The sequence below is a fragment of the Calypte anna genome, chromosome 1, assembly GCF_003957555.1.
Source record: "Calypte anna isolate BGI_N300 chromosome 1, bCalAnn1_v1.p, whole genome shotgun sequence".
Taxonomy (NCBI): Eukaryota; Metazoa; Chordata; class Aves; order Apodiformes; family Trochilidae; genus Calypte; species Calypte anna.
Window position 1 is genome coordinate 86472703 of NC_044244.1, and position 71032 is coordinate 86543734.

At 45.7% G+C, this 71032-nt stretch overlaps 3 protein-coding genes across 3 annotated transcripts; 1 reads left to right on the forward strand and 2 right to left on the reverse strand.

The window, feature by feature from the left end:
* The first annotated feature begins 4796 nt into the window (after positions 1-4796).
* On the forward strand, positions 4797-7941 carry LOC103536965 (homeobox protein NANOG). Its single transcript, XM_008503212.2, has 4 exons — positions 4797-4960; positions 5405-5678; positions 6418-6507; positions 7525-7941. Exons 1-4 carry the CDS (start codon positions 4797-4799, stop codon positions 7939-7941), a joined length of 945 nt encoding a protein of 314 aa, XP_008501434.2.
* A 6275-nt stretch (positions 7942-14216) lies between these two features.
* Positions 14217-19989, reverse strand: LOC103536966 (homeobox protein NANOG). Its single transcript, XM_008503214.1, has 4 exons — positions 19809-19989; positions 16356-16630; positions 15046-15135; positions 14217-14579 (listed from the first exon to the last, which is right to left on the reverse strand). Exons 1-4 carry the CDS (start codon positions 19987-19989, stop codon positions 14217-14219), a joined length of 909 nt encoding a protein of 302 aa, XP_008501436.1.
* Positions 19990-42063: 22074 nt separating this feature from the next.
* On the reverse strand, positions 42064-53074 carry LOC103536967 (solute carrier family 2, facilitated glucose transporter member 3). Its single transcript, XM_030461803.1, has 10 exons — positions 52822-53074; positions 49797-49892; positions 48348-48508; positions 47817-48057; positions 47489-47651; positions 46663-46850; positions 46170-46274; positions 45655-45756; positions 45201-45404; positions 42064-44682 (listed from the first exon to the last, which is right to left on the reverse strand). The coding sequence occupies exons 1-10, from the start codon at positions 52834-52836 to the stop codon at positions 44479-44481; spliced, it is 1479 nt and encodes a 492-aa protein (XP_030317663.1). The 5' UTR covers positions 52837-53074; the 3' UTR covers positions 42064-44478.
* Between the last annotated feature and the right edge of the window lie 17958 nt (positions 53075-71032).

The following is a 71032-nucleotide window of genomic DNA, read 5'->3' on the forward strand; positions in this document are numbered from 1 at the left end:
TTCCCCTCTGGTGGTGGAAGCAGCAAAAAGCATTTGGACACACACGTTACCTATGAGGTTTGCTTCAAATGAGAGGATATCTAACTGAGACTATAGGAACTCCCACCCTGGCTAACGGGGAGAATTCGAGCAGGAAAGATGCTTGGAAGGTTTTTGCCCAATGTGTACAATCTCTCCATCTCCCCAAGACTTTGCACAATCCTGTCCAAGCTGTGCTGCTTTCAAGTCATCCCTTGAGGAGACTATTCCATATTCCAGTTGATGGGCACTGGTAGGGAATGTTCCTTAGGATCAGTGCTTACAACGATAGCACTCTAGCATCATGTCCGTGGCAGGCATGGATGAAGGGTCGGTAAAGAAAGATGGGACCAGTCAAATCCTAGAAATTTAGATTGGCTCACATGTTATTTGACACTCAGTTTTCCTGCGTTTTCAAGAAGTCACTTATATTTTTTGCCATGGCTTCTCTGTCCCAATCTGCCTCTCTGTTGCTAACACAGGGCCACATTATCCAGCATTTCTCATCGGTGATTGAGAGAGTGGATTGTTAATGGGGAGGGGGGGAGGGAGGGGAAGGAATCTTAGTCCTTTTCTAGACCAGCTCCCATAAATAATCAAGAAAAAGGAAAACTGTATTTTAATATGAATGAATGTCTAATTTTTGTTATTCTTTCTTCTCAGCCTTTCTTCCACAAACATGGCATCCTGGGTCCAGACTGGGAGCTGTGGCCACACTACAGGGGGTAGGCTCTCCGGAGCCAAGTGCTGTGAGTACTGAGGGCTACAGGACAGAAATGTTCTCATACACCTAACTTGAGGAATGTTCAATTCAAAAAGTAATAATAATCAGAGGTGCCTGTTTGGGAGAAAAGTCAGACAAGCTCGACAGAATACAAGGGAGGGATTCCTTCCTGCCTTTCCCAGCCATGCACATCCCTAACACAGGGTGTGGTCTACCAGGGAAACCTCTGAGGGACAATGGGGCTCAGGTCATGGCTCCCTCTTCATTAATACCAAGCCTGAGTCTTGCATGAATATGAGCAGAATGGCACGGTGACTCTCAGTGACACTTTACAGTATTCACCAAACCATAGATGACCCAGGTTTGGACTAGCTACAGGAGGACAGAAGAACACCTAAGCTGAGGCAAGCCCTGCCACTGTAACATTAACCTGATGATGAAGATGAGCATAGCAATGCTCTGAGGCAGGAAGCTGTAGCATTTCTGACCCAGTAGGATGAGCTCCCCGGGTGGGTTTATAGGATCAGCCAGCTTCCTCAGCTCCAGTCTATGTAAACATTGTCTTTTCTTCAGTGCAAGGGGTTGAGCTCCAGCCCTCTGAAAGTAATGACCCTACTGACACTCCTGGGGGGATCTCACCTGTACTTGGGCCAAGATGCCAAGACTGCTTTTAGACCAGAGCTTGGATCTCTGCTATCGAAGGGCTTTGGAAAAGCTGTGTTAGGACATGCTGTAAATTGTTACATTCACTTCTGTACACTTTGTGAGCCAATTTATGCTTACACACCTGACTAATGCTCCACAATATTGGGCTATTAATTAAGAACTGAAAAAGGGAGTTGGACACAGCATGAAGAGGTAGTGGAACACAACCTTGAGCAAAAAAAAAAACCCTGGTTGTTGCTGGTATTTGACCCTGTTGAGACGAACAGAACTTGACTAGTTCTGAACTGTATTGTTGTTCTAGCTGAAGTCAGCTCCAAAAGAAACACTAGTGGATACTTGCATCTGCTCTATGAGTCATTCCCAACAGGTACTTTTTAAAAGTACAGCAGCTCTAGACATTTAGGGGCAGTATATCCAGTTTTACAGGCTGATGGTGCCACAGAGCAGATGTACCAGACCTAGCACCCTGGGGAGCCTCTCAAATGCTTCCCATAGCATCCTCTGTGCCTGTATGACTTCTGGATTTACCTCCCCAAGATTTTTTTATGTGCATCATTTGTTTGAGGGGAAATAGCCATGCTTCTTTTCCTAAATAAATTCTTTATTTAGATGGCATTGTTCTATACACTCACACAAGCACACAAGCCTTGTTTCTCTCACAAAGACATCAAAAATATACACTTGGTCACCTGATCAGAACTGTGGTTGCGTAGAATGAGCAAATTATCACTGGAAGGGTGTATATGGAAAAGAGAATTTGTAGTTAAAGCATAAAAACAAAGGGAATGGAAGACAAGTGGAACGAGAAAATAAAAATATTAACAAACAAAAGGCAAAAGGCAAAAGGCAAAAGGCAAAAAAAAAAAAAAAAAAAAAAAAAAAAAAAAAAAAAAAAGGAGAAATTAAATCAGTTCCATGCACACCATAAAGCATGTCTGTCTCTGGCAGGGAATCTGATCAGTAAGTTAAATATCATCTCTATATGAAAACTGCAAACTGCTTTACCACCATGGCTTTTCCAGATGCACACAGTGTTCCTTGAGGGTGGATTTTCTGGTGGAGGTGGTATTACTCCAGCTTTTAAATGCCTGTTCCTCTGCCATGGGTGTCTCTCAAAACTGCATTTCCCCCTCCCATGCCTAGGGGGTTCCTGCAGCTTGTTAGACTGCTGGCAGTATCTCCTGGAGACACAGGGTCTCCAGCCTGCAGCCTGTGCCAGTAGTAGGCAACGAGGTGGGTGTTGTGCTCTTCTCCGAAGTAACAAACAATTGAGCAAGGGGGAATGGCCTCTAGTTGTGCCGGGGATGGGGGATTAGATTGGATATTCGGAAAAAACCCTTCACTGAAAGGGTTGTCACGCAGTGGAAGAGACTTATTGAAATGGCTGAGTCATCATCCCTGGAGATGTAAAAAGATGCGTAGGTATGATATTTAGGGACATGATTTAGTGGTGGACTTGGCAGTGGTTGGACTACACGATCTTAAAGGTCTTTTCCAACTAAAATGATTCTGTCGATATAGGAAATTATTCATTTTTGCTGTGCACTATAGAGGCAAAGACAGAGTGCTCTTTAAATTGTCCTTGCTGAGAGACAGCCCAGTGCCAGGGCTTTGGTTTGTAGACATAACCCTTCACACACCCTGCCACCCCGTGTTTTTCTCCATCCTCGCAACGATCTGGTTTTGGTCAATCGGAGAGTCCCCGTGGGGAGCACCGTGTCCCGGACAGCTCTGTCCGCAGGGCACCATAGGATCTGGTGGCTCTCGCCCCCACAGCGGGCAGCACGATGAGGGGAATTCTCTTTCCGTGTGTGCCTTAGCGGAGCTGATGGCACCAAGCAAGAGAACTGCCCGAAACGCAGAGGCTGGGGCTGCGAGGGCAAGGGGAGGGGTGCAGGGTGGCAGGCATCCCCCTGGCTAGCACTGCAATCTGCGGGGGGAGATGCAGGCTCCGGCTCTAGCTGTATATGGCATCCCTCTCGCCCCATTCTAGCCGCTTTCCTCCGCGTTCCTAATCGTCTCCGGGTCTGGATCCTGTCCGGGTTCCAACTGAGAAACGAAATCACCGTTAATTAGGAGGTAATCAAAGGTGGGCCCAAGGACCCACTCTCCGGGAGAGCAGCCGTGGGCTCAGAGCACCAGGTGGGGCTCGTTTCTCATCATGATTCGAGAGGGGAGGAAGAGATATATGGAAGTCAAGGGAGAGTCCTCTCTGTCACATCCAAGAGATTTTTAACCGTGCGGTGGGTTAGTAGTTACTCCCCTGCCTTTGGTAACAGGTAGGTGCCTGTGTCCTGTTTCCTTGGAGTAGGAGAGGTGGGGAATTTGCTTGATGTGTCACATGCCCTCCTATGTACTTCCTCGAGATGGTTTTCCAGGTTTTGTAACTCTTGGGCTGGGAGATCCTCCCAATAAGACTTTAATTTCCTTAACAGAAGAGAAGCAGTAATGGTTGGGGAGAGGGGAAACAGAGAAGTAGAAGTAGTTTATCCTCTCCAAGCAGACAGTACACTCTGGCTTCAAATCTATAGGGCTCTTTTATAGATGCTCTTAACTGGGTGATTCTTAGCTCTCTCTGGTGCCTAGCAAATATAAACTTTTATTTTTTTTTAAGTTATCAGTTCTTTCAAAAGACAAAGTGTCAAATGGCTGAGAAAATAAGCTTGAAAAAAAACAAATGTCGTTTTTTTGTGCCCCTGCAAAACAGGCCTGCCTGTCTGAGCCTTGGGCAAGTCACTGTAGAAGCAGCTTCTCTTTCTCTGAGCCCTCTTCCCCTAATAGACACCGCTCCGTAGAGCCGTCACCCCTGCCCCCAGCCTGGATTCACTTGCGGAGAGGTGGAGGGCTTATCTGTTTGCAGTGATGGGCGCGATCTGCAATGCAGACACGCAGAGCCTCCGTATGCCCCGGGGCAAGCTCTAGGTTACCGTCCACTCTTTGAATTTGGGTGGAGAGGCGGAGGTGGGGAGAAGAAGTGTTAAATGGGGGGTGGGGGGTGTCTGCCAAGCCCTGTCCAACTCACCGGTCTGCTCTGCTCAGGACTTCTGGCCCCGAGGGGGAATCAAGGCTCTTCCCTCCCTCCCTCAGCGAGCAGGGGTGTGTAGACAGTGAAGGTCTGACCCCCACCGGGCACCTAGGAGCCAAGTTGGGAAGACGATCTTGTTGTTCCAGCCCTCCCCCACTCCCTGAATGCCCCCAGAGCCCCTCCCCTCCAATCAACTGACTTTAACATGACAATGGTCATGACAATCCTTGCTAGCCAAGGCCAGGATGGGGAGGACATAAAGCATCCCCCCACAGTTGCCTAATGGTGAACCTGCCTGCGGGCTACCTGCAACCTTTACCGCCATCTCGCCGTCTGCTCGGGGCTGGGGGGCCCGGTCCGGCCATGAGCACCCACCTGGCCATGCCACCCTACCTGCCCTACCCTGGCACCGTCAGGTATGGGGACTACTACTGGCTCTCTCCAGGGAGCATGGACAGCGTGTCCGTCGAGGAGGCTCAGCCGCCGGACCCCGTCCACTTCCCCACGGCGGAGAAGACGCCCAGACAGCCAGGTACGAGCTGGCCCGGCCCGGCCCACCTTGTGGGAGCGATGGGGCTGCCCTCGGTTTTGGGGGTGGTTGTGGCCCTCCTGTCCCGGCCGTGGGGAGTGATGCCAGGGCAGCCGGCCGGCCGCGCCCCGACGAGAATGCGACGGGCGCCGTGTCCGCGGCCGAGCCGGGCTGGGCCTTCTCCGGCTGCCCCGCTGGAGGCGGCGGCAGGAGCCGGGCGCCTTGCCCTCCTCCCGGCGAGAAAGGGCAGAGGATGGGGGGAGCAGAGAGAGGAGTCTCGGTTCCGCTGCCCCAAGGGTGCCTGTGCCCGGCACACGGCAATTCCCCGTGCTGCCTGCGCAGCCCTGCAAGTCCCCAGGGCAGCTGCAATCTTTGCTCCTCCGGAGAAGCTGGACTTCGAAGTCGCCTCCTGACCCTCCTCACCCTAATTATTGCTTTTCACTCCTGACGTTTCTTTAGATTCCTCCAGCTCTGGGACGCTCACCCAGTACGCCCCGGACTCTGCAACGAGCCCCAGCACGGAGCGCCCATCGCCCTATCCCTCCCTCCAGAAGGCCAAGGAGGAAAGTGAGGGTGCAGTGAGGAAGGCCAAGAGCCGCACAGCTTTCTCCCAGGAGCAGCTGCAAACCCTGCACCAGCGGTTCCAGAGCCAGAAGTATCTCAGCCCCCTGCAGATCCGGGAGCTGGCAACTGCCCTGGGGCTCACCTACAAGCAGGTGAACATCGTGCTCTGAGCAGCCGAGTCACATCCCTGGTGTGATTTCGTGAACAAATCTGCGTGTGTGTGTGTTTTTTCTTTTTGTCTTGGACCCCAGAGAATGGTTGCTTTTGTGATCCTGTTTATGCCATTGCTTACATGAGAGCAGAGGGTGTGAAGGCTTATGACTCAGTCTTCGTCTCATATTTGGTTCCAGCACTATCCACCCACTCCATGCAGGTGTTTGAAAGTGTGTAGAGAGCAGGGCTCTGTAGAATCAGGCTACTGTTCTGTGTGGACATGTATTGTTTCTGATGCATGTGAAAAGTCAGATGATCATACTGCTATGAAAGTTGGTTTGGTCAGAGTGTCAGCTGTATCTCTTCTTAGGGGGAAGGGCCCATGTGTCCTGCCAGCTTCTCTTATCTGACTGAATGAATAGGTCACTCCTGAGTTAGCACTGATCTTGGTGAAGTAGTGAGATGCATTTCTGCAGTTGTCTTGGCCTGTTCTTCAGGTAGGGTTTTTGTTGTAATGAAACATCCCATGATGATAAGAGGAGTAAGAATGTTAAATCTTCATGACTCAGCTCTGATTTTATTGTTACCTGGGTCTGCTGCATATTGCTAGTTGCTAAAATCATGTACAATATTAGTATCCAAGTAGAAACTGGATGGGGGCAGAAGGCAAAAAATCTTTAGGATCTGTAGTAAGCTCTGAAAATTAATTTTCTAATGTCCTTTCCCCATCACTTCTAGGTGAAAACATGGTTTCAGAACCAACGCATGAAATTCAAACGTTGCCAGAAGGAGAGCCAGTGGATGGAAAAAGGAGTGTATCTACCACAGGTGAGAGAATTCCTCCTTTCCCCATCACCATCAGCTTTGGCTCCTCCAGTCTGAGGAAGTACATTATGCCCAACATGCTAACTCAAACAATGCACAGGACCTGATCAGACAGAATCATAACAGTTGGAAAAGACCTAAGATAACCAAGTCCAACCATCAATGGGTGGGATGGGGAAACAACTGAAAAAAAAATCCAAAAAGAAAACCACAAAGAAAACCAGCCAACAAAAAAAAACACCTCTCTGTGCCTTCTAGAGCATGTCCTGAAGTGCCACATCTACTTGTTTTCTAAATACCTCCAGGGATGGTGACTCCATTCCAGCACCTGACTACACTTTTTCAGTGGAGAAATTCTTCCTAATCTGTAGTCTAAACCTCTAGTTGTTTCTTTATTTCCTTGGAAGAAAAAGCAAACACCCGCCTCACTACAACCTCCTTTCAGGTAGTTGTAGAAAATTATAAGGTCTCCCCTCAGCCTCTTCTCCAAACTAAACAATCCCTTAGCCACTCTTCAGAGGACTTGTTTTCTAGACGTTCATCATCCTGATTGCTCTTCTCTGGACACAATCCAGGAACCCGATGCCCTTTGTTGTAATGAGGGGCACAGAACTGAACATAGTTGTATCCCTTGTAGTAAGGCTTACAGTGGCATCTATTTTTAGCCTGCCCTGGCAATCAAAAGACCTTACTTGCTGGTTCACTTATCTCCCAGGTGAGACAAGACAGAAAACAAAATGGCCAAAGAGGGTCAGCAAGGCTAATCATGCTGGGTTTTTTTCCCAGCATGGTGCTCTCAGATTTATAGGGCTGGGGATTACTAATTTAAGATCTTGTCATCTCTGCTATTATGACTCAGCAGTGATGACAATGAGTATGAAAACCATATTATTGATTGATTTGGGGGATGGGGTGGATGAGAAAAGATGACCCATCCAAATGAATGGGCATAGTTTTTGTGCATTGCTCTGCATTATTGAACATTATTGCATTATTGAGCCTTTTCTCTTTCTCTCCCAGAATCGGTTCCATCAGGCTGCATACCTGGATATGACCCCCACATTTCACCAGGGCTTCCCTGTCAGTTCCAGCAGGAACCGTCAGGCTGTGACCAACATGCACCAGGCTTACAGCAGTGGCCAGACTTACGGGAATGGGCAGAGCCTCTACTCTTTCATGGCTGTGGAGGATGAGGGGCTCTTTGGCAAAGGTGGGACGAGCTGCAATACCCACCAAGCCATGGGTTTATTAGGCCAGCAGATGAACTTCTATCATGGCTACCCTGCTGATATGAATTATGTCAGCCTGGAGTCAGAAGACACCTATAGCTTCCAGAGCACCTCTGACAGCATCATGCCGTTCACAAGCTCTCCTGTAAGGCATCAGTACCAAGCTCCTTGGCATTCCCTGGGGACCCAGAATGGTTATGAGTCTTAGATCCAAGTGTTTTTTTTCTTCCCATCTCCATTTTTCATTCTGTCTGGGTTTCTAGGATCTTGACTCAAGGGATCCAGTGTCTACTCCATTCTCTTGCCCCTCCTCCCCTACTTCTGTTTTAACCATTGGTGGAGCTCAGGGCCCTATTGGCTTGGACTAGATTTTTGTTTAAAGGTATCTGCCTGCTCATAGCTAACCCTTGGCAAAGGGTTTTGTATATTTTGAAACTTCATTCATGGAGGAGAATGTGCAATTCCACAGTCAGGAGCAGCAGAGTTTGTAAAGGTCTGCTTTTGCTGTCCCCAGTATCACCTTTCTCTGCTGCTTCTTAAACAGATGAGGATCTCTGATCCTTTGCTTGTGTGATTTTAGGCAGAGCTTTGCTAGAGAAGAAAATCCCCATATTTCAGCATGTTAATGCACTGTTGTAGCCCAGAATCTTTCCTGCTGTCTTGCCTATTTCTGTTACTACCTTGGCTAACAGCAAACAGGTTCTTCATCTTCATCCTCTTCTCCCCCACCAAAAAGCTAAATGAGATCATCTGATCTCAAGATTACTTAATCCAGTTACTTTAGCAACTGCTCCTGCAGGGGTCAGCACCTGCCCACCCCTTGCCTGATGCCCTGTTTTGTACACTGGCAGTTGGGAGGAGGAGAAGAGGGAGAGGAAACAGGGTAGAGTATTGCCCATATTTTATATGGAAGAGCTGAGGATTTTACATTTCCAGAGCTGCTACCTTATTTCAGGATGGTGTTTCTGGGACTGGGTCCCCACCCAATTTAGATACTGACTTTCTACACCTCTCTGCTGAGACACTCTTTGCTTGTCTCAGCCTGCAAATTGCAGCAGAGGGGGTAGCCAGGACTGCAGTTGTTGGAAGTGTGAGGAGCAGCTGTGTGTAGGAACCCTCAGAGTGGCAAGAACAATCTACCTCTCTGTGCCTGATGGTCCCTTAGCACTTCACAAGCACAGCAGCACTACAGTGCAGCTTTCTCTGGGGCAGAGGGGGCCAGCTAGGGAAAGGACTCAGTTATTTTAAGGTTGATGTTTAATGTCAATTAATCCTGGAACCTAGGTGTTGTGGAAGAGAACCCTGTTGAGTCCCACTATAGCTGTTTTTCCAGGGGCTAGAGCAGCTTGGTTCCCTGCTCTTTTGTCTAATCCCAGTTTTAAGAGTTAAGGATAGTAGGATATTTTTCCCTTCCCCAGGGCTCAGTTGGATCTCTTCTGCATTCTTCTGTTAAGAAAGGGCACTGGCTGCCTCATCCGATACAAATACCCAAGCTCTGGGGGAGGTGAGAAGTTTAGAGAAACCTAGTTAGACAAAATGAGGAAAATTCCAATTAAAATCTGGTGGTTTGTTTTGTTTGTTTTTTAAATAACTGAATAATCCTTTCCAGTGTATAGAAACTTGGAAGTCAGCTCCCATCTATGTGAAACAGAATTTTTTACAAGATATGGAATAGCAGAGTCCAGTCTGCCACTGCCCAAGAATACAAAATGGCATGAGCTGGCTGAAGTAAATGAGATAGTAAAAGCCTAAGTATTGCTGTGGTAGAGTTTTTTTGTCGTTAGCACACAATCTTACAATTTTTACTTCAACTTTTCTGCACAAGGGCTGTCTGTTTTAGCTAAACTTTCACTGCAAAGGAGGCAAACTTTTGTTGTTCCAGGATAATTTTTCTTGCAGTGATCTTAAGTATGTTTTATGTTATGTGCATGTTGTCTTATTACTGTTCCTAATGTTCTTAAATTTGTTTGAATTGAAAATAAATTAATTTTAATGTTGAAACACTGTCACCAGCTTACATTGGAACAGGCTAATTATTAGAATGGTTATTCTGCTCATGTTAGACCAGCACTGTTGAGAAAAGGAAGAAAAAATAATCCTGCTGTGTTTCTCCCAGAAGTACTCAAGCAACTCTTTAAAAGGAGTAGGTCAGAAGTCCATCAGCCTTGTTCTTAATATGCAGGTGTGTTGCCAAGTGCAAAGTGGGGCTCCAGGGGCAGGGAGCTGGACTGCTAACTGTGGACTTGTAGTAACCTGTTGTCTTAGAACATGCTTGTCCTTAAACTGCAATGCTTCAGAATAACTAAATCTGAAAGGTACATAGTTCAGGTAGGAGCATAAGAAAGTGTCTGTTGAGATCATATGCCCACCTACATGCAGCTCCAGAATGCAGCATACAGCCCCAGTGACGTTCCTCCAGAATATTACTGTTGGAAGTCTGAAGTCCTGCCTCACTGAGGCTGCAGCTCTTTTGGGGGTGCTGTGCTAACCTCGAACAGCAGCAGAAGTTTGTAAGTAAGTAAATGAATCCTGTTCCCAGCACTGACACAAAATTTTGCTTCTTTCTCTGCTTTGCCCCAAAACTGCATCCATCTCTTATATTTGAGAGCAACATTTAAAAGGTACCAAAACACGTGATACATACGTTAGGGCTAAAGCAGTCCCATCAGTGCATAAGCATCCACCAATTTAGAGGATTAATAACCCCTTTATGTGGATCAGTAGAGCCTTGCTTTCCTTATATATCTTATTTTAAACACCTATGCAACTCAGACACAGTCAAGGGCTGCAGGTGATAGCAGCATTAATGGAACAAGGCAACTCTCCATGTTCAACAGCTGCTGCTTCAGCAGAACCAGGCTTCTGCTAGTAGCCATAGTTTGAACTGGCAAAAATCATCAGTTTGGGTTTAATCCCAGGTTTCTTATGCTGCAATATACCACCAAAGCTTTTCAGCTGTCTGAAAGAGGTAGTTCCGTGGTTACTTCTGCTGAGCAGCTACCTACACTGACAGCTGACTGCTCAGGCCCAGATTGCCACAGGTCCTTTAGCTGAACAGAACTGTTTGTGTGGGTGCCAGAGCATATTTTGTTTTTTTTTTTTCTTCATTCCAATGCAAACCTAAGCTCTGGGGAAATACACAAGGTCTTCCAAGAAAAAAAATTGCAGAGGTTGCTTGCTACAGATTACCTGTGCTGCTTGGGCATGTTTCTCTTCCATGTTTCAGCCACAAGAGTAAGGCCAGTAGCCAAAGAGCTGCTGTTAGATGTCCTGCAGAAACAGATGATGCTGTTGCTAAAATAGCCCCTGGGGCCGAGCTGACTTGCTCCACATGCTGTGGCTTGTATGCTTATATTACTGCATTTGCTGTTGGAGAGTTCTGCAGAAAAGGAGTGCTCCTTTATGGCTTTGTTATTCTCCTGGTTGCTCAGGCCAGGGTGCAGGTAGGTTTGGCAAGCACATGTAGTTGCAGAGGTGGAGAGATCATGTGGAGTGGCTGTTGCTAGAATCTTGGTGGGTGGGCTGGAAAGGGCTGTTAGTAGATGAAGAAGGGTTTCTAGAAGCTGTGGAACGAAGTCAGCCTCTCTTCCACAGTGATGGAAATCTCATATATAACCTTGACAGGCTGAATCACTTCACCATGTGAAACAGCTGCACAGGTAATTGCAGCACTACTATCAAAACTGGTGGATCTGAAACTAATGCCTCCAGACTCAATTTCAAAAGGGTTTATAACAGTTGCTCAGAGGAAGAGAGTGCATGTCAGCACTTGGGATACATTACATCCCTGCTGCTACTTCTTGTGACTGTGCTGAGTAACAGTGATTGATTGCTGCCTGCTACAAACACGATTTGCTTTGCTAGCAAATATTTTTAGGATCAAGCTCTTTAAAGTCATGTGGAGCTCTTTATAGGTATTGTAGCTTGTGGGAATACACTGCACTTTCATAGTATCTCTACAATGTCAAGAGTCCAGTTTGTCAACACTGCAGAGAATTCCATTCAAGTGGAAGAAATTAGATCTAGTCCAAATTATGTGGACCAGACTTTATTCTCTAGCTTACTGGGTTCTAGCCTTTGCTGTTCCACTGGCAAAATACTAAGCAAGTAGTGGTGCAAGCATCCCTGTTCCTTGCTCTCTCTGTCAACATGGCCTGTAGCAGTGGACCACAAGCAAGGACTCAGACCCAGCTGTCTCTCCAGTGCAGAAAAAAGGCATGATCTTTGCTTTAACAGGCTCTTCTCCACAGACATTTGTAAACGTTATATTTAGTTATCTAACTGCACTGCATGACTCAACTGCTGAGCTAACAGGCCTTTATAAATTTTCATTAAAGCATTGCCACACATCTCATTTTGCCCATTATCATCAACCAGTAGCATCTTGGCTGATAAGGAGCAGTTAAAAGGTGTGAAGTACCCAGTATCATGGCACTGGTCTTAGTGGAAAAACAAAGTTTTTCCCTTCCTATGAGGGCCATGTTTTCTTCCTGCTGTCCAGAGCTTCTAAGAGAACCCTCAGGTCATATCTGTGAATATATCATAACAAGGATAGAATTAATTTCTCATACTTAATAGAAGTCCATATGTTCACTGACAGGGTGTGTATCTAGCAGCTGGGCTGTGTCTTGAATCATTAATTCTTTGACAAACTGCAACATTGGAACTGCTGCCTTGCAGAAGTCGTAAGATCTATCCAAGTCATTGCCAGACAGTAGGGAAAGACCAGAAGAGAAAGCAAGTCTGAAATGTCCCCCTCTGGCTGGGCCAAGGGACTGCCTGTAACAGGAGCTGCATTCCTGCTGGTATTACACAGGGCATGGGGAATGCACCTCCTGCCTGATAAAGCAGACCTCAGTGAACTCCTTTTCTGGAGTTCTGCTTACTTACCTGTTGGAACTGCTGCAAGCTGTCATTCTCTAGAACCAGCTGTGGTAATAAGTTCTGTCTTTGAATGATGGCCTCTGAAAAATGTTATGGGTCCCTTGAGGAAACTGCAAAATTTGGCAATGTTTCTTGGCACGTTTTGCTGAAGGTCAATAGTGTGGAGATTCAATTCTTGCTCTTACAATCAGCATCCTTCTACATGCCAGTCTCAGAAACCTCACACCAAGATTCTACCTGTCCTAAAGTATCCCTGAAGGAACAGGCCATGACAGGTAACTTATTTTTCATAGAAGTGAAAGGCAGTCATGAACTCAACTTTTTCAACTACAACAGCCTTTGATGGTGTGGTGTGGAAAGGCTTCAAGTGATATTCAAGTTAGTAGCAGTACTGTTGGCTCCAAAGGAACCGAAGGAACTCCTCCCACTTGTGAAAGCCCTGATAATTGCTGTTATTGTAGTCCATCCTTCAGATGTTAGCAGCCCCTTTTCAGTGAAGTTAATTCAATTGATCCCCACCCCTCTAATGATGAAGTGGTTGCAAGAAGGTATCTTTCCCAAGCTTAGTGTGGGACAGGTGTGTAGGGGGTTGTGCCTTAAAATAATGGTACCACTATGTTTTAGCCAGCCTCAGTAAATTACTGGGTAAATATTGCTGGGTAGGGGAAAATTTTAAGGTAGGGTGTAGTTACTTACCTGGTCCTTTAACTCTAGATATCTGGTATTGTTAAGAGTAATGAAGTTGATCCACTAATAATGCAGAAAATTCTGTATATAGTTTCAGAGTGAAATCAGTACTAGCAATGGTTTATGGTCACTGTGGCTATTTAAGTTCCATCTGGTTTTCATATTGCAATGTTCTATTACAGTGGGGCAAAAAGATACAGAAAAATACATGATCCTCAAAAATATTTTATTATTTGCCAAATTGAATGCACTGTTAGGTTTCCTTGAGGGGAGTCACAGAAAGATACAGGCTAGAACAAAGGGCTTATTTATAATTGTGATGCTTATAAGATCATCTTACCAGTCTTTGTGCAATACCTCCCTTCACTAGGTATTTCAACAGTTCTATACCTTGTGGCTGACCTAGAGAACTGGTGATCTGACATGGATGCCTGGTGTGTGACAGTAATTTCTCCAGTTCAGCAAAAGGTATGTGATCTCCCTTCACAGCCCATAGCTTCTTGTATTATAGTGCTCTGGCACCCACACAAACTATATAGTGACAAGTAAAAACGAGATCCTCAAAAAATCCGTGCCTCCTCTGAGACAAGTTACAAGACCCCCAATTTAGAAGATCCAGAGTAGCCAGCTCGTGGGTCTTCTAATAAGGGAACTTGGCTGCCTGTACCAATAATGATGGGAATGTATGTGTGCCCATGCAAAGGCATCCAAATGAAGGGCTGTTATTACATATGTGAGGAAACAGGTATCTGCATGTCTGTCTGTCTGTACATGCTTGCAGGCATATATTTGGATGCCAGAGCTGGTTCTAGCTACATGATGCCCCCGAGTTGGTGAGCACGTGAATAACAAAGGGAGAGATGAAAATAAGACTTGATCTCCAGGTGCCCAAGTAGCCCACATCCACAGTGCTTAGGAATGATAGAGATGGTGGCCAGCAGTGGCTGGGAACGGAGCCCCCATGGTGGCTGAGTGGTGAAAGTTACAGCCATCACCTGTCTTTGTGGCTGGATATTCCATACTGCCAGGATAGCTGTGATAAAAGTCTACTTTGTGCTGAGCGATGAAGCCCACTGTCTGCTGGACTCTGCAAGTGCTCCCACCTTTGCCAAAGACTCCTCCATCCTCGCTGGTCATAATTGTGTAAGCGTTCTGCCCTGCTCCGTAGTGTTGATGGGAGGGAGGCATGGTCTGGATGTTGTTGGCTGCAGTGACTGGGTAGCCCTGGTGAAATTTGGGGTGCATGTCCAGGTAAGTACTTGGCTGGAAGCCACTCTGAAAGGGAAAGGCAGCAAGTCAGAACACACAGCTTCTCCACTGGTCTTCACAGTTCTCACACATAGTGGGGCTCTGTCCCTCCACATTTCATGTTGTCTTTTGATCAGCGGCAATGACATGGGAAGGCAAGAAGACCTATATCAATTCCCACAACACAGTAAGTACACAGTAGGATATACAAATATATATATGATACATATATATATATCATATATATACATATAAAAATATGTAAGAAAACCGACTTTTCTCTGGAAGCATTTCAGCGACACAAGTCAGCCCATTTCTAGGCTACCTACAAAACAGGGAGAACCATGCCAATTCTGTGCCTCTGTGCTGAACACACCAGAAGGCAGGGTACTCTGATGCATGTGTGCTTAAGTTGCCCTTGTGTAGGAAGTATCTCAGAGGATTTATCTGCCCAGATGGATGGGCCATGCTGAGCCATGTGCTGTGCTCTTACTTGTGTGAGGCACTGAGCTCGTTCAGCCCACAAGCTATGCTTCTGACACCTTTTCAGCTTCATCCTCCGGTTCTGGAACCAAGTCTTCACCTGGATACGGAAGGGAGAGCAGAGAAAACATCAGTAAAGGAGAAGGGAGAGCAAATGTTATCAGATTCACAAACAGCTGAGGAGTGACCAGATGGCATAGATACATGAGCAGCAACAGATAAGGCATTTAAGAGCTCCCTGGGGTTGTTGCCAAGGGGAGATGTCGGTCTAGCAGCCTCAGCAGGTGGCTACTGCATCTGCATGGTGGGGGCAGGGAGCAGCATTATGTCTGCAGGAAAATTATAGCTGTGACAAATTGACTCATTTCAAACATGGCAATGAGCAACTGGTACGAATTAGATGCACTTGGGTCTCTACGAGCTCCCTGTGCTACAGGCAAACTTTTGAGACACCGTTTCTGCACAGACAAGGTGAGAGAGACCTGCCCCTTCTAGCCGGCAGTTCCCAAATTCAAAGCTCCTTGTGGGGATGAATTCCTGAGCCGTTCCCCCCCAGGGCTGTGTCTTCCCTGTGAGAGCAGCCTTTGCAGGGATGTGGATTGAAGGAAAGAGCCAATCGATCACTGTCTCACTGGCTCCTGACAGAACTGGTTCGGTGTGTGAGTGCATGGGTATGCAGCTACAATGGTGCATTTTGGGCTTGTAAACTGCAAGCTCTGTTGCCCAGCCTATTCTGCTTTAGGAAAGCATCATGTGAGCCAGCACCGTTTCACTACATACAAACTACCTGGATATCAGCAGAGACCCCGGAGGGCTGCAGTGTGTGAACCTAACAGTAAACACAGGGAGCAGGGAGAGGGTGTCAAGCAGCCACACAGTGCTTAGATATTAGACTAGGTCAGCCCTGAGAAACATTAACAATAGCTTTCAGCATGTTGCAGCACTGGGATTCAGACAAGGGGTGTAATGCAGGGTTTCTCTGAAGTTCACTGTTGCCTGGAAAAATTCTGCAAAGAGCTGAGGCAGAGGCTGCTTGCAACAGTCACCATATTCATATTCATCACCGTGTTTGCAATTCTACGGCAGCTGTTGGCAACAGTACCCTTAACTGACCCCTCACTGGGAAAACCCCAATGAGGTGCCACTGACTGTCCCATAGTGCTTCAGATCTCTAAGCATGAATATGTGGGGTAGCAACCACTGGCTGGCACCTTTGCCTCTACTCTCTGCTGGGGATCCATCTTTCTGTCCTGTTACTGCCTCACCTGACCGTTCTGCTGCTGTGACAGATATACTGTGGATCAAAGACACCGTGTTCACCTGCTTGTAGGTGAGCCCCAGGGCAGCTGCCAGCTCCCGGATCTGCTGGGGGCTGAGGTACTTCTGGCTCTGGAACCGCTGGTGCAGGGTTTGCAGCTGCTCCTTAGAGAAAGCTGTGCGGCTCTTGGCCTTCCTCACCCCCTCCATACCATCTTCTCCGCCCTTCTGAGACTTAGCCGTAGGTTGTGGGGATAATGATGCTGAATGTGGACTGGTGGCCGAATCTGGTGTTAACTGACTGAAATTCCCAGAGCTGGACAAACCTGGGGATACATCTAGAAATAAAAACAGAATGGGAAAAGGTACACAAGACATAATGCACAGTCATATGAATATGAGCATGCTCCCTGCCTGCTGTAGAGTTCCTTGCCTGCCAGAAAGAGGCTTTCTTAAATCAGAAGCTTGTGTTACCTTCCTTCCTTCATGGGCCTGTGAGCACAGCCAAGCCCACTGACAACATGCAGCTTCCCAGCTCAGCACTCTGAGATGCCCATGGCTCCCCTTTGCCAGGTGGAAAAGGCAGGGATGAGAGAGTGGTGCTCATTGGGTCACAGTGTTACCTACCTCCATAATGCCTCAGTAATCTTCTGGTCTCAATGTGCTGTAAAAAGGCCTAGCCATGACTGCAAGGATAGCTTTGGGTTGGTGGCTGGGCTCCCTGAAACTACCTGCCCATTAATCTCAAGGCACTTGATAGTGGCAAAAGCAACAGGAGCAGGCTGTATAGAGCAGCAGAGGTACCTGTGCTTACAAGGATGGAAGGCATGTGGAGAGCATCAGCCAGGCCTTGGATATTGGCTCACTCCTATTTGCCTGTGGCTCCCACCATCAGACCATCCCACTGATGGAAAAATAGGTGGAGGGATCTATTTGGCTGAGGGGGCCTTCTGAAAAGAGAAGGTGAGAAATTTTACTTTGAAGTGGGGATGGACAGAGGAAAGGTGGATGTGTGGGACAGGTGAGAAGAGTCAGTAATCCTCTACTAAGAACATGGGGGATGAATTTCAAGAGCATGGAGGACAATGTCCAAGCTCCTTCTCATTTGTCTTTGACATGTCTTAAAGGGTCTTTGTTGAGGACAAAAATGAGATAAAATTCTAAAGGAAAAACTTCCTAAACAATCTGGGCTTCTAGTCCAGACAAAACCTGCCAAGATGCAGTCCTTCAGGCTGCCTGAATAGGAAAATGCTAACAAGATAGATTACCTCAGCACCTTTCTGTCAGATGCCTGGTTGCTGGGGTCTGTGCCAGCCCTGATGGAAGGGCTGTGATACCAGTCTCCCCTGCTTCACCACAAGTGCAGTGATAAATCCATCCATCCCTCCTTCCCCCAGCTACTCCCCTGCAAGCCCTTCTGCATGGCACATGCCCTTTCCTCTGACTGATATTTCAGGAGTGAATTTCAGTGCAGTGAATGGGACAGTGCCATTTTCAGTATACACGTCGTGACTACTTAGCCTGACCAATAGTTCCCAGTCTTCATCTTAGTCACCCTGAGAGTTGTGATACGAAGCCTACTGAGACACTCCCATTAGCCTCTCAAATGCATATCCAGAACAATATACTGAAACCCTCCAGAGGAATGGGTTACCCTCACCCATCCTCCCCAAACCCTATCTTATTCTGTCTTAAGTTGAGAGGCTACTATGAAATCACTCAAAAGCCTTGAGGTGTTGCTGGGCCTCAAAAGAGTGTCCATGTCCTTGTTTTGTCCTTGTCCCCTATCTTTCCTCTTGTTAGCTTCCTGACAGAGGCAGAAGCTGTCTTTGTGGTGTCTGCCACTCTAGGGTTTCCTGCTCTTGGCTATGTCCTATCTCCAGGGGAATCTCCAGGGGAAGACAGCAACCCAGGGTGCAGGCTGTGTATGTAACGGGGAAGGATTCTGGTGCTGGAGAAGGCCCGTGAGAATTACAAAGGGAGAAAGGAGAAAGAGACCTTTCTCCTGCAAGGAGAAAGAGACTGAAAGAGAGGAGGTGCAAGGGCCTGAGGCGGTATGTGCATGGGGTTAGACAGCAGAGCCTGAGAGGAAGCAGAACATTGTGACATGGATGCATAGAACACCCCCCATGAATGCAAGGGGAGGTTAAAATTTCATGTAGGACCACAGAGTTCTTGGCTCCTGGAGGCTGGGCAGTAAAAACCTTATTGGTTGGGAGTGAGCATGGTGAGAATTGTGGAGCTGGACAACAGAAAAATCTTCTGTTAGACAGGAACCACAGCAAGACAGAGTAGACCCTAAAGTTTCCTGTCGTCCCAAACCCGCATGTAATTTAGCACCTGCAGCTCCAGCTCAAGACGAAGGCTCCCCCATGAACAAGGAGTGAAGGAAAGAGGAAGCAAGAAGCACAAACTGCAGGGCCACACACATTAACATGAAAACCTAAGGCAGACCCAGTTCCACAAGATCTTGAGATCAGCAGGCCTTTGCTTCCACTGCTGGGCTCTCTCTGTAGGAAGAGGCACTGAAGGGGAGTCTTTGAAAACAGGTTTTAAGTCTATACACCGGTCCCACTGGGCATGAATGAGTCTGTTTGGCTGCTGCCTTTGTGCAACAGGCAGAGATCCTAAGCCTTTCTCCAAACTACATTGCAAGTAGCCATGTGCCAACAAGCCCCTAGTCACTCTCCTCTGGTCTGCAGCATCTGACACTTTGAAATGGGCACTCCGAAGCTCATTCTTCTCCCTTCCCTCCCAACTATACCTTACAAGAGCGTTACCCTGCTGACCATACAGTGGGGTTGGGCAAAGACCTGCTTTCATCAGCTATCCCATTGCTACTCACTGGAGTGGGATAGGAAGACCAAAGGGAGAAAATGCCACTACAGTGGGGCCTCGGACTTTTCTTGCAAAGAGAGAAAGACAAGGCAACAAGAGCATAGAAAGGAAAGGGAAATAGAGGGAGGAAAATTGCAAATTAAATAAGTAGACAGTAACAACGCTGGACTAAGAGAAGATTCCCAGCACAGTGATTCAGAATGTGCCTTGCCTCAAGTTTAACGAGCAGAGAAAGGGTGCGAGGGGATAAGGAAAAAGGACTGTTACGAGCAGAAATACCTTCAGGATTTGTTTCTCTCCAAAGTACGCATGACAGCGTTTGACTAAAAGGAGGACCAGATATTCCTGCCCTAAGAACCATGAACTTCCATGAGACCACGTTGTCACACCGCCTTTCAGCCTGGAGCACAGCCCTGCCAGTGCCTGGACTCCCACGGTCTCTGATGAGGTTTAGGAAACCCATTCACAGTTACCACAAAGAAGCAGCCTCAGAAAGGTGATGTGACTGCCCAAGGTCACCCATTCTTCCTCACTTACAACATCACACTTTGTACGGCTAAAGCAAGAGGAAATCAAGACAGGGAGATAAAAACGATCTCAAGATCATTAAGCGAGTGGCTGACCTTGGACAACGGGTCTCTTGGGGTTCAGTTTTAGGACTCTGCAGAAATGCCTTACCTGCCGCCTGCCTCTTCCCTCCCGTCTCCGGAGATGGACTGGTACTGGAGGCTCCTGCTGGCCCAGCCGCAGAGGGACCATGTCCTGCCTCCCCTGCCGAGTTCCAGTAATAATCCAGGTACCCCATGCCAGCCCCGCTTGGGTATGCCTGGTAGGGGGGCAGAGCCAAATGTGCGCACATGGGGGGACAAGTGATGGGGTGGTTTCCCCACCTTCTATTAGATGCCACCTGCACTTGGGCGGCACGTCTTCCAGCAAACTGAGGCAGCCCCGGAGTGCAGACAGGCGGTCACCTTTATAGCTGCCCATACCCTGCCTGGGATTGCAATATCCACCATCCTCCGCTCCTCGAGGCTCTTTGTCATGTTAAAGAGGCTGATCGGTGGGGTGGGGACAGGGCAGGGTGTAGAGGGGGTGGGGGAAGAGAAAGCCACACATGGCATCAGGGCTAAAATATGTCCCCTCTGAATTCTTCCCATTCTGCAGTCACACCTGAGCAGAGGTCTGATCCAGAGCCCTAGGAAGCCTCCTCCCAGTTGATATTTTCGGCTCCGCTCAAATTGTCTTGTCATAAAATAATCCCTTGAGCACAGATGTCCTGCAAAAGACTGTATTGGGAGTGCAAAACCAAATCCGAACCAATCTCCACCACATGGGAAGGGATAGGAGACAGATCTAGTGCTGAGCTGCTCAGTACCATGCTGGGCAAACTCACGCCCTGGCTCCAGGTTATTGGAAGGGTTCTGAGACCTTCATTTTATGGCTTGTGTCACACTGACATCCCCCCACACCCATGCACACATCCTCCCCTTCTGGTAGCTCTTCCTGTACTCTTGGTGCAATTCTCAGATGGAACAAGGAGGAAAAACAATTAAAGATCAGGACTAGGGTCTAGAGTTTACATTTTTTGTTTTTGTTTTTGTTTTGTTTTTTAAACTGAGAGGGAATTTCCTCCACACAGGCATTTGAGGGAGCCAGCTAAAAATGTGTCTGCCCGATCTTCCACATGCCTGTGCTAGAGCAAACTCAGACACTGGACAAGTGGCATCCAACACCAGATTTCATTTTGCAGAGCAGACTCTCTAAAATCTCAGCTGTCTGGTCTACAGAGGGACATCTTTACTGCAGGAGTAGGAAAAGATTTAGTGCAGATGAGGTCCACAACTAAGAGATTCACCCCCCCATGTAATTTCAATGGCACATCCTCTCATTTGTGTAGTCTTGGCTGTGGTGTTTGACTGGCTGTTGCAGGCTAATTTTAATAAAGACAATAAGGAGTTCATTTAAGACAGGTTTACCTCATGTTTGCTGACATATGGCCCACCCAAGGCGGACAAGCATCTGCAGAGCTGTTCATTAAATAACTAGAGGTGAGAACCACAGAATTCATTTATGGGGCTAGGTTGGTCTGCTCTGTGGGCTTGCTCCAGTCCCTTTCCCTCTGGCGGTATTGCTCTGCCTGTGTTTAGGAGGATTTTTAGTTTCATCTCAAAAGACACTGCGAGTCTCTAGCTAATGTCTGTATTTCTCAACACAAACAGATGGAAGTTCCAGAGTTAATTCAAATATTTCTTGGCAGAACCAGCCCTGCCTTGGCAGCAGGGTATGTGCATGGCTCACGTCAGAATCTCAGAGCTGAGGGTGCAGATCCACAGAAATGTAAAATGATTTAACCTGGGCTGCCTCTGAACCCCTCTGTGCCTCACTCCACAGGTGCTTGTCAATGCCCTCTTCCCAAACCTGTGCTGACACCCAGTACCTACCCAACAGGCCAGAGAGGGGAGCCTGCTTGCTGTGAGTGTCCCAGTCTTGGCAGGGAGAAAAAAAAGACAGATGGGGGTGAGTAAGACCTTAGGAAATTTGATTTAGATCAGCTTAAAAGGCTGTAGAACACCACTTCTGCTGCTGTTGTGTCCCGTGGCAGGTTACTATTTCTGGCTTCTCTGTCTGTAGAGTGGGGACAACTTGGGAGCCTTCTGAGGCTGCATGGGAAATCAAAAGGAACTGCAGGACTGGCCTGTGGGTGAACCTAAAAAAAATGCAGTTGCTCTTGAACGATCACAGACAGACCATGCAATTTACTAGCCACATCACAGCATGATTCTTCTGCCTTGGGACCATCCACTTTCCCATGAGAACTTAGGGCCTGGCTTGGGTCCCTTTAACTTGACACTCTATATTATGTTTCCTGTTTGCATGAACCATTTTTCTGTGCCTACAGACTGCAAGGGCTGACATTTCTCTGCACAAGAAATGCAGTTTCAAATGTGAAATTAACTTGAAAAACTTAAAAGCAAAAAGGGCTTTTGAGCACATCTGCCTCAACAGAATCCCAAGAACATCCTGAATATGGCAATTACTCTGCAACAACAGAGTAGTTTTGGCTCACTCTTCACTTCTGAGTCATTCCATGTTTCAGAGCTTTGGATCTCCAGGATCATAGATCTCACCACCCCTCATCTTTGCCCTCAGGCCCCACCTAAGTAAGCCAAGGAACCAATGACATGAACTCCACAAAGCCTAGGACCCCACAGGGCAGCTCCAGTGCCACCAGTCAAGAGGACTGTCGTGTGCTCCTTCTTATTCATGCCTGGCCTGTTATGGTATGTTGGTGTCCATGTTTTCAGAGCCCAACGTGCAATTATCAAATGAAAACGAGGTCGCAAACATGAAGAATATCAGCATATCTTCTAAGACAGGAATCTGAAGACCTGGCAGAAATCATGGCATGGGGTGCTGTCATGGGCAGGTATCTGTGTGCTTGCTGGGAGTCTCACTGCCTGCCCACTTCACACTTGTTCTCCTTGGTTTCAGTGACTTCTGAAGGTGTCTGGGATCTTTCTTGCAAAGTGCCCCGAGGCCATAATAAACTAACATTGTCACCTGCACTACAAAGTGCCACTGGGCAGAAGCAGGGGAGGAGGGAGGGTGGTGCTGCCCTGGGAACAGAACCACCCGCCTGACTGGACCGACACAGAGGGAGTTACCTCCCCGGGGGCGGGGGGTGGGATGGAAAAGCAGAGGAGCTGAGGGAACCTCAGGGCCTCACCCCATCACCCATTCACTCCCACCAGGGTTATCTCCCCTCCTTGAGCAGCACATGACATCGCCTGTGGTGCAGGCAGCACTCCCTAAAGGCAGCGCTGCAAGCAGCAGACACGTGTGGTTTGGCACCGAACCGAGCCAGACCCTGCTTGGTTTGGTACTGTGTTATTCCAGTTTGAGTCCCAGTACTCGCTGTTGTCTCAGGATGGCATCCACAAGAGCCTTTCCAGGCTCATATCCTTGGCTGAAAGGGCTTTCTAGTATCCTTTACAACCTTTACCTGCTCTTCTGTACCATGAAAACTGAAAGCATGCTCAAAAAAAAAAAAAAAAAAAAAAAAAAAAGAAGAAAGAAATTCTTCACAGGCACGTTAGGGACAGGTAACCCCTTTGCTTTCTTTGAGTGGGCACTGAACTCTGCAACAGGCACAGCAACGAAAGAGTAGCCTGTAAATAACTGCTTTTCCTCCATAAAGGCAGTGGGGTAGGCAGACTGGTAGTTAGAGAGGCCAGGAGAAAAGAGGTAAAGTCCTCATTCTCTGTCCCCATCACCTCCACGATTTGGTTGACTGACTTTCCCGAGATAGCTACAAAGTAGTGAACACAGGTGCCACCAACAGGGACATGGAAGGCAAGGAGAGGCTGAAAAAACAACCTTGGAAACTGGGCTGGAATTATGGATATCTTTCAGAAGATGCTCAAGAAGATGCTCCATCAAGAAGATGGAGAATATGCTCATGGAAATGGTTTCTGTAACTAGATTCTTCCCCTGGTATGGTCCATATGATTGTGACAACCTGGTTTCCTTATAATAATGACCCAATATCTTCTGCCTGTTTCATAGCTGACCTCAGCAAAATCATCCCTCCAGGCAACTGCTTTTTATTCTTTTGGGGGTTGGTTTTGTTTTCTTTGGCTTTTCACTGAGGGGTTTTGATAACAAATTACTTTTCAGACCTCTTCATTTGCCAGTTCTTGCAACATTTTTTTTTCTAAAAAAAGGAATCATACAGGGTCAAATGATAAAACTAATAACTTAAATCCTGGCTAATTGCACTGGAGAGATCTGACTCTGAGATATCTGTGTGCTGGCAAAATGCCTCATGACATCTAACATGCAAATAAGCCTTCATGTGTACAGCATGAACATGACAGATCAAGAACTGAAAGTTAGAGCTGACAGCACCCCGAACCAACCCAGATGTTCAGCCACACTTGAGCCCTTGTGTCTCACCTCCACTTGGTGCAGTTCTGCCCAAATGCAGCAGGAGTGTGGCTACATCTGTGTTCCTGTTTGGCTGGCAGAGCTGTGGCAGCTTGGGCTGCATCAGCTGAGAGGTCCTTATTGCTGCCTCTATACCAGGGAAAAACCAAGAAAACCAGGGAAAAACCAAGTTTCTTGGAAGCTTGGCCTCACTGCACCCAATCAGAGGGTGCCTGAGGACCTGCACTGCAGGCTTACATGCTGCTGGCAGCAGACCAGCACCTGGCATCCTCTGGGAGATTTCTGGGCCATACAGTCTCTTTCTGCCACTAGTAATAATGGCAAACAAGCATTTTTTTTTCCTGGTTGGTTTCTAAAACAAATGTGCTTTTCAGTCCTTTAACTAGTTGTGTGGTTTTGGTGTAGTATTCAAAATTAGTTAATATGGTTGCTTTAAGAAAAAAAAAAAAAGGCTTTGACAGTATTAGTCTATAGATTTTCTGCCCTACTTTGTTTAAACATTTTCAGGAGTTTTGTGACTGAAATTGATGATAATAGCCTAGTGAAAAGACATTTTTAAAAATAAAAAAGTGGAAAAGTAATATAGTTTGAATGACAGGAAGCAAAGTAGCTAAAAAAAATTCCACATTGCAACATTCTCCCCCTTTTAATCACTTAGTTCATTGTGTTAATTCTTTAATTGTAATGTGAACTTGAATTTAATTCTCCAAGGACTTACATTTTTTGATGATTGTTCATCTTCTACACTTTTCCTCTGGTTTGTGTGAGACTGTGCTGTAACCTAGTCATATCCACATGTTTTTGCCTGTTTTCACAATGGCTTTGTCCTCCTTACACATACTGCTGATGAGTCTATAATAGAAAAGGAGGCTACACACAAACCACACCCCCCCTCACTGTACTGAACACATGCAGTGGAAAGGAGAATTTATTTTTTAAAAAATCATAAACATGCTGCTGCTTTTTGGTCATTTTAGTTATGTCATGCTGAGCTGAAAAATTCTGAAAGGGATAATATATATTCCCAGTGAGGGAATGTAACCAAGTTTCAGCTGGTGATCAAAAAAGGAACCCATTTGTCTTCTTAGGCTACTCTGGGCCTAGAGGTAAATAGGCTCAGATCTTGTGCTCCACTGTGCATAGCAGGCACCCAGAGCCACAAAAAAGTAAATTAAGACCTCTCAGGGATGGAAGATGTAAGGGCAGCTATGGTAACACCTACCTAAAAAAAGATCGGGGGAGGGGCTAGGAAGTCTACAAACCTTAAATAACATGCATCACTATTTCCTAGCTGCCTTCCATTTTCCCTTCTGCAAATGTAATTTAGGAGTCAAACTCCTGTGTTAAGTGATTTTAGCTCATGAAGGAAGAGAACAGTGTGCAGAGGCCCCTTCTCATAAGCCATTTAGAGCAGAAAATACCCAACTTATTTTGCTGTGCAAAATTTTTCAGTAAAATCAGTGAACGGTAAAAGTTAAAATATGTGCCTCAATCACACAAATAAATACACATATATATTTAAATTCTCTTCCTGTGTGTGTCTCTCTCTCTCCTTTTTTTTTTCTTTTTTTAAGACTGCCCAGGAGAAATAATAATAATAATAAAAAAAAAAAGTAAGGGCCAAGATGTGGATAAACTTAGTTTCCAACAAAGCAGTTAAGGACAAGCTGTTGATCTTTACCATGAGATGGATTTCTCTAGTGATATATCTTTCCTGAAGTCCTTCACACAGCAGGTCCTCTAAGAAAAGTGTAATTTGACCTTGATGCAAAGAAGAAGGTGAAATTGGAAAAAAAAAAATTCTGCCAGTGTTGCCAGCACTCACAGACTCCTAGGTCTCACCTTTGGGATTTTACTTCTCTGGTCTGCTAAAAAAAGACAAACAAAAAACCAACCAAGCAAACCCCCCCACTTTTAGCCTCTTTCCACCATCTCTTGAAATATAGTGTATAATTCCTCTGCTCTTACCAACCTTCACAAATCTTTTCTAGCTCACCTTCTGTCTCTTGACTTCATCTGTGGTTACCGGCCAAAGCAATTTCTCTGGCTTCATGGCTACAAACTTAGGCAACGTATAAGTACAGCAAATTCTCAGCCAGCCTGCTGCTGCTGCTGCTGCTGTGTGTTTTCCACGTCCCAAAGCACCTGTCCATGTGTGTGCCACCAGCAGAAAGCAGAGCTCAGAGTCCAGCATCAGAAATGGAAGTGCACTTTCCTCCTTTGTGGGTCTTCCTTTCCCTGTTCAATGCACAGTTTGTCTTTTAAGGAAGAAGTTTGTATATATAGCAATAGCACAGTTAAGCTCCACCTTCTTCATAAGTAACTTCTCTAGAATAATGGATCTTACCTATTGTTACTTTTATTTATATTTGTGGTGTAAATTCTTCCCCACAAGAAACAGAATTAGGGATTTCCTCATGCTCACTTTTTTTTAGTACTTGAACTAACTTGGCCCTTGAACTGTTGGCCCTTCGTCTCTTTAACAAAACTATGAAGATTTTTAATGGCGGTTATTGCCATGGCACCAAGCTATCTGAAATCTTGAAATCTCAAATAATGTTTAACCATTCCATGAAATGCAGAGGACTTAAATAAAAATGTATACCTAGAGAAAACACTCTCCTGACATTGGAAGAAACACCTGAGCCTACGGAGGTGAGGTCCCTGTGTGACAACACTCTCCCCTCAACTTGTTCCTGGCAAATTTTCTAAAGAGTTCCCACTTCAGCCCAGTTTTCAAAACTTGGGATCTCCATGGCTCCTCTTCCAGCTCAGCTGTCAGTACCTGGGAATACATTCCACTTATCCATCCCTTTAATAGTAGGTCTTTGATCAAGACATTTGAGGTGCTGAACACAGTGTCACGGTTTAACTAAGCTTCCTGTGTTCCTTTCACAGTTTTCACTCATCCTGCATCACAAGCAGTAGAACAGTGCACAGTCTCCTATAGGTCTGGTGAAAAGATCCTCAGTGTCTTGTGGCACACAAGTGGTGGATGAGTTGGTAGGGAAATGTGCCCACAGAACAACAGGACAGGAGGAAGATGAAACTGTATTGGGACACCTCCATAGGGGTGTAAAATGCAGAGAAAGCAGGTGATGGCTTTTGGCAGGTGGAAAAATGCTAGAGGTTTCTCAGTTGCATTAAATGCAGACAAAGATTGTTTTAAGGGGCTCGTAGGCCCTGGAGCATCAAACCTTTTAGACACTTCGAAGCATCTAAGACTGGGAGAAGAATGCAGTGTGCTCACCAGCTCTGGTATCTAGGATTCCACCAGCCCCAATGTGCCAGGAATTAAGTCTCCCCACACAAACAGAGATAACATAGCAGAGCTCTGATCAAGGGAGTGATATCAAAGGAGCAAATCTCTCAGCCCCGGGGATGAATCATCAGAGCAGTTTATTCCAACCTTTTCTCCTCCTTTCAAGTATCAGGTTCAATTGCAGCAACCAGAGCACAAAAGGCTTCGTCATTCTAGGTACTGCAAAGACAGGGAAAACACAACCAGGAGGAATGGAATTCACAGGTGATACAAGGCTGGGAGGGTGTTGCAAATACCACAGAGAACAAAGAAGTAATGCAAAGGGAACCTATCTTGCTTGGGCAGGGAGGAAGAAGGAAAGATGGGGGCTAGGTCATGCACCTGGGGAGAAAGAATCCAAAAGGGAGTAATCAAAGGGAGATGTCTAGAAAGCACAGCATGAAGAGGAGGGGGGAAGGCAAAAAAGATGCATGTTTGATAGCTGAGGTATATAAAATTAAAGGAACAAGGAAACACTATTCTGCAGGCAGGCCCTTGACAAAGATCTCATTTTCATGGATGGAGAAACTGAAGCAACATATGGGCTTAGTAAAGGGCTTTTTATTGTGCAACACTGGCCACACCTTGGCTAGGAAGAAACACCAAACTGTCAATGCAGAAAACTTTTAGAGCTAAAAGGCAATATTATGCATAGTTATTGTGAGATGCAGTGAAGGTTACATTCTGGTTGGTGTGTCCTGCAAGACAAGGGGGATGAGGAGGAGAAGGAGGCCCCAGGGAAGAGCAGCAAGCACAGGAGTGCTATAAAACACAGCTTTCCTCTGCCAAGCAAGTATCAAACCAGAATAGCAGCATCTCATCCTGTCTGCTTCTCAGCAATCTGTAGATCTGATCTCTGTTTATATGTAGGGGGAGATCTGTCTTGTTTGAAGACACTCCTGTTGCCAGCTCCACTCAAGTTGCCCTTCCCACAAAGCAGTGAGGACAGGTGGAAAGGGCTGAACTGGCAGACCCACTGACAGAGAGAGACAATGCTTTGATGAAATTTGTTGTGTGTCACTTCAGCTCCACTAGTTCCTCCCAATCACCACCCAATCTGTCTACCAGCCCACTGGAACTAGAGGGCCAAGCCTGGTCTAGTCCTCTGCCTCATCACCATTAGTAACAGTTATGGCTGGAATATCCTCTAGCAATGTTTACTGGGGCATCAGTCACATCATTGCTGGATCTTAATAAATAATGTTGTTCGTGGGTCTGGCTACCCCAGGAGCTGCAACAGGGCGAATGAGAGCAAGATCATCAACTCTGTGGAAAAATAAATTGATCTTTGAATTCTGTAGGTCTGGTTCAGGTGCACGCCAGGAGCTACAAAAGTGCCACTGAGCAAGAGCTGCAGGCTGCTGGGTTGGGGTTTGGAGTTTGGGAGTTTTAGGGGAAGGGGATGCATGTTTTGTGGAGTGATGGCTGGCATTCATGTTTCAGAATAGCCCTGTACTTTTGCATGCCAAGGTTTACCTCTGTGATCTATTAGTTGCTCTAAAAATAGTTGCTGATAATTACACTGCAGATTAATCTAAGCTTTGCAAGGAGAACTGAGGGTGAGGCATCTGGGAAGCATACATGCTGCTAGCGTGTTGCCACATAACCAGGCATGTTTCCATGCTAAGACAGGGTAACACAGAGCCAGAACCCTTCAGATTCCCACTGGCTGCTGTGCTCCAGCAGGAACGAGAGGCCTCAGGAGCAAGGAAGCAACTCATGGCCCAAAGGTAATCAGTTTTGGGGAGGTTATGTTAACTCATTGGGAAGACAACTGAGATTGGGAGGCTGGTGGCCTGTAGAAATCTCAGAATGGAAAAAAAAAAAAAAAGCAGGAGAGAGTTTTTAAAAGGTTTTGGTATTCTTTTGGGACCCAGGTGAAGGAACACCTTTTGCTGACAGCAGAAGAGGTGTGCAGTAAAGTTGCCTGTGCTCACCACAGAAACAGACACCTCGGGCTTCTTCCAGCCCCAGGCTCGAGGGCTTTACCAGAGCAGGGCTCAAGGAGCTGCAGGCAGCAGAGCCACCTGGGTAGTGCAGCCATAAAAAGTATGTCCCCATACATATGTCCACAGTATGAATTTTGACCTCCAGAAGGAGCCTTGCCAGCATCCCTTCTGGTAATATCCCTCTCCAGTACAGCAGAAGTCATCGAGACCTTGCACGGACTTGAAGTATGCTCAGATGGAAGTAGGAGCATTAATTGGGCCATGGTCCCTGTGGGACGAGGCTTTGGCTTGGGTCTGAGCTCAGGTCCCCTGTGTCATGTAGAGCTTTGGGTGGGATTAATCTAAAACTTTGTCCACAGGTCTACACATCTTGAAGAAAACCTAAGGTAGGGGAAGGACAGCTTCACTAGGAGGGACTTAAAGGGTGGCTCTTTATGGGAAGATGGACGAAAGCAAAGGAGAAGCAGACAAGTGGGGAAGAACATGAGGAATGGGCAGAAACATCAGAGGAAATGCAGAAAGAATCCCCAAATTGTGACAAAGTGTAACACCAGGTCACCGTCAACTCTGTATACAGGCAGACCCTGCAATACACAACATGAGGCAGAAAGAGCTATAGGAGAAATGGGGTCATCAAAAAGCACTGGGAAAATGCCATAGGTAGTACAAGGAAGGAAAGAGTGAGGTTCAGGATTAGTCTCATGCAAGTGGGCAGCAATCTTCTCAAAGGGGTGTTGGTCCCTAGTTCTGGGCGTGCACAGGGAGGTTCACAGGCAGATATATCAGAGAGTTTGTGAGGAGCAAGAAGATCGACCATGAGCAGAAGGAGGAAAGGAGTTTAGCAAAATTCTTAAGACTTCCAAAGCCCTGGAAGATCATGGAAAGGAAGGGAAGGGTCCTGCTGGTGCTAAGGAGCATGTACTGTGTTTAGCTTATAGTGACTCTGGAGCTGCTTGTGAGATTGGAGAAAAGATCATTTACCACTGAATGCTAGGAGAGTGTCCATCACCCTCGCTGTGCTGTTTTGTCCATTTTTTTTATGGTAGCTACGTCTCTGATGTAGACAAATCACCTAAGGTAGTGTTAGCAAGGAACATGCAGTCTTTTCAACTTTAGTAACAGAGACTCCCACAAGGAAAGACACAATCTCAGGTCTCTTGCTGCTGCTGAAATAGAGCTTGGCACTGCATCGGATTCTTCCTGCAAGTCACTACATACATCAGAGGCAAACTTCAGGCTTGGCAGCAATTCTGTGTCCCCCTTGCCAAAGAGACCACCACAGTGTGGTGTGGGTGGTAGTTCATCACTGGAGCCAGGCAGAAACCTTTATTCTCTCTGCTGCAAAGCTGGGCATGTGTACATGGCTGTATGATTACAGTGATTCAGCTTTTGCCTTACATTCCCCTGCAGAAATGATGGTGCAGATCTGCAAACTGTAATTAAGGCTCTTAGAAGCCCTCCCTAGAACTGGCTCAGTGCATAGACACTTAGCACCTTTTCATTTCCTTACTGGAGAGAATCAAGCATACTGTGTGTGTGTGCAACCAAAGTGCTGACACCCACAGATCACACATCAGATATGTGGTCTTCATGGACCACATTCCAAAACTTTCCACAGAGCACTCAGTTCTGAGTCAGGGAGCAGAGAACATGTCACCTTTGGCTCCCAGACCTTCCCATTCACCAAAGCCCTCCTGCAGCCCTTCCCCCATGGCCCTCTTGTACCACCTTGCCCTTCCTTCGGGCCCAGTTCTGTTCAATATCTTTATTGATGATTTAGATGAGGGGATTGAGTCCATCATCAGTAAATTTGCAGATGACACTAAGCTGGGGGGAGTGTGGATCAGCTGGAAGGCAGGAGGGCTCTGCAGAGGGACCTGGACAGACTGGAGAGTTGGGCTGATTCCAACAGGATGAGGTTCAACAAGGCCAAGTGCCGGGTCCTGCACTTTGGCCACAACAACCCCATGGGGAGCTCCAGGCTGGGCACAGAGCAGCTGGAGAGCAGCCAGATAGAAAGGGACCTGGGATTTGGATTGACAGGAAGCTGAACATGAGCCAGCAGTGTGCCCAGGTGGCCAAGAAGGCCAATGGCATCCTGGCTTGTATCAGGAACAGTGTGGCCAGCAGGTCCAGGGAAGGCATTCTGCCCCTGTGCTCAGCACTGGTGAGGCCACACCTCGAGTACTGTGTCCAGTTCTGGGCCTCTCAGTTTAGGATGGATATTGAGGTCCTGGAGCAGGTCCAAAGGAGGGCAACTAGGCTGGTGAAGGGACTCGGGCACAAGTCCTAGGAGGAGAGGCTGAGGGAGCTGGGGCTGTTCAGCCTGGAGAAGAGGAGCCTCAGAGGAGACCTCATCACTCTCTACAACTCCCTGAAAGGAGGGGGTAGCCAGGGGGGGGGTTGGTCTCTTTTCCCAGGCAACTCTCAGCAAAACAAGAGGGCATGGTCTTAAGTTGTGCCAGGGGAGGTTTAGGTTGGACATTAGAAAGAATTTCTTTACGGAGAGGGTGATCAGGCATTGGAATGGGCTGCCCCGGGAAGTAGTGGATTCTCCGTCCCTGGAGATATTTAAAAAGAGACTGGATGTGGCACTCAGTGCCATGGTCTGATAACTGCAGCAGTAGTGGATCAAGGGTTGGACTTGATGATTTCTGAGGTCCCTTCCAACCCAGCCAGTTCTATGATTCTATGATTCCATGCCAGTCAGGATAAGGGCACAATGAACCACAAGCTGCACTGTGCTTCCACAGCCTCAGGGCATTGCACAAGAAAATATACCCAGTGCCTGCACACTGGATGCACATCGCTCCTTTAAGGTACCCCATGAGCTTCAATTTTCTCAGTTTCTGCTTTTAAAGTGTTACTAATTTGGCCTGACTTCCCTTCCGCAGGAGAACACATGCCCTCCCAGTTCAGTTAACACATGGTTAAGTTCCAGGCAAGGAAAACAAAACTATCTTTTCATGAGCCACCACTGTGCACTAAACCTTTGCTAAAGCTTAATTTCCAGCCAGCCCTAGTGTCTGCGCTTTGGCTGCTTTGTCCTCATGCACACACACAGGTGAACTTTCCAAGTCCAAAGAAAAATGTATTTCTCTCTTTACTTCTACTTCTTTTCTTTTTTTCCCTTTTTTTTTTTTTTTTAATTTTTGGATTCAGCTACACTTGGAAAAAGAAATCAGACCCATGCACACCACACAATTGCTTTAAATGATGTTTTTTTAAACACTGAAGCTTCCACTAATACAATGTTTTAAACATATTTTTTGTTATGACCAAAGCATTACAACTTATGCAATTAACTATGAGACATATATGATCAGTGGGACTATTATTCTTGCATCAGAATTAGAAAAAAAAAGAGTAGAGCTGGTGTGATGTTGCTCCATCAGTCCTAAGAGTTTTTCTGTAGCATGAAACAAGGAATCAGAAAAATATTTCTTCCAACACTTCTGCATTGGCAGTTTTTCTGAGATGGATGAGCCCCTGCAGATTCCAGTGCAGAACCTCTCCAAATTGGGCGTTGCTGAAATTTGCCTTGGCCTGTTCTGTCAGAACCCTTTCTTGCACTAACTAACACAGTCAGGACTATACCTTTGCTTTGTTTATGGAAAGGCCACTTCTCATATGCTGCACTGCTAACTTTTGCATGCCCATCAGTTACTTCTGGCTGTGGCACTTAAAAGTTCCTGAGCATTTATCAGTTTGCCCTGAGCCTTTTATGCAGGTAGCTCTGAATGGCAGCCCACAATAAATTCCAGCAGTTGATGCTTGGTGGATAGAGGTTTTTTTTTCATTGTTGTGTTTCTCTTTGGGTTAATGTGAAAAACCTCATTTTGCAGACAATCAGGCATCCTTATTTCTAGTTTGCAGGATATGAGTAACTTTCAGAAGAGGTTGGTTGCTCATATCCTGTGGACCAATTGTAATCCAGCCTACATGGGTGATAAGATACAGTCTTGAAGGTGCTTTCATAACCCAGTGAAAACACAGCTGTGTGCTTAGCAGAAATTTTCAAAGGCCATCCACCATCTTCCACCACACTCGGCTCCCTTATTGATGGTGGTTGTTAAAGCTTGACATTGCTGAATTTATCAAATCTATGTAGGAACATTATGCAACTACATGGCTGAAAAATTGCTGTATCTGGAGATAGGACCAGGATAGGTCCTTCAGGAAGCCCTCATTTAAAAGGAACTACAGTCAAGAAATATGTTATGCCCATGTGATTTATTATTAACTGAAATAAGTAAGATTTTAGGAAAAAAATCACATAATGAGACAAGAGACATGTCAAATAAAAATAGGGCTCACATAACAGTGAAACAGTAAAAACTAGACAAAACTAGATTCCAACTAGAGAAAAACATATCCCAATTACTCAACAGCTGAGCCATGGGACAGGCCTGCAAGACATCTCCAGGACAGCTGAAAGGCACTTCTCACAACTCCCCACAACTTATCTTGGTTACAGCCTTGAGCACTGGGTAGAAAAATATTGAGTAACTGGATTCACTGTATTAACATTCATTAACATATTAATCAACTATTAACATAATAAAATACCCACCCATAGGCTAGAGGGAATCCTACTAACAAAAAATCTCCTTTACTCTTCGAGCATGCACAGTGAAAATTTTGAGCACTGCCACTTTAAATGGAAGCAAGGAATTAGTTAACTGATCATGGGTGTGAATGATATATATAGTGTTAAAGTTCTTACAATTTTGGGTATAAAAGTACCATTTGCGATTTGGGAAATTGAGCTTCTTTGTGGAAAACTGCCCTGCTCGCCTTTCTGCACAGAAATGGATATTAAAGCAAATATCTCAACCCTGTGTGTGGATTGGTTTATTACACACCAGGTGATGGATCCCACTTCTGAAACAAGTGTGCAGCAGCTCAAGGAGAAAGGCATGGCAAGAATCAGAGAGTCTTTGTCCTTCCTCTCCCGCCACCAGTGACTCTCAACCCAGGCATAGCTCTTCACCTACTTGATGATGTCAAGATTTCATTTCGATGGGCATTAATTTTGCTCATCGACTTCCCTAGAGCCATCGCTTTGTTCATGAAAATAACCAGGTGCAAGGTGGGGAAGTGGTTTGCTCAAGATGCCTCAGTCAGTCAGTCAGTCAGTCAGCAGGAGAAGGAAATGGGAGCTTCTCGACTCCAGGGCCCTGCTCTGACCAGGAGATGGCACTGGCATCCAGCCCTTCTGCCGGAAGCTGGATCGCTTTTTGCTCAACCACACAGCACTGACAGCAGTTCCACTTGTATCCTTGCGTGCCAAGCACCACCCCACGATAAGACCTAAGGGTCCTACCTTGTTCTGTTTGCTAAATTTCCTCCGCTGAGGTTGCTCGGGTCAAAAGCCCAGAGAAGAAAACACACACTGGCACAATATTTTGCTGCACCCAAAATACACATCCGCCACTCACTCCTCACCTGGTTTTTTGTCAGCCCCCTCTCTGCCCCTGTTTTCCCCTGCTCCTCATCTCAGACCTGTCAGACGAAGTCAACAGATGCTCCAAACAAGTGCTGTGTCATGTAGCATTGCTGTCTGCTTTTAACCAGCAGGCTCAGCACTGCACTTGCATATCCAATGTATTTGCAAGCACATTGACTGCCATTTCCCCACTCTTCTCATCAGCTGCTGTGAAGCTCTGCTCTATCTTCAGGATAAAGAGGCCCAGGGCACTCCAAGTCCTGTTTCTAGATGCTGAAGCAAGATTAGCCTTCATTATGCCCCTTACTCCAAAGCTATCTGTTGTTCTGTTCTTTCCCACTGCCTCAGTATGCTTGACAGCCACCTCTTTGTACCCACAGAGCACTGTTGAATGGGCACGAAAGAACTGTTTTGGATGGAGGATGGTGACAAAAAGACAAAGGCTGCTGTGTAACAGCAAGTGCTGAGCTGCACATTCCTGGAGGATATAGGCCAGAGTTTATGTACCTCCTCTGCCTGAAAGTTGCCTGCTCCCAATCCACTGTGTAGTCACGATCCCATGACTAAAAAGTGGGGTCTCCTGCTAGGACACTTCATAGCTAGCTAACACTACCTGGCAGCTCTTCCACATCGCTCCATTCAACTCCCCTTGTAGCTGTGCCACTTTCAAGGATTCTCCCATATTAGGTGTTTTCAATCACTTTTGCCCTCAGAGACCTGTCCACTCTTCATTGCACACTTCTCCTCCCTCGTATCACACACAGCTTCCTCCTGTCTCCTGCTTTAACTGCTAAACACACTACCAGGAACCCACATACTCTGGGTATAGGGTAATATTCATGACTAGTTGCAACAGTGACCACCTCCTACCTGCTCTGAGACTCCTTTCTGGAGTTATTCACTGTCTCTGCATGGTCTTCTACTGCACAGTCTTTCAGTGCTTCACTCCATTCCATCATCCCTGGCTTCCTCTTGTTCTGTTCCCTACACAGCACCTTCAATTTCAGTTCAAACACACCTCAATCCACCAGCCTCACACTGCCTCTCTGAATCTGATTTATACTTCTGTTTGCTCTGATACTTTGGAAAGTGCTTGCTGGGCTTTGGGAATGTATTGTCCTTTGGCATGGACAGCCCCTTTTCTGTGCACATGCAGGTAGCACCAGGGAAGGATGGTAGGCACCTGGCTGTGTCCCAGAAATCCAAAGTTCCAGTTTTGCCATCAGTCACTGCAACAGATTTTCAGCATCAGCTGCAAAAGGCTGTTCTCCAGTGTTGGGACTGCCTCACAATCCACCCATGAAAAAACACCACCTCTCCCTCTTAAGCTTCTTTTCCAGAGACACCATTTTTCATCATGATCAGTACAGACCTAGATGCTAAGAGCTCAAGTCAAGTTCCTCTTCATCATCCTCTGAGGCACTGCTCCTTCTCTGCCCATGAGACCACTGGCCACACCAGTCACCTACAGCACTGAACCTAACAATTCAGTGTTGGTGCCATGGATGAGAAAGATGATAATGGGCCACATGCAGCTGGTCTTTGTGTCCTTCAACATGGCTGATTCCTCTGCTGTCTTGTATACATCTTCCAAGAGGACATCAGCACCTATCAGTCTCCAGATATCTGAAAGATTAAAAACGGTTCTCAAGGTTTCATGTCCATCTGTCAAGTTTTCAAAGTGAACCAAGGGGGTGGACAGGGGAGGTCAAAAGCGCAGAGAAGAAAACACACACTGGCACAATATTTTGCTACACCCAAAATACACATCCACCACTCAGTCCTAACCTGGTCAAAAACATGGAAAGATAGAAAGTCTACTGTTTCTACAGAAACATCCTCTGTCCCAGCTACCCTGGCCTGCAGTATTAATGCCCTACCTTGGGCAAGTAATCAAGCATATTGAATGTGCGCAATCAAAGTGTTCACACCCACCATCATATTATTATTATTTTTTATCTCAGAAGAAGGACCTGGCCTCTAATATGAGTATAAATTGGGGTTTGCAGTGTTAGAGGAAAGCCACTTCAAACACGGTTTTCATGTCTATGATCCAAAACCTTCTATGGAGCACAAATCCTGAAAGCCTGGGAGCAGAGAACGTCACCTTCGTCTCCCAGACCTTCACAGTCACCCAGCACTTTCTGCTGCCCTTAGTCTGGCACCAGGAACAGTACAACCCCCTTGCCTTGTACCACCTTGTTGTTTCATGTTAAGCAACATTAAGAGAATGATGAACCACCAGCTGTATTATGCCTCTGCAGCCTCCTTGTGTCAGGGCACCACACAAGGAAATAACACCCAGTGCCTGCACAGCTAATGCCAGCTGAGTGCATTTGGGTGTGACCATTCCTGTGTCCCTTTTGGCCTGAAGTCCAGCAGCAGCTCTCAGGGAACTGGGGTGTGTCCTGCCTGCTCTCCTGCCCCAGTTCAGGTTGTAGTGGCTGCTTATGGTTCCCAAGAGCTGTTGGCATTTTCAGGCAGGAGTCCCCCCTTTCCCTCTCTCTCAAACCTCTCAACAGACTTCACTCCTTTAAGGCATCCTATGAGCTTTAGATTTTCTCAGTCTCTACATCTACTAACTTGGCATAATCCTTCTCTCGGCAGGAGAAAACATTCTCTCAGTACAGTTTAATTAACAGTTCCCAGTCCAGAAAAAAAAACCCTGAAACTATCTTTCCATGAGCCACCACTGTGTTAAATCTTTGCAAAAGCTTGACTTCCAGCCAGCTCAAGTGTCTGTGCTTTGATGCTGCTCCATCAGTCACAAAACTATTTGTTTTGAGAAAGAAATGAGGTTTCAGGAAAGCCTTTCTTCCAACACTTCTGCACTGACAGTTTTTCTGAGATAATGAGCCCCTGGTGAGCTTAGAGTGGTGTGGTACCTGTCCAGCCTGGGCTTTGCTGACCTTTCCTTTGGCTGGTTCTATCAGAATCTTGTCTTGCACTACCTAATGCGGTAAGCAAGCAATATACCTTTATGGAAAGGCTGCTTCTGACATGCTACTCTGCTAATTTTAGTGTAGATGAGTCAGCTGTATTTTGTATGCCTATTTTTTTTCCTGGCTCTGGTACTTAATAGAATTTTTAATGCTCTCCCTTCAATCAAGGAGAACCTCAACTTTGTGAACTAAGGAAGGTCCCACTGCAGGGAAGGAAATAAATAGCTATTTATTTCAGCTGCAACAGTTCTTGTGAGGATAATTGGTGGATAGGACACCCATATTTCCCTCTCCCTCAAGAACTAATGACCTCTTTCTTTCCTGAGAGCCATAAAATACCAGAGTCCTACAAGACCTCAAGTTATGTTGCATGCAGCTCAAGGGCCTACAGTTTAGCTCATTCCTCTTTTCCTTGATCAGCAACCTGCTGTTCTTTTTCTACAGACTGCTTCAGGGCACCACGCTAATCCTCTATTTCCCTGACATATTCAGCCTTATATGAGTTTTCCATATGTGATAAATTTCTCCAGCCACACTGCTGCATTGATATCCCTCCATACTTTCACCACTGCTCACAGCTTTCATCCTTTCTTGGCCCAGCACCCCTATGCTTTCCTCACTGCAAAATTATTCAGGTGACTGTCCTAAATCTTGTGGATTCTTTAGGTCATCAACTTGCATCACAGACCAGACTCAAAGAAGAACAATGAGGTTAAGGCCTGTCACTAAGAGCTCTGATTCATATCAGAGGGAGCACGTTGAAAGAAATAAGCAAAACAGAGGGGAGCAACTTGTCGCGGTGTATTGGTCAGGGCAAACCAAAACCAGAGAACATAATAGCTCTCTGTTACCCTCATCTAGCCTCCCAAGTGAAGATAAAATGGGCATAGGGAAGAGACACTTTGAGGTTGGAATTTAAAACCGGAACAGGTGTACTCAAATAGAGAAGGGGTAGCAATATCTGGGACAAGGAACAACTATAAGCAAATATATTCAAAACCCTTGATGTTTGCTGATATGTGTCTGAAGGTCCCTAGCAGCACAGCCAACTTAGAAAAAAGATTCAAAGCTCCTCCCAGAACCCAATGGGTTCAGATCTTGAAGAGCATGTGGAGATGTGATAACAAAGAGGAAGAAGGAGCCTCTCTCCAAGATCAGCAAAGCAGCAAGGAAGAGGGGAGAAGGAAGGGCAGACTTCCTGCTTTCGTGGCTTTTGAAGGGAATGGCAGGGAATGCAAAGGAATACCACTACTTCTCTGTTCTGAACCCAAATCCCTCAGGGTCCTATCACCCTCTCTCTAGGTCCTCAGACCTATAGTATAAAATTAGCCTGTGCCACCTCAAATGACAACACAAATATAGTTCAGACCCCAGTACTTACTGTATGAATACAAGTTGAAAACAAGATAATAGAGTCTGAATGCCAATAACTGTTGGTCATAGGAACATAAAGACAGCAATAAAACAGATGAGTACTTGGTGGTAAATTTGTTCATGATGGAGAAAGAAGAATGAAACAAAGCAGAGATGAAAGACTGGATGATGTTTGATCAAGCTGATCACAGCATGAATGACTGGTTTAGTACATGATCTGCTATGGTCCCACACTGCATGCCACAGTGACTGGTGCACTAATGTGACTGCCTTACACAAATCCATGTGACCATCTGCTAAACAACAACAAAAAAAATGGTTGTGCAATGCAAGCAGAAAACAGACTTAGCAGGTCAGTCATGTGTCCATCAGATGTACTGAAGCTGTGTCTCATGGAGAAGTAGAAGACAATTTCTGTAAGCACTGTGTATATAGCATAGAAACAAGGTTTACCACAGCGAGTGAATTGTTTTAAAAACTACTCAGACAGAGAAGCAGCATCTCCATGGTCCCCCCAACAACTGAGCTGCCTTGAATTTAAGAACAACACAAAAGCAGATATGAAGATTTGTGCCGAGCACTCAGTGGTGACATTTGCCTCCAATAAATTTTTTTTTTCCACATCTCTTCTCATGAATGTTAACTGCTTTTCTTGTCTGGTACACGAGTATGTTCATCAGAATCAACACATTTTAAACACAACCAATGTTGGCAGTGGCACTCTTTATCATGCTACAGCCTGTAAAACACCACTGAAATGTCTGATGTGGTTGATGCCAGTTGTGACACCTGGAGATATTCTCTTGTCCACTCAGTAATGGTTTCTCCTCTGGAAGGCTCTGCAGTAGTCCAGTTACGCATACACATCCTCGGGCCTTCTGGTTCCATGAACATGTCAGCACTTTTCATGCCATTTGGGGCTTTTCCAGTGGCAACATCCCTGCCAACCACTGCTCAGATGTGGAACACACTGGAATAGACAGCACAGAGCAGTCCTAACCTGGCAGGAACTCCATCTCTGCCAATAATATGGCATCTAAGGAAGTGCCAAGAGGCTCAGCATGGACTGTTGGGCAAAAAGATGGGAAGTGACAATTTCTTCACAGACTTACTCTCCAATTTGATTTTCACTTCCTTCATTATCACATTTTCCCTTTGTCCTCCCTTGCTGCCTTATTTTGTGCCAGGGATAGTTAGGAATAGGATGCAGAAGCTTGGAGTGTCCTGCTTCCCACCAGAGGTGGTACTTCCCTTACTATATGCATATATATATATAGGACATATATATTATATATATATGTACATATATATATGACATATATATATATATATATATATACACACACATCAGGATATAACAGGAAAAAAAAGCCCACTGCACTTACACCTTTATTTCACACAGTGCTCTGGGAGCTAACAAGATTTTCAGAGACCCATGCAATGTTTTGAAGTTGCCTGCTGTTGCATCCAGCACATCAGAACAAAGTTTTGTGTGTATTCACAAAGACATACCTGTTCTAGTCATCTCTGTCATCCCTGGGTTACTTTTGTGAGGAATTTTGGTGGCCCTAACAACCTACATGTTAACTTTATTATGATGAGCTTTCAACCAAAACCAAGCATCATTTTCAGTTGCAATCAGCTTTTATTTTTTGAGCTTCCTTAGTTTTTAGAAATAACCAAATCTAAAAACTAGTATTTGTTACCCAAATAAAAATTTCATACCAACTATACATTATTTTAAGGCCCAGTGAATCAAGTCATTTGGCCTGAAATGATTTTATTATCAACTCCCATCTTAACAAAACAGAACTGACACAGTTAAGTTTGACCTAGATATGCTTGAGTTTGGATGGCTGGATTTTTTTCAGCTCAGCCAGAGTTGAAAAACAATCACTCCAGCTCAAGCCCAGAGCACGCCTCAGCTCCAAGGCTGGTTGCGTAGCAAATGTTGCAAAACCCAGGCATGAGCTAGGAATGTGCAGCACTCAGTAATGTTAGGCTTCAAAAATCCTGCGCTGGCTCTGCTACACTGAGGTTTTTCAGACTTCACATTATGCCCTATTGTCCCCTGGTTCATTTGTGCAGTCTGCTGACTCCAGAGTTGCATTAGCTTGATCCTCTCTAGGCTACCTTGGGTTCTGTCATCTTTTCCTTCTTTTGACTTCCCCCCCATCCTTTCCTCTGAAGTATAATTTCTCATTTTTGATCAACTGTTCTCATAGTTTCTGCTTGTGAAACACAGGTACAGACTCCCCAGCCTTGTAAGATGGATGCGGGACAGGGAAAGGAGTGCATTAGAACAGGAGCTTGCTGCCTCACGGCAATAGGTGGGTGGCTCAGTGCCATGGGCTAGAGCCCCCCACAGACTTGCCAGGGGGTCAGGAATGCCACAGCCCCTGGTGGGGTAAGGGAGCAGCTCCTGGGGGGTATCCTTTTCACCACCCTGCTCCATCCAGGCACCCAGTACTGAGGGTGCACATAGGCAACATTCCCAAGGAGGACATTAAGGTCACTGGCCAGAGCGAGGGAGCAAAGCGATGTTTACATGGGGAAAGGGTCCCCCTTCACCCTTGTGGCAGAGAAGCTGAGGACCACTCTGCAGAAAGCACAGGACAAAAGCCTCCAGCATTTTAGCTTAGTGGAGGTTATGAATCCTGCCCAAAGAAAGTATTTGCATGCTGACAAAAGGATTTGGACACAAGCAAAAGTATTTCAACAAGCAAGAGTCAGAGAAGTACAACTTTTTTAGTTTAAAACACTCTTTAGGATTAGAAGGGAATCTACTTAAAGCAAAAGTCATGAAGGCAGAAAACAGTCACTTCCACTGGAGTGACCAGCAAATTGAGAATGCTAGGCTAGCCAGAAAGGTTGCAGAGCAGCCCTTGGGGACATTCTGGGATGTAGTCCCAGGCTGTGACAAAGGAGTAAGAGAGACCTAGCAGGGTAATGGTAAAATCCAAACCAGATATATAGCTCTATAGTTTATTTAAAAAAACATGAAACATCCACATTAATAAGCATAAAAAACCCATCCAAAATATTCACAATGCTGTTACAGGAAAAAAGAAACCAACAAGGAAATACCATGTGAAAAAGATCCACACATTTCAGTCCAAGGCCAGCACAATTTCTGATGCAAAGTATGGAATGCTCTTCTGCACAGCTGTAGGGGGAAATCTCCTAACATATAGATGCCCATATAGAAATTGTCTGGAAGTGCTGGAGGGCCAAAGGAAGGGCACAAAATCTGTATAACTGAGCCAAAATATGAAAGTTGAGGAAGTAGTCCTAAATAATACTTCTGAGAATATCCAGCATGGAAGCCTAATAGAAAGCTAGATAAAAACTGGATATAATAAAATTGCATCGTGCAAAGCTGGAGTGTTTCATCTGAAGTCAGAGGAAGTATTTCACAGCAACTGTATCTCATTAGTGAAGGTAGAAGTCAGTCTAGTTATTGAAAATGCACCCATAATATACACAGATAGGAACTTCTGACCTGCCCTGACGCAGTGTGTTGTCAGAAAAGCTTGGGCTATCCACATTATGACAATTTCACTGTCATTTTGTCTTTCTGAACCCTTCTTCCTTTTACCCACCTTGGAATCTGTGGGCCTGCCTGTCTTCTAGAACATGCAGTGATGAACTCCAGCACAAGTTTGCAGATAGACCCGAGTTCAGTCAAGTCCAAAAATGCAGATAACTTTTGAGCAGCAGTTTAAATTGGACCTACCTCTGGTGCTACCTTTAGATAGCTTGTGCAGGTCTGGATAGACACAGGCCTGGAGGGTCTCTTGACAGAGCACTGCAGTCAGTGAAGCAAAGCTCCTTGATTATAAGTATAATCATGTGCTACCTTTTACCTTCCTGAATGGTGCTAGCTGGCAGGAAGGGTAGTTGTACACATACTCTATTGTCTGGCAGTATAACAAGCAGGGAGACCAATACTTACTGATGTACAAATACTGTCTGCCATATCCTTTTAATAGAGGCACTATTACACATCCACACAGCACCACCATGTAGATCTTCCAGAGAGGAAGCATAAAACAAAAACATTTGGCCCACAACCAACCAGCAGACTGAGCACTACAGACCTTTCACACTGCTAAGCTAAATTACCACGTTCCATTGGCTCTGTTCCCTAGTTCTTCATCTCTGTCTTTGTGAATTTGCACAACAAATGCCTAATATTTATAAGAACAATTGCTAAGAAAATACAGCTTTAAAAAATAAATTATCCTCACACCTTTTAAGTAACTGCAAATTTCAGATTTTCTGACCTACAAGAATATAGCAGACAAAAAGATAAAAGATTAAGAGAAGGCAAGGAAACCTTCTGGATTCCAATCACTACCCTCAACCATCCCATACAATGCTTATCCATGACTGAAAATACAAACACCCACTTGCTGCAATACCACACTTCCAATCAACAATATTAGCAATTGCCACCAAAAACCTCCTAAATAAAAAATGTTGGTGGACAGACATACAGCTTCTCACTAGTACCCAGCTCTCCAAATTTCCATCCAGAGGGCACAAATAAAGTTTATATAAGGGGGATGTGCACCATCAGTACTATTATACATACCACCCAAAATACCCTATCTCCTGTTTAGTACCACACTTCTTTTAAGTCTTACTGCAGCTCAAACCTATAGCATTTCTTGTTAGAATAGCTATTTCTCTTAAACATCTTCAATTTCATTATCTGTACATTTTTGTACACCATTAAAAAAATAAATATTTACAAAGTGACATACAAATAAATAAAACTTAAGTAAAAGTATGCTTTCAGTCTGTCTATACAAAAAATAAAAGATCAGAAAAAAATATGCATGTAACTTGGTCCCCTTTTTCCTGAGGCTGAAAAAAGTGTACACTGGATAGGATAAAGCAAGGAGATGGCTTTTTAGTGGGCTTGTTAAAATCCAGTGTAACACTGTGCACGCTAATGCAGAGTAGACTCAAAGGGCCAGAGACTTTTTTAGCAGATCACTTCAACTCACTACAAAAATAGTAATTAGATTCAAATATGTAATGGTCACTGTGTGCAGAAGTATGTTAACCTCAAATAGCAATTACAGGTCAAAATAGCAAAAATAATGCCAGCTCTTCTCTGTTCCCGTGTTTGTGACAGGGAAGATCAGATTATTTTTGCTGGTGCCAGGTGCCTTCCAATATTTGAAGGTTGGATCACCCACACCAGATTTGCTTACTGCTGGTAAGATGGGCAGAACCAGTGGATTATGGGGGTGCAAAGAAGAAAATAGCAGCAACTGAGGGGAGAAAAAAATGTCCCAGTTCTCATTGTTTTCTTTGCTCATTCCTTTAATGACTCTAAACATGTAAGAGTCAAAGAATGGGTGTGTCAGGAATCTTAGGCAACTTTTTCAGCTTCTATGCTGTTCAGCTCCACCTTCTCTACAGGTGATGGGGAGCTGGCGTCTCCTCGTCCTTCAAAGCCCCTGGAGATGTCTTCAAAAGTCCTGCCCTTGGTCTCCGGCACTTTGAAGAATGTGAAGACAAAGAAGATTACCAGGAAAACAAGGAATACGAGGAAGACATAGGAGCCAAGTAGTTTCTGTGGGGGAGAGAAACAGGTTGGTTAAATTTGAAAAGCTCATAAATCAGTACAAGGTCATTTGCTGTTGACAGGTCAAAATTCTAAAGCCTTTCTACAACAATGCCCTGACTTTCTCAATAAAGCACTTTTAAAAAATGGTACCAGCTTCCTGTGGGCTTCTAAAATGCTTTGATGTTACTGAGGGTAACCAAAATTGAGGCTTTAGAAGGGAAAGCCCTGATGTGCTACTTAATATGGATCTTCTAACTATTTGTAAGCAACAGGCAGTTAAGACAGCAGAACACAGTGAGCCACAACACTAACCTTTCAGTAGCAATCTGAAAACAAAATCAAGAACCTCTGGAAGACTGACCCACTGTCTGCTCAACACAGAGAACTTCAAGGAAAGAACATGTTGTCAAGGCTAATACGGTCATGTTCTGAAGTCTCCAAGGTTGGAGATTCCACAACCATTCTCTGGACTCCTGTTCCAGCACTGCAGCACTCTCACAGTGCTTTGCACACTAGGTCCTTACCTCTGCATAGGGGAAGAGCAATCCCACCAAGAAATTAGAAGTCCAGTTGGAACAACCAGCCACTGCCATGGCTGCAGGACGTGGGCCTTGGCTGAAGAGTTCTGCCACAATGAACCAGGGGATAGGGCCAGGGCCAATCTCAAAAAGCGCCACAAAGCCAAAAGTGGCAATTATGCTGATATATTTGATCCACTCCACACTGTCCTGCAAGGCAACAAAACAATCAGCTGCAATTTGAGAGGCAAATGACACAGCACAATACCAATCTCCAGTGTCACAGCTGCACTGTGAACACCATCAGCTTCTGAAGTTTTGGAAGTTGCACTCTTCATCACATACCCAGCTCTATTCCCAGCTTCACCTCCTGAGAGGGCTGAATGGCAGGGCATGGCAGGAATATAGTTTTACATGTCCCCTGCTGGGGCCAGCCTGGAGAAGAAGAGTAATTACTCACCCTCAGAGCTAAAGCGATGGTCATAAGAACAGTACACAGAGCCATGCCTCCCAGACCAACTAAGTGGAGGGTCCTGCGCCCTGCCCGCTCCACCAGGAAGAGCTGGAAACATGGGAGAAGGAGAAAAACTCTGACTTTTTCAGCAAGAGCAGAAGAGACCCCTCAACCCTGCATTTTTATCTACCTGTAGCCCTTTGTGCCATTGGTGATCTCAACACAGATCACCAGGCTGCACATCTTGGCACAAGTTCTCCCTCTGATTCACTCTACTGCCTTGCCTTATTCTTTTACCCATGCTCTCCCTTTCACCCTCCCTCTCTTCTAAAAGAAGAACAACACCTATCTTCTCCCATCCTCTCCCACAATGCTGTTGGTGCATTCTGTTCTTTGCTCTTATGGGCAATTTTCTAGCCCCCAGTACTTTGCCACAGCCTGGCTACTTGTCATCAGTCACATCTCCCAAAAAAGTCCAGGCAGGCAAGTTACCTTTCCCCACAAGACCCTGTTCCACTTACCGACACAACAGTGAAGACTGTGTTTACCACACCAGCTCCAATGGTGGCATACACAGGCTTTGTGATACCAGCTCTCTCAAAAATCCCTGTAGAGTAATAGAATACCTGGGAAGAGAAGCAAAATTTTGACACTGGTAAGTTTCCAGTGTTTGAGATTATCTCTTGTTCCTGACTATCAGCTTGCAAGCCCAACAGGGACTTTTTAAGAAGCACTCAACAGAATAAAGCAGCATGCTATCAGTCAAGGTTCATACACTTGATGCAAGGCTGCAATGTCTTGCTGGCATGTGTATGGAAATTTAAAAGCCTAAGATTAAACTCCACCTCCCATTTTAGCAATCTCCACAGTTATCATAAGAATGACCTCCAGTCAAGGCATAAAAAAAATAAAAAGGGTTTTTGGAAGCACAGTTCTCAACATCAGTGACAAACAAAGTACAAGGATAACTTGAGATTAGGGAGGCCCAGAAGATGGGACAAGAAGATAACTCACAGCATTAATGCCAGAGAGCTGCTGGGAGAGCTGCAGCATGATGGCAATGATAATGGCTTGACGGTAGCTTGGAGAACGGAAGAGCTCTGGCACAGTTACTTTCTTTTCCTGGGACATTTTAGCACTCTCTTCTTTCATCTCCTGGATGTCTTGAGACACATCTTCTGTACCACGGAGCTTCTGGAGAACTAGAGGAAAGATTCCAAAAATGTTACATGAATACACCCACAGCTAGTACGTTCCCCCCACCCTGCCCTACTATTCAGAGAGGGCAAACTGGGAACACTGGACCACCTGCCCTGCCAGTTAGTGTTTGGACTTGCTGCATGGAGTGCAGCCTTGCCCATCTTTTCAGCCCAGAGGTCCAGGTGCTGTGATCAGGATGAAAACCAAGCCCTGCTCTTACTCAAGTTGCTTGAACTCCAAACTTCCATTTGATCCCTAGCCCTCTTCACACACTTGCCAGAGCTGACTCCAGCCCTCTACATTAGGAGTGGAAAACACCCTCCAAACTCCTTGTTAAATGTCACCCTATTTCTTGTCTTTTAGGAGGAGCTTAGAGAGCAGCAGCTGGCCCTGCTACATCACACCAGGCCAGGTGCCACTCCTAACTACTTAATCCCAGCTGGAGTCTGTTGGGATGCCAGGTTTCTCACACTTTCTGCCACTGCTGACACCTAAAAGATAGGAGGGTAGGCCTGGTGCCCTCCAGGAGTCACACCCTGATCCACTACAGGATCCAGAATCAGTCCTGGCCCTCCAACTCAAGCTCAGTGCAGGCTAGGATCCAGAATATAGCCCTGCCCCTTCAGAGATGAGTTCTTACCTGCTTGTGCTTTTTCTTCCTCCACTTTGTTGATCAAGAGGAAGCGAGGGCTCTCAGGGCAGAAAAGAAGACCCACGCACTGCAGAACTGCTGGCAGGACTGTGAACCCCAAAAGCAGTGGCCAAAGTGTTTCAGTCCCCATGATAGCCTCCAGGCCAAAGATCTACACCAAGAATTGGAGAGAAAAAGTGATTTAAATAATCCAGCTCCTCACCCCCACACCAGTTTGACAGGACCACACACTGCACCTGCTGGCAGCTGCAGCTCACCCACCCTCCCCCCAGTCTCCCTTTCCCCTGAGGGAAAGGTAAGGTTGTGTCAAGCCTACCTGGGCTACCAGGATGCCCACAACAATGCCCAGCTGGTTGAGGGTGCCAAAGGCTCCTCGGAGGCTGGTTGGGGAGACCTCACTGATGTACATGGGCACAAAGCCCGTGCTGAGACCACAGAAGATGCCAATAATAAAGCGGCCAACAATCAGCATCTCCACTGCCTTTACCAACTTTGACAAGGCCATAAGTACGCCACCAGCAAAGGCCAAGATGTTCACCAGCAGCATGGAGTTCCTCCTGCCAGGGAAAATATGTCAAGACCTTATGTCAAGACCTTAATACATCAAGAGCTTAGACCAGAAATACAGTGGGAAAATTATTAGAAGAGGGATAAACCTACCCAATGAACCCTTATCTCAGGGGTGGGAGAATACAGTAATTCCCCTTCAGCTCCCACCCTGACCATAACCCTTTTGTTTGTGCAGCCCACACATTCTTGCTTCCTTCTCAGCCTCTTCCCTCTTCCTCCCAACACTCCATTCTAAAAGGGAATTCCCTAATGACTTGGATCCCTCTTCCCAACTCACCTGCCAAATCTGTTGACGAACAGGCTAACTGAGAAGGAGCCGATCATACCTCCTACTGAGAAGATGGCCACAGAAAGGGACCACAGAGATGTGAGGAGCTCTGAGGAGACAACCTCCCCACTCCGTTCTGACAAGGTTCTGTTAAAGAACGCCTGGATAATCTGCAAGAGAAACCATGAGGCCAGAATTACAATCCAGTGGGAGGAATTTTACACTGGGGAGATCACTTCTGAAGTCTACTTTCTGTTTTCATAAAGGCAAGAAGCAAAAATAGACCCTAAAAAAAAAAAAAAGGCAGCAAGACACACAAGGGGAAGATAGGGTGCAGAAAAAGGAACTTTCATTGAGAAGTTCAGAAATGGGTAGCAGTCCAATGAGGGATATATCATTTCACTGAGTGTCCTACAGGTGGGCTAGTAATGACTAAGGAAAATACACTTATCTTCTGAATGTTTCTCAATGATGCAAGTCACTGGTGGTGCTGGAGACAGTGGGAGTGAGAGGGAGCAAGGAAATGAAAGGGAACATTTCAGGTAATACCAGAACACTGGCAGCAGAAACAGGCATTCTGGGATGCAAATAGTTTGAGAGAAAAAGTTTCACTGAGCTAAGCCTGAAAGACTTCAGCATTGTGTAAATTAGTCCTTCACTCTCCCATGGGGATTGACAGGGCTATGCTGCTTATTTCTGAGACATCGTCTTTGATCATGAGGGACATTCTGCAAGAGCTCAGGGGAACATGGCCTCAGAGCATCTACCCCCAGCAGATGGCAGCAGGACATTAGCTAGGAAGGACCTCCCCCCACACCCCCAACGTGTGATAACACATCTATTCCCGGAGACAGAGTGGATGTGGTATTGGTGACTCAGTTCCCAAGAGAGAGGAACCACTTTATAGTTACCAAAAAAACCCCACATTTCTTCTTCACCTCTCTTCTTTGACCAAATAATCTCACTAATGTAGCCTGAGTGCCCCCAGTTATAATCCTTTTACAAGCACTGAATGCAGACTTAATCAAGGCAGGAAGAAAGTAAAAAACAAGCCAGAAGGTCCCCGATATAAACTAATCAAAAGAAACCATAACCCCTACCAACCCTCAACTCTTTTCTGCATGCTGCTCTCTACATCCTTTCTGTCATGTCTACTTTATTCTGACTCAAAATCGAAGTGGTTCATATTCCTCCACACTAAATATAGACCTACCAAGAAACGACAGATGGAACTCTCCTGCCCCATCAACACTCCTAATTAAGAGAATTGCTTGCTCTCTGCTTCCCAAAACCTTTCCCTCCTATCCATTGTTGTAGTTGAGAGGGGGTTTTGAATGTCTTTACTTCATAAACCAGAATTTATTAGCTGCTTGGGAGAAAGCTCCTCTCCAATCTATACCTTTGCTTTCTCACCCGCCCCTTACTCATACAATCTCCATGATCCATTTTCCCTCTCACCTTCTCAGGAGCATTGATGACACCAGTGTTGTATCCAAACTGGAGAGATCCAATGGCAGCAATGGAAACAGCATACACAAGAGGTGTTGTGATTTTCTGTAAAAAGGGACAGAAAGTATTTATTTATTTATTTTAGTTATTTGTTCTTTAGGGTAGGAAATGAGCTTCTATATAGGAAGGGTAGATATCAGTAACAGAGATACTGGTAAGGGAGATGCAACTGTAAAACAGTTATTTGACTAGAAGTAGGATGGCCTGTCAGGACCTCCCCTCCTGACCTCCAACTATTCTCAGCTCATTAGTAATGAATACGCTGGCTGCATTAGTGGCTGTTATTTTGGGTTGATCTGCTTTACAGAAAAGCTTTTGCTGATCTCTGGCATAGCATCAAACAAGGGTCTAACTCTTCCCCAGCTGAAGAGTTCTCAAACTGAGCCTCAGATCTGCCCATAAACTATACTGGCAGTCACTCCTACCAGTTAAAAACACTCTTCAGCAACACACCTGCTTTTCCCAGGCTAGAGCTTCCCAGTCCTGCCCCAGGGCACTTGGCATAGCAGCCTGCCTCAGAGGCAGTGCTGCCAAACTTCCCGTTTACTTTTCTTGACACTGTGGCAATACGTGGTACTTTAAATGACGTACAGTGTATCTATATTTACTGTGTGTATCTAGAGATACGCACACTATAGTTATTAAATTTTAAAACTTAGTTGTCAGAGGAAGCTTGAACATTGAACCTCCAAAGTCACAGGCTGAGAAACTTAAGTCACTGAAAAGCATCTGAAGTTTTCTACATTTTTAGAGCTCGTGGCACTTATGCCAGCTTTGTATTAAGGGAGTTATAAAGAGAGCTGGTGACTCAGGAGCTGGCACTTGATAGCCAGTGCTTGAGTTTGCAGGATTTAAAAAAAAAAAACATGTTTGCCTCAGAAGGGATTGGAAGCTTTTCTAAAATTATTAAGAGTCCCTTTTTTCAAAGGCCTTCCAATTACTGCCCTAAGGCTGGCAGGGAAGAAGAAAGTACTCCATGGGGCCTACTGTCACAGCTCTTCTAGTCTCACTTTCTATCTCGGCTCTATGAACACAGGGGCTCCCAAGGCTGCCCAAAATTTTAGCCCATAGCCATCCGCCAGTACTTCCATCACCTTTACCAATCTTTCAAGCAAGTATGTAGAGCTGCTTCTGGACTGCACAATCCTCACACAGCTACCAGTTAGGCTCCAGAAACAGAAACTGGGGAAATTATTCTCAGGCATAGTTTCCAACACATCAATGTCTCAGGCTGAGCTCTCTTCATGCAGAGACTAGCGATGGGGACAGGGGCCTTTTCTTGCAGGGGGCAAACAATCCCTGAGGTACCACTCACACCTGAACAGTCTAGCCTGCCTTTTCCCTGCCACACTATGACTACTTCCCTTGCTTTCCTTGCCAGGAATTTCGGCAGAGAACCACAAGGTCACAGCTCTTTCAAAGCAGCTGGATGCCTGTAAAAGGACATTAAGACACCTAAGCAATTTTAGGGCTTCAGGCCCTAGTCAGCAGGTACAGCAAAGCTGAGGACAAAACCCAGTTCTCCAAATTTCCACGAGAGCAGCCCGATTCAAAAACACTTTTTCCCACAGGGCTCTGCTTTGTCATGGCTTGCAGTGATGACAACTGGCTTTTTTCTTCTGGGTGCATGAGGGACCACAGAGTTCCTGCTTTGTGGGACCCCTCAGCTACACGCTAAGTTGCATAAGCCATAAAGAGGTTCGTTATTCTACCTTTTCATACTCCATTCTCCTGGCAATTGCCTGCTATTCATTTCCTACCCACTCTCATACCACCTAGACATCACATTGCCTGACCCATCGCCTCCAGCGAGACAGACCTTGATTAATTTGTTACTGCTGAAGATGCCCCACTTGCCAAAAGGCAAACGGGGAGCTCAGAAATAGTCCAGCTACACACCTAACACCCCCCATTCAAAAGTTCAAGGCTGAGGTCTGTAGGCTGGCAAGGAATTCAAACCACCGCCCCTCCCTCTGACCACAGGCATCAGCAGCGCTCATCACCCAGCAGATGCTTCTCACAAGCCCCCCTCCCTCCTGCACTGACTCAGAGCAGCACAACTTGTTGAACCCAGCTAAAGCGGCGTCTCAGCCCTCCTCTGAGCGACCTTGACCAGATGCTCTTTTTACCTCTGCCTCATATCATACCAACCACCATCTTCCATCAATATGGCGTTGAGAACCCCATATTCCGAGCCTGCCGTTCCTTCCTAACTAATCCCCTGGCACCCCGCACCGGCGGTCAGCTCGATACACGCTGCCTCTTCACTCATGCCCTCCCGCTTTCCTCCCCAGCAGTACTCAAGCACAGGCAGGCATTAGCTCACTCCGCTGGTGCACGCCTCGCTCGTAGCTGGATGAGCTGCCATACCCACGGAAGATGGTCCCCGCTCTCCAAAGGGGGAAATCTATGCTTTGGTTTATTCTTGAAATTTAAAAACTACTTTTATAAAAAAAAAAATCTTATTACTACTTTTTTATTTTACTTTTCTTCAGACGCACCACTACGACAAAAAGAAATGCCATTAAGAGTAATCCTCCGTTTAGCATCATGAAGCCCGAGACAAACAAGCGCTGCCCTGCCAGCAAAATAAATCGCGTGATCGATACACTATAATACGGACAGCATCATGTGGATCGTCAGGCCACCGGCACGAAATCAAATCAATCTTGCGACTGCATCAACCCCTCCTAAACAGCCGTCCCTCTCCAAGACAGGGCTGATCCCCAGTCACCCACCGAAGGACCGCAGCCGCGGCCTGCCCACACCACCACTGCATCCATCCGCACCAAAACCAAGACACCTGGAAGGCAAGGGCCTCATCACCGAGATCGGCGACGAATCGCCACCACCCGCCAGTCGCCACCACATCCTCCCCATCCCTCCCCCGAAGCGCCCAGGCACCCAAGCGGCGGCTCGCACCGCCGACGAGCACACCTCGGAGAGGAGGGAGAAACCCGTGCTAGCCCCCTACCTTTTTAGAATCCATCGTCGGCGACAAGCGGCGAACGAATGAGCGACGAACGGACGACGAGCGAAGGAACGACCGGCCAACGAAGGAGCGGAGAACGAACCAGCGGGTGCCGGGGTAACCGCTCCCCCGCCTAACGGAACCCGCCGGGCGCCGGTTACGCTACGCTGCGCTGCGCTCCCCGCCCACTCCCCGCGACTGCCCACGCCTGCGCCCCGCCGCCGGCCGGGTATTTATGGTCCGCACCATGGGAGGGGGCTGGGGGGCGGTACTGGGGCGGGGCTCTCTCCACCCCGTCATTGCGAGAAAAAAAATAATTAAAAAAAAAATTAAAAGAAAAGGAAAAAGAAAAAAATAAAAAAAAGCTAAAAATAAGAAGCCAACAAACAACCGGCAAAGAAACACACACAAAAGAGTGGTCTGAGCTCACACCGGTTTCTGACTTCAAACTGACATCAGCAGCCTTCCGGCAGCGTGCGTGCCGAGCCGCCGGTCTGCCATGGTGAGCAGGGGCGGGAGCTCCGGAGAAACGGGCACCGGCGCGGAGGAGAAGTGGTCACCGCACCTTCGATGCCACGCAAATGTTAGGTCGTGATAGACAGAACCCCGGCGATTTGCATGGCAGGAGCTATGTGGCATGTCTGACCACTGTGAGGGTGGTGAGGCACTGGCACAGGTTGCCCAGAGGAGATGGGGATGCCCCTTCTCTGCAAGTGCTCCAGGCCAGGTTGGATGGGGCTTTGAGCAACCTGGTCTGGAGAAAGGTGTCCCTGCCCATGTCAGAGGGATTGGTACTAGATGACCTTTACGTCCCGTTCCAACCCAAACCATTCTATGGTTCAATTATAAAGCTGTTTTCAGTCTATGGTTAAGACACCGAGGCAGGCAGGGATGGGCACGGAGACAGATACACATAGCACAGGCAGAAGCCTGAAGTCAGATCATGTGCTATTCTTGCCACCTCCCAAAGCTGTGGTGGTGAATTGCGTTTAAGGGATTTTCTGATTGGTTGGGTTTTTTTGTTTTTGTTTTTTTGCTTGTTTGTTTGGTTTGGGTTGGGTTTAAATGTATTTTTCCTACAAATCTATGGGGGCAAAGCTTGAGTTGTGACTCTGCATCTGCCTTTAGACCCCAAGGTGTACCCCTTCAACCAAACTACAACTGTGTTTCATTCGTCTGCTTCCCATCCTTCGGATCAAACAATTGCCAGCCTCTTCCAGGAGAGTAATGAAGAGCTGTGCTTTGAATCTTAGAAAAGTCACTGTCAAAGAATAAAAGTCTTCACTGAATTAAGAAAGCTGCCAGGCATTTTGACTCCAGAAAATGACAACAGCTCAAAGCTAGAGCTGAAAGCAAGGATGAGGGGACAAAGCTGTGTGATGCTGTTTTTTCTTTGTTAGGAAAAACAACTTGGGAGCAACCATCACTTTTGTCACCAGATGCTAGATAACTGGAATGATAATATTTTAGTGTCTCTGCTGCCATTTAATTTGGTATGGTCACCTGACCACACATAGTGGGCAATCAACAGGTCAGATGGAATCCCACTTTGCCTCATTTCTTTCATGGGTATTTATGTGGCGTGGTTAAAATATTATTCCTAACAGAAAAACAGCTGTGTAAAATGGCAAGAGATACCTGCACAGTTCTCTTTCTTAGGCTACGTGATAAAAGCTCCTCCACACACCCACAAAGGAGCCCAGAGAGACAATGGCAGGAGGAGGAGCCCAAATAACACCCTACCCCAGCTAATCCCAGGTCCATCTAGGGAGCCATCAGCACATCAAAGGCCCCATTTTCACATGCCCAGAGGAGCTGAGAGGCACAATGGTAGGTTGCAACCCAAATTAAGAACCGAGAGGAAGGGCCACTTTGTCTGAGCCTGTTTGTCCCAGGAGAGCCTCAGCCCATTGTCCAGGTGTGAAATCCATCAGTGCCTGAAGGCACCTCTCAGGTTGTGGGTGAAGGGGTGCTGCATACCATGTGCAGGGGAAAAACACTTGGAGATTGAACAGAACTTACTTTGGGATATTTAAGGAAGGAATCAAAGGGGGCAAATGTGGGACAAGGAGAAGAAAGGGACACTTGCATGTAAACTGTTGGCTGCCCAGCACATGTGTACAGCCTTGCCCCTGCACTTGACCAGCACAGCCTGCCCTACCTCGTTATTAAACTTTATTTCTAACTCTTTTCCTGGGTGAAGTACTCTCTATTTGGGGGTGGGGTGATGTGGATAAAGGTCTGAGGACCATGTCACAGGGGCCCATGTGCAAGTGTGCAAGTGAACATTAGTAAAGATCCAACTGGATGAGCTGGCAAGAAGATGAAGTGGCCTGAGAGCCACGGGATGCCTCTAAGGGAGAAGTTGCCCATTAAAGAAACTGAGACAGTCCCATCCAGCTGCCTGAGAGATTGGTCTACGAGAGTCTGTAATGGTAAAACTCATTGGTGTCTGTGTCTCCAAGGATGAGGCCATGCCCAGCTGGCTACTGGAGGGAGCAAAAGGGTCCTGGCCAGCCATGCATGTGCACGTGATTGTGTGTATGTGTGGGTGATGGGGTCTGGAGTAGACACAGCTGGTGGCACTTCCTTATCTGTACTGAGCTGGTGGAGTAAACAGCAGTAAGAAAGAGACACAGGCTGAAAATGCATCACTGAAACCCAGATTTCCCTGAGGAAAGTGGAGCAAATACCCCACCCTCCCATTTTGGTGTATTTTGCCCCAGTCTGAATTCATCTGCAAGTGCTTAAATATTTAGATTTGAAGTTTGCATCACAGTCTGTTCCTCCTAAAGATCAGTTTTGTTTCTGTCCTAGGACACACACCTACCTCCCACATCACAGATAATTCATCTGAAGAACAGTTGAAGGAGGTACCTTAATACTTCCTTAGCAGAGTTATCTGATACTGCACCAACTAAAACTATCCACCTAGTCTTTTTCTGAACATAATACTCATGTATTATGCCAAGAGCATTAAGTGCACTAGGATGGAGGCCAGCTGCAGGTTGCCAGTGGTCAGCCAGACAGAGTATTTCTAAGGGAAGATCCAGGCAGAAGAGGCCCCAGATAGGACAGGATGCTGGCTGCCCTACATTAAAGACCACTGTCCTAAACAAGAGAGTTACGGGGATTGGAAAAGGCTCATATTTTGTATAATGACCTTTTTTTTTTAGCTTTGAGAACTCTCGCATGTCTAAACTTTTGCACGCCAACTAATGTTTCAATTCCAGGGAATTGAAAAGAAGAAGAAAGGCAGAAGAAGAAGAAGAAAAGTTGTTTTAATCAGACAATACCTATTTTAGCATTAAGAGAGAGCCCAAACAACGGGCCAGTAAGTTCTTAAGTTATCCCAGAGATTGGAACTGTCACGTGACTCCACAGAAAGACCTTACTGAGCCTCTTCGAGAATGTCAGTGGAGTTCCAACAGGTAGAGGTGTCTGGCAAACACATTTCATGATCACAAGGCCTTGGCTCAGAGGACAAGTGGGGGGAAGGCACAAGAAACTGGGTGCTAAAAAAACCCCACAACATTTTGATCCTGTCCATGCCTCCAAAACCTCATGGGAACAGAGACTGATCAAAAAGGACTGATCAACCACATGGCCATTGCTCTGCTGTCCAAGCTCCTGGCAAGCTATATTTCACCTTACACTATCTGCTGTCTTATCTGCCTAATTTTGGTTTCTGTAGTGCTGCCCACACGATTAAGCTCTTTTCAGTCTCTCCTTTCCAAGTGAATCCTTCCTCGTGTTTCTTATTATTTTGCCTGGAGAACAAATTCTTCAGAGATAAGAGGAGCAGGGACAAGGAGAATTATTATGCAGTGTTTGCCTTGGGAGATGATTTTGTGCTTCTCTCTTTGCTGTGTTTGTAACAAAAGAGCATTCATAACAAAGGAGAGAGAATAAGAGCTTGCATGGGCCAGATGCTTTCCCCACAAACCATGAGTAACTCCCATTGTTGAGAGGAGCTGAGGAGTGAGAAAAGGAGGAAAGATAAAAGAGAGAAACAAGATGATGGGGTGGGGTGTAGGTTAGCCCCTAGACAACAGGAAGTTAAGAGAGTGAGAAGAGAACGAATGGAAAGAGGGAGAGAAAAGCAAAAACAATAAGAAAAGGCATAATGAGGTGAAGAAAGTGAGTACTAAAACAGATTAGAAGGCAGAGGCAGAGGAATAAAAGAGAAAAGGAGGGAAAAAGCAGCAGTAAATTACCAGAGGAAATGGAATAACAACTGAATAGATAGAAAATATGAACACAGTCAGAGAAGGAAAGGGAAGAATTAAACAATTAGGGGAGCACAGGCAGCACTGGAAAGATAAAGGCACAGAAGCAAAGTTGCTTTTTGCCTCTGCTCTCTACCACAGTGAAATGTAGGTTGTAGCTACTGTCTCTGAAAACTTTCCTGTTAACCTAGTCGATTGATCAAATCACTGAAATAAAAAAAAATTAATAATGCTACAATTGCTTGTAAAGAGGGGGTAATCTTTGTAAAAAAATATTCTGCAGAAACCAACATGTAATACTTTAACAATCACTTGTGAAGGCGAAGTAATCTTCATTTTGAAAATTGATGCTTCTGCAAAAAACAATATGCTGGAGAGTAAACAGTGAGCAGGAGCATCATATTGAATTTTTTTTTTCTTGTGCCTATCTCAGCGCTAACATGAGAGGCATGAGTAATGCCTCTGGAAAGTAATCTGAGGTTTCCTAGTCTCACTTTCCATAACACTTCAGGTCTTCTTTTGCTCTGACTGGAAAAAGACTACTGCCCAGCATCTGGACCACAAGCCTATTTGTTGTTGATTGATTTTGGCTGAGCAACCAGGCTTTCTAGCAAAGAGAGGAATTATATACCTGTGCATTTGTCCTTTCCTCATGCTATCTATTTATCTTGTTTTACTCTAACATTGTTCCCCATGTAAGAATAGCAATAATGAAGCACAGCACATGACTCACAAGAATGCTGTAAATATATTGTTTCCATAAACAACTGCCTTTCTTATAATCTCTCTTAGTTACTACTTCTTTTTTCTGGAATGTACAGACAGCAAGTGATTTACATCCAAAACTGCCTTAGAGGGCTGGTTCTAGTCCCAGACTGGGATGCTGTGGCAGCTGGGGTGGTGGAGGCACAAGCAGAGCCGTGATGGGAGCTCAGGGGTGAAGCAGCAGGAGGCTACAGGGCAGAACCAAAAGGCTTTGTCCAAAATATCTGTGCTGAAGTTTTTTTTATATATCAGCCACTTCATCTCACTGTGGTTTTCTCCACCCTGAGCAAGAAAATGAATTTTAAGGGCAGTGGAAGAGAACAACCTGGATATTGAAGCTCAGTTAAGAACCATCAGCCTGAGCAGAGATAAAAATTGTACTGATGAGTAAAATTACAAAGATAATTTCTTAACTGAGTCCTGAGCAGCAGCACAATAGGAAAATATACCCAGTTCAGGAGAGTGGATGTGCTGTGTTTTGGTTCATGAAGAGGGCTGGAGAGGAACAGAAGGTACCGGATAGAGGGTATTAGGGTCGCCATTCAGCTGAGACCTCAGATGCTCCCTCCTTTACCCAACGACTGAACAGGACATGAGTAAGGAGGGGGTTGTTTGGTTTTGATGAGTCTTCCGAGAGATAATCTTTATATTTCTCAAGAAAACATGACATTCACCTGGAAAAATGTTATTTCTTAAGGAGGGGAAACTACTTTTTTTTTTTCTGGAAAGAATCCCTCTTTAGTACGTGAGAGGCACCATGCCAGCCCAACCAAAGGATGGTGGGAGGTTTGACAAACGCAGCTAGACAATGCTCTGGAGCTGCTTAGCCAGCTGCAGTGTTTCAGTCACACAGATACTAATCAGAAACTATAGGCTTCCACACAGCAGCATTTTCTGCCTCTCCTGATCAGTCCAGCACCAGTGCACCAGCTGCTGGGGCATGCTGCCTGCTGGCACATGGAGCCAGTCTGGGCCTGCACGCCGTGGCACAGGGCGGAGGCGTTTCGGCAGTAGGAGCTGCCTTATCTCATGTCCCTATTTAGGCATAATTCTCACACCCCAACATTAGTAAGAGAATGACTGCTACATGCACAGCCAGCACAGACAGCATGCAGAGTCAAACCCACCCACTACACATACACTCTCCCCAGTAAATACACACATCAGACATACGTGTATTGACACAACAGCTCAGACACAGACACACACTGACACAGAAAAGGCACAAGAGGAGCTGAGGATTCTCAAGCGCCACTTCTGGAGGCATTTCTCATCATGCCATGTTCTCCTTCCAGGTACCTGGCCCAAATCACAGTACATTTTCCAGCAGTGGCCTGAAGGGTTGTAGCCTGGGGTGGAGTAGGAGAGCAGAGGCTCTGAAAATGGCTCACTCTGATGTGATTACAGCAGCAGGATTCACATGAAAGAAACAAAGCCCCTGGCTGACCCTTCCCTGCTTCCCTCACTGTTTTAATCTAAAATTAACTGCTGGTGCACTGGAAACACTCAAGCAGCAGGATTTGAGCCTCCCCCTCTCCCTGTGCGGGCTTGTTTCACCCCCTGGGCCAACAATGGCTAAACCAGCTTAGTGCACAGGGGTTTATCACTCCCCTCCCAGCAAGAGATGCTCTGAGCTACCCTGTGGCAGTTCTTCCCTCTCTCCTCCCCCACCTGCAGCACCCCACACTTGCTGCTTGGATAAACAGGAGCACAAGAGACAGCCCATGCAGGACAGGAAAGGAGGCAATGTGAATAGTGCTCCAAAACACCACACATCACTCCTGGATCCAGAGATCCAGGCAGAGCAGACAAGTAAAGACAAGATTAAACTCATCATTAGGAAGAGCTGCCTCATGCAGCCAGTCTTGCTCTAGATTGCCAAGAAGGTCATTTGCCAGAAAGGGGGCAAGAGGTATCCCAGAAGGCAGCTTCATCATCCCGTTTCTCCAGTCCTGCCCTGCTCCTTTTCAGAAATGGGGTGCCAGTAGGCCAGGATGGACATGTCTCCCAGGCCATGTTGTAGTTCTATACAGACTCTTTTCAGGGGAAGACCAGACATTTCCTGATTCATGCTCTCTGTCTCTTCCCAGCCTTGTTCCTCACTCTCCAGTGATGCTGTCCTGTTCATGCAAATCCACCTAGTTCTTGCATTACTCTCCTTGGGTGCTCCACATGCCCTTTGTCCTCCCCCAGGATCATTCCTGCACCCTTTCATGGCTCACTTTCACTCCTACACACACATGTATCTGCTTGCCCATGGCCCTAGTTTGAAAACTAGAGTGGTTACACTCACCTAGCCTAGCTGCCCAAGGATGCTCTGCACACAGCTGCTCAGGTGTGCTTCTCTGGGCAGGTGGAATATTCTCTGAGGCCTGTCTTACACTTGCATTTCTATATAAAATGTTCATATCTGAGTAACTTTATGTTCTGAGACATAAACAGATATCTAACATGTTTGTTGCATGTACGCATATTAGCATGTCTGAGATTACAGTGCGCAAGTTCATTATAATAAGATGCATATATGTGTATTACATAGGTTCCATGCTTTTATTTCTGAGTGTATATTTAAATATCTAAAGATACTTTCACACATTTTACTTCATACACACAAAGGTATGTACATATGCACATGTTAATATGGGTGTATACACAACATATAGCTGTATTTTTGTGTTTTCATTTCTGCACTTGATTGCATTAATGTATCTATTACATTTGTTTATGTGTATACATTTCTGTGTACAAGTATTCACCTGTTCTCTATTTTAAAGGCTATATTTTTATTGTTTACTTCTACTGGGCACAGTTTGTCCAAACCCAAACTTTACCTTTCGCATTCATATTAACAAAAGTAAAAGTAAAATCAAATCCTACACAGAAACTTTTTTAGGTAATGAAGGAGGGTTTTTCCTTAGTATTTTGTTGTGCAAAAAATTTCACTCTTTGCATCAATAAGGTTTCAAAACCCAGGAAAAGAAAGCTTGAACAGTAGAGATAGGAGCTTTGCTAAAAGCATTAAGAAAATTAACACTGCTGACCAAATCCTCAAATATAACCACTTTTCCAACAATATGTGAAAGGCAATAGTTTTTGGTTTTTTTTACATCACCATTTGCAACAGGGTAGGCCACAACTGCTGTCCTGCACAGCTACTTTTTGCTTTCCATTTAAGTGTAAGGAGAGGTTCTTGTTACTCCTCAGTGGCAACTCCCAGCAGAGGTTGCTGTAATTGTATAGGAGCTGTGGCTGCTTTGGCCAAGGCCTCCACCAGAGTAAGCCTTGGAAACTGGAGAGCTCACAGTCCTGGCTGCACAGCTTCCCCCTTCCAATCCACATTACTCCACCAAGAGTCCTCCCCAATACTTTGTTTGCTCTGCACCAGCTCTCACTGTGGTCCTTGTTTTTCAGTAAGAAACAAGCCAGCTGCTGAGAGGTCAGGAACTCCTTCAAGAAGAGTCTTAGAGGCAGAGATTGTTTAAATATCTTCAGTACTGAGGAGCTTCAGCTTTGAGTTCCCCGGAGATAACACACATTGTAGGGCAGCTGGGAGCAAACAGGCTCAGAACTGCTCTGTGGTTTTGGTCTATGATAGCCACAGCTTCATCAAGCATCTATGTCATTTGTTCCAGCTTCACTCTTGGAGTAATTCCTTCGAGGGACTGGGGTAGATTGTACAGGTGTGGGTCACACAGAGGCCACCATCACGGTTGGCTCTGACCCTGCTGTGGTCTGCCTGAGCAGTGAGGATGAGCTGTCCATCCCACAGCTCCAGCTGGAATTAGGTGGTGTTCTCAGGGGAAACCATCACCCATCTATCTTTCCAGGAGGCAAAACGCTTGGCCTCAGGTCAGTGCTTCTGCACAGATTTGTTCCAGTTTAATTGACCAGGTGGGAACAGGGTGCACTTTGTTTGAAAGAGATTATACTCCTGAATTAGCTCTCCTGCCAAGTCTGTTATCGCTCTGCAAACAATGTGAGTATGGGGAAATGGACCTGGGAAAGCAGAGACTGGATGCATGAGGAAGAGTGTAGATTCCTCTATTGATGCCACAGATAAGTAGAGCTGGCCATTCCCCAGCTCAGAAACTGAAGAAATGAGATGGCAGGTCTGGGGTAGGAAGGAGACATAGTTCAGGGCTTCATGCTTATCAGTTCATTAACCCTGGCTACTGACAGAGCTATTAAGAGTGCTAACAAAGGGACATGCTGAACGGAAGCCACCCACAGAGAAAAACTGAGGGATTCATCTAGTCTTTAAATCTTGTCTTTTCAGCCAGTGGTCTTCTCCCATTTAAGCAGCGTTTTTAAACATCAGTAGTTCCCGTTGTACAAAACTCTGCCCTAGGCAGAGCCAGATACCACTTTTGTATCCACCTGCTGGGTACTCCAGTTTTGGCATGTCACATAACACTCCTCTGGCCAGCTCTTGCCATCTTCTGTATCCATGCCTTCTCCCTGTCAGGCCATCTCTCTTCATTTTGCCTTCTCTCTCCCAAGGGACCCAAGTCTCCTTCCACCTCGTTGTGGTATCTCCATCTGTCCTTTTCCCTAGTGCTGCGTCTGCTTCTGAGTAGTGTACTTCTTCTTGTACACTCCTCCCTTGACATGTGTTAACTCTTCACCCTGCTCCCCATCAGTGGCTCCTCCTTTCCCCTGTCACAATCTCTCTCATCACTCCTTCCCTCACCATTCTCTGCTGCCTCCCTGCTCCTCTCCCAGCCCCTACAGCTGTGACACTGCACTTCCATCCTGAAGTCCCTTGGGAAAGGATGCCATGGTCACCACAGGGTTAAGAGCATGAGTGGGGGATGGGGAGCTGCCCTTCTCTGTCCTTCAATAGGGCCATTGGCCTTTTGGGAAAGCAGAGGTGGCCAGAGGGAGCTGGGCTGCATCATCGTCATCATCATCATCATCATCATCATCATCATCACCCCCCCCGTGCAGTCCCTCACGTCCTCAGCAGGGTGGGGGGGAGCATGGCAATCCTGCAGCTATCAGGTGTGACAGCACCTGTCAGGAGGGAGGCAGGCCAGGTAAAGCAGGCTTTTTGGCAGACAGACAGTACCACATGTGGAAGGCTCAGAAACATCAGGATTGAAGGGGATCAGCCCCTGAGTTCTGCACTGCTCACGTTTTCCTCTAGGCTGCAATCTCTTTGTCCTCCCACAGCGTACCACAGAGTAGTCCTCACTTCTGACCCACCTACTCATGCAGGAGCACACTCACACATACATATATGCATATCTCAGCCCTGTGATCCTGAAGCAGTTGAATTTCTAAAGTCAATATCTCCCAGCAGTCAGTCTGGCAGACATCCTCCCTGGGAAACTGAATCTCCTTGGCAATGGTGAGAATGAAAGGACAGATGGAACAGAATGAGATTTTTCAGAAGAGCAAGAAGCAGACATCTCCCGTTGAGTCATGTACACATCATCCACTCATAAAGACAGTAGGAGAATTTAAGGGATAGAAATAAATGCTAGAACCAAAGAGAACCTGGCTGAGTGAGACTGAGCACTGGAATTTAGGCGTGAGGTTAGGGACTGTGCCTTTCAGCTGTCACCAGCTGAAGGACTGATGGGTTATCCCTGCTTCTGGTACAGCCAGTTGGAACCAGACACAGAACAGAGCAGTATCTTGCCAGGTCTTGAGTTGTCAGGGGAACAACATGTCAAGTGCTTCAAAATATGTTGCTAATTGCACACACCCCACACCCCCTACATGTATGCATATACATCACTTCTGCTGCACTGTAGGGCCTGGACACCTCACAGCCCTGATTTTTCAGCAACCCACTGAAAGGAGCAAATAACCCTTTTCAGATGCAGAATTGAGGCAAAGGGAGATTAAAAGTAAATCCCAGACTGAGATGCCACAATGTTGAACACTGCAGTGTAAGCAATTTGTCAGTCCCTTAACTGGAAACCAAAAGCCCGGAAGGAGAAATGAGTATTGCTACTATAAATCCAAAAAGGTAGCACCCAGGGAGGCTGTAATGCAAAATGTCATGGAGGCAAACAGTAAAGCCCACCACTCTCCAGACTCTTGCTGTACTCAGCACTGATGGGAGTGTTTCCATTCAGAGGGAACCTTCAACCTTTGCCTTTCTGGACCTGTATGCACCCTTCTCTTTACTCCTCCTTCTCTCCATTGACAGAGTAGCTTTATGGTTAGTACCCCAGAACATAAGACCTATTATTCAGCTTTTCCACTAAAAGTCCTTTTCTCTACATTCCTTGACATGGTGTTCATGGATCCACAAGTTGCTGTTGGAGGATAAACTCACTTACCATGCTGCTCTGAATGCCTGATAAAGTCTTATAACTACCTATGCTACTCCTTAAAATATATATATGCTCTGCCCAGTAAAATCAAACATGCTCATGGTGAAAAGATGAGTGGGGGAAAAACTAGACGCCAAGATCACTTGCTGTCTATACCTGTGCCAGGTAAGGTACAAATCAGGCTGCCTCATGCTTCATACCCAATGCACCCTTAATTATTCTTTGTACGGGGACACATCCCACTGCCTGGCCCAGAATTTGAAATAATTAACATCTTAGGGCCTCTGCTACTCCAGTTGCCTCCAGTAGTGACAAGATCTTCCCAAGGAGGCTTTTTTAAAAAACATAGTAACCACCACTGCACTTCATCTTGTATCTGATCTAGTAGGGATGCAGATGGTATGTTCAGAAATAACTAAAGCAATGACAGGAATGGCTGCCCCCTCCCTGGAAGTGTTCAAGGCCAGGCTGGATGGGCGTTGGAGAAATCTGGCCTAGTGGGATGTGGCATGGGGGGTTGGAACTAGATGGTCTTTAAGGTCACTGACAACCCAAACTGTCCTGTTGGGTTGATTCTGTGCTTCTAAAGTGAAATTTGCCTCCAGTATATGACAGCCACATGACAGTGTGGTTATATATATATATGACAGTGTGGTTTTTGAGGAATATTTTATTAGGTGTAGTTGCTTAAATGCTGCCTACATCTTCCTTCAGCTTCATAAGCCCCTGTATTTAAGCCTGTTTTTTGTAGAACAAGCTGAACAAAGGGTCAATGAACTACTTCACATACTGTTGTGGGCCCAGGAACCTCTCTCAAGAGAGGATGTTTTGTGCCTAGGTGGTGGTGAGGTACAGCCTGTTTGGACCTACTTCTTAACTCCTGGACAGTGTCCTGGCATTGTATAGCCACAGTATCACTTCTTTTCTCTGACTTTAATTCTCATCTGTTTTTTAAAATCTTGTTGTAGCACAGTGACTGAGAAAGAGAAAGAGAAACAGAAAATGGAATGAAAAAGGATTGAAGCAAAAAATAAGGGAAGGAAATAACTGCCTTACAGAAAAGGAGGGACAGGGAATAAAAGTGAGAGAAAACCAAGATTCAGGTTATGACAAAGTAAGAAAAGAATAACTGTGTAAAAGAAAATATATTGGTGAAAGAAAGGCCAATAACATGATAAAAATGAAAAAAAGGAGAAGTAGAAATGGAGAAATGTGTTATAGAAATATATCTCTCTCTAGAAGGTGGTATTCTTCTGACTTTCAGGAAGTAACTGTGCAAGTTGCATGACAGTGTAAGAGAAGGATGTTCTTGCAGCATTTTCGTGTGAAATGAAGAAATTAGTGCAGCACTGAGCAGCTCTGCAGAGACAGAACATGTGCAGGCTTCTTCCACTGCCCACAGAAGGGTCTTCTTTTTCGATAAAAGCCTGCTACTTCAGCAACTCGGTACTTTTCAGGTGTTCAAAGTTTCTTTTGCAACTTTTTGTGTCACAAAGATGCAGGGCACTCTACAACCATTCAGCCTAACCTTTGCCAAGGTTCAGGTTTCTCTGGGAATTTGGGACCCTGAGCCAAACCACCTTTAACAGGTCCAAAGACTTATCAGATAACACATTCTTCAGCCTTTCAGAAGAATCACTGGATCAGAGACAGAGAGGACAATGTACTGGTCACATGAGACCCTAAATCCTGAACTGACCTAAAAATGCAGTGAAGCTCAAAACTCCATAAATAACATATTTATCTGCTACTGATTCCTAATCAAGTGTTGATGCAAGATTTCTGGAAACACAAGCTGTGGGGTGAAATGTAGTAGTAAAATACATGTCTGACCACTGTTCCCGTTATCTGAGATACAGAGATGTTCATACATCAGACTGAAGCCTCCCTGAATCCCATCCCATTCTGTGCCAAGCTTAGTGTAAGATCTGCAATTATTTCCCCATGGCAGCCACTCCCCTGATTCTTCCAGAATTTACCCCACAGAGCTCAGAATATTGCAGAAACCAACAAATGAAGCTACTGATGACATGATCTTCAGAGCCTGGAGCCAGCTAGGCATGGATTATTAATAGGACTAATTTGTCTTCCTAAAGAGTCCAGCTTAAATCAAGATGACCCTGTAGAAAGTACTTTATGTACATATAACACACGTGTATGTATGTGTAACAGTAAGAGATAGCAGTGTCTGTCTCTAAACCTACACATACAAGGGAAAAGAATTAGTATTAACTCTCCTTTGCTGATACAGGAACCAGTTACATACCAGTGATTATATGGCAAAGGGCAAATCTGTGATGGAACTGTAAATCAAACCCTAGCACCCAGAGACACAGACTAATGCTTCACCACCCATGATCTTCCTCTGGTCTAAAAAGCAGACACCATGACACAGGTGGCTGCTAGGTCTGCTAAACAGAGCCACTACAAATGCTGTATTTTCAGTGGTGTCCCTGTTCCTCCTAGATTTCACGCACCTTCACTTACTTGAAGCCTCTGGCACAAAAGAATGATTTGCTGGGAAGAAAGTGTAGTTATGGATCATAAACCTTCACTTGCCTGCTGGGAATGTGCACAGCTGATTCTATCAGGGGAACCTTCACATGTCAGATTCTGTCCATCTAGCCCAGATCAAAAACAACAAAATGAACTTTAGAGTCACAGTGCAAATTTTTGTGCTTAAATGACTGGGAAATGGATATTCCAGTAGGGCACTCATCCTAAACAAAGAAGAAAACCAAAGCTGCTCACTATTTGGTATTAAGCTTGAAAAAAAGCTGGGGTGCAGCCCTTGGGATATTGCTGCACAGAACATGAAAGTGTTGTTGTGACCACATATGTGAGCTCAAACATATTCTTGCTTTTTGCTGAGAGCAATAATAGCTTCTCAGTACTGTGACATTGTTCCTAAACTTGATGCTAGGCAACAATCTCATCAAAGAGGGAACTAAACTAACACTGGAGAATACACACCAAAAATGTAATTTGCTGCTTCAGCCCTATGACCTGTTCTCCCCACTGAGACCCTCAAAAGGCTAAACAAATTCTTTGTGGCTTCCAGTGCAGTAAAAGACCTGCCTTGACCCCAGTCACAGAGAATCAATGTGACATACTCAAACACCATACAACTTTTTCTGCATAATATTAGGTCCTTAATCACCTAATATCTGGATGTAAACTGAAGCACTTTTATACAAGTTCAGCATGCTCTGAGGAGATGAGCTGTCTCCTCCTGCCAGGCCTGATTGGTTGTGTGGCTGCAGGTACGGATGCTGAACCTCCCCAGTCTCCCCAATGGGTCCATTTCGAGGTGCCCAGGAGAGAGACAGCAGGGAGGTCGGTTTGGATTCTCTGCTTTCTAGTAGAAAAAAAGGCTACAACCATTCAGTGAGAGATGTGGTTGACAAGCACACAGAGACTCCAGGCAATAAACCATGCCCACATTACACAGCAGACACATCTCTTTCAGGTCCATTTGGTTTTCCCTATCCCATGCTTAGATGATGGGCACCATAGGAATGAAACTGTCTGATACACCTCAGTGGGATGGATAACTCTACAGCTTATTGGACACTGCCTCTACCAAATTCCCACTTTGGGCTGACTAGTAAGCTGGATAAGCTATTCCATATGCTTCACTGAAAATTTCTCTAATGAAATAGCTTATCCTCTTCTTTTGTTGCCTCTGTAATCCTTTCTGCCATCCTTTAAACAGGAAGGCACAACCAGAATAGGGGCAAGTGTATGCATACAAAGCAGCTGGGGGGATGTTAAGCAGTCAGGGTAGGACACATGGAGAAGTTATTGATTTTAGCCCTGTCAGGGAGGATCTTACAATTACCCTGACCTCACTCTGGCTTTTCCCCAGCTGGAAAGTTGCTTCAGCATCTGGCAGCAATCAGTGGTATTCAAGTATTGCATTTCCCCTACTCTGTAGCCCCTCTATCCCCACCTTGCCTGCAGCTTTGGAGCTCAGCCACTGCCAGTGTGAAATTAAGATGGACTAACACTGCAGTTAAAGTGACAATAGATTCAACTCCCTTTAAAAGAGAACAGGAGAATGTATGTCACCTATACCACTCACTGCACAAGTTGTGTGAACAGAAATGATTATAATAAAAAAAAACCAAAACAGATAAAGACTAAACACAGCAATAAAAAGCAGACAAGCCTGTGTCTGCTCATGCCATATACCACCTCACTCATTCCTACCTTAGAACAGTTCTCACACAGTCTCTCCCTTTGGGCCCTCTCTCCTTGCAGCATCCCTCTGTTATGCACCCAGGCAATCATCATGGAAGAGCTCTGCTACCTCACCCCTGCCCTGTGGCTTTTTGTACAGCTGCCTTACTAATTCCCTGGCATGCAATTACCCTCCTTCCTAAGAACTTTCCTGAGGGCAACATCTACTGCTCTGGAGACTGTGATACTGGTGTCCCCTCCAGGTTTACAGACTCAGCTGACCTGGCTTGATCTCCAGCCTCCACATTGCTTTCTAGTCTCACCTGTCTTTACCAAGGAAAACAGGAAGGTGAAAGGCAGCACAGCAAAAGGAGTGACATCTGTTGACCATGGGAGCTGTGCTGTCTGCAGGACTTTGCAACACTCTGCTTCTGGGAGGTGTCCCATGATGAAGAACAGAGGAACCCATTTCTTTCTTGTCTCCTAAGAAAGCCATTGTCTGCTGCTCAGCCACAGATCTGCTTGTCCTGATAAATTAAACACCAAGAAACTGGAAGCTAACAGTGCTGGAGATAGTAAACCAGACTCCAGCACTGCTGTGTCTCAGGTTCAACCAAAAATCAAATCTTTAGGACCTCCTCACCTCTAGTCCTTTTACTTGTTCCTTTTGCTTCATCTACAGCCTCCGTCCCTTACCTCCCAAAAGCTGGGGTAGAGGTGTTGCCAGGGGGGGAGGGGGTCACACTGTCACAGTGACAGAGCCAGCATGCCAGCCCTGACCCAGGACCAGCAATCCTGGACAGATGCAGGGTCTGTGAGGTTCCTTGGCTTTGCTGTTTTTTCCATGCTCCCACAGAGGAGCTGGAGGGATAAAGACTCATCTTGACAGGTGAGGAGACTGCATCAGTTCCCTGGCACCTCTAGGTCACAGTACAATCCATCTCATCTCATCTCATCTCATCTCATCTCATCTCATCTCATCTCATCTCATCTCATCTCATCAGCTCACCTGTTTCTAGGAAAACCTGGAAGCACCAGAGGGTACTTCCTCCCATTTAAAGCTTGCCAGTTGTCTTCTGTTCACAGCTGAGGCAATCAGGTGTCCTTCACTTGTTCCACCTGGGACAATGGCTCTGCCTTTAGGTATACAACTATTATGACTACTTCAGAATTACTCTGGCTCATAAATCTGTTCAAAGGCTGACAGTTTTCCTTTGTTCTGACAATGAGTGTTGGTATCTGAGACCATGCTAAAAGATTCTAAGTTCTCTTATTGATGAGAACCTTTTCTCTTTGGGCCATCATAAGACAAATTAGCACCTAAACCGTTTGTGATTCTTTTGTTGTGCATTGAATCATTTTAGGTTTTTTTATCTGCATTTGTTGAAGTTCAGGTCACAAATGGGCAGTTTTTTGAGAAGTGTAAACAAATTCCCCCTGTACTTTTCCTGTGAGTCATCTTGTCTTAGATCTGTTATAAAAATCTCTTATCAGCTCATTTCATGATGAATGGGTATTTTGATAGTGATCCCTTTCTGATGTGTATGTTGTTTCAAAGTTCCAATGCTTTTTTCCAGACTTTTAAAAAAAAAAAAAAAAAAAAAAAAAAGGCTTTGGAAACAGGATACTTATTACTGCTTGAGGACAATTTTATTGTCTATAAAAATGGACATAGGGCTAGTTGTAGCAGGATAACTACCCCAGTAAAGTGAACACCATTTTGTTTCCCTTCATAAATAAGTGATTGTAGCCAGTAAAGCCTTAGAACAAGGGTATCTTCTTGGGCATATTAATGTCTCTCCAGACAAAATCAGCCTTGGTTTGTTTAAGTCCTTTACTCAGAACACCATATTAAAGACTGCAGAAAAAATACCACAACAGTGGCAACTAATATTTCCAATAGTTTACAAAGGTCAGAATTATTTAATGCCCTTGGGTCAGTCATGCTAGACCTGGAAATAGACTTCAAGATTTTTAATTTTATAATCCCATTATTCCCTGTTCTGCACAAGGAATTCCACGGCAACTGGAATTCCTTATCCTTCTTCTGTTCTCTTCCACCTTGGCATCTTTGCAGCCATGGCCTCTTGAAGATAACGGGAATGTGCAACTGGATCCTGCAGCTCCCCTTCTCACTACACACACACACACATCCACCCAGTACTCGCTCTGTAGGACGTCCCCTTTCACTTTCAAGTTTTTGTGCTGTGCTCTGTCATCTCCTGTGGTCTCTCACACATTACACACTCCCCTTGCCTTTGCAACAGCTATCTGCTGCATCATCTCTTGGCCATAATTTTCTCTTCTCAGGCCTCATTTTTTCCAGTTTCTATCTCTTCCTCTCTTTCTCAGACTTAATCTAGACTGAGTTTAAGGTGTAATGTTAGTCACAAAGGATAATCCAGTCATTTAACCAGTCTAATATGGACACAGCACACTCTTAAATTGACCAAATTAGAATCAAATAGGTGCACTTCAAATCTAAAATTGAGGCAATAAATCAGTGTTTCGTTGTGTGTCTCTCAGTCTGTATCATTTTCTGACATAATTTCTAAGTCTCTCCTTGTTCTGGTTATCATCTTTTTGGACCCATCTCTTTCCTCCCCTTGCTGCCTCAAAGAGACTCTGTTACACAGTTTCTTCATCACCCTAAATAGGATGCATGTCTTGTTTTTCTCCTTCAGACTTAACTACCCAGAAGGTGTTTTTTTACCCACTCTCAGGCAAACCACATGGCTTTTGTCATTTAGA

Coding starts and splice junctions, on each gene's coding strand:
- LOC103536966 (XM_008503214.1), bottom strand. CDS start 19,989: ATGTGCGCACATTTGGCTCTGCCCCCCTACCAGGCATACCCAAGCGGG. Junction 16,631..19,808: donor AGGGAAGAGGCAGGCGGCAG/GTAAGGCATTTC, acceptor TTTTATTTCTAG/ATGTATCCCCAGGTTTGTCC. Junction 14,580..15,045: donor GAGCTCAGTGCCTCACACAA/GTAAGAGCACAG, acceptor TTTCCCTTTCAG/AGTGGCTTCCAGCCAAGTAC.
- LOC103536967 (XM_030461803.1), bottom strand. Junction 48,058..48,347: donor TTCGTCAACAGATTTGGCAG/GTGAGTTGGGAA, acceptor TTTCCCTGGCAG/GAGGAACTCCATGCTGCTGG. Junction 47,652..47,816: donor TGGGCATCCTGGTAGCCCAG/GTAGGCTTGACA, acceptor TTCTTGGTGTAG/ATCTTTGGCCTGGAGGCTAT.
- LOC103536965 (XM_008503212.2), top strand. CDS start 4,797: ATGAGCACCCACCTGGCCATGCCACCCTACCTGCCCTACCCTGGCACC. Junction 4,961..5,404: donor GCGGAGAAGACGCCCAGACA/GCCAGGTACGAG, acceptor ATTGCTTTTCAC/TCCTGACGTTTCTTTAGATT. Junction 5,679..6,417: donor TGGGGCTCACCTACAAGCAG/GTGAACATCGTG, acceptor CATCACTTCTAG/GTGAAAACATGGTTTCAGAA.